Raw genomic sequence first — 72,089 nt, 5'->3', positions numbered from 1 at the left:
CACTCAGTGTGTGTCACTGCCTCATACATTGTCCTTTTTTGCCAATTCATAATTTTTCCTGATATCTCCTATTAGTGTGGTGGTTCCATCCGTATTCAGCTAAATTGGTTCCAAACACACTATATAGGAGTAGATAGAGAAATTTTTTTGGTCTTGCAGCGCTAGTGCACAGTGCTCTGCATCTGTACTGTTCACCGCTGTCTGCAAGGTCTGGTGTGTGAGTGCAGCTCACCCTGTAGTGTGTGCTTCAACCACGTCTGGTTGTAGTGCACTCAGTGTGTGTCACTGCCTCATACATTGTCCTTTTTTGCCAATTCATAATTTTTCCGCATTTCTCCTATTAGTGTGGTAGTTCCATCCGTATTCAGCTAAATTGGTTCCAAACACACTTTATAGGAGTAGTTAGAGGAGCCTCTCTGCAGCATTGGGCCCTGCAGCCCCAGCCAGATTAGTATTAGCCTATTTTTTGCAGCCTCATCTATTGCATTGTAGGTTACCTTCCTACATTGTAATAGCTACAAAAAGTTTGTGATACTATCGTTATTACATCTTTAGGCACATACAGTGTCTTTTTGTGACAAAAAAAACCTAAATAAAGTTCACCAAACACTCCACTTTACAGTTGTGTAGGCCACATTAGCTCATATTAAAGTCTAGTCCACACTTTATAAAATTAGTGTTTCTTATACCTGTTAGCAGCTGTTCAGGAATAAGCACACTAAGCCCTTAGTACTTTTCTGCCTATCTTTATCAGTCTACGAAGATGAAGAAGGCAGGGAGTAAGGCATGTGGTCGTGGGCGTGGGCGTGGAGTTTCTGCAGGGAGAGGACGTGAGGATTCTGTGCCTGCAGGGAGAGGACGTGGGGATTCTGTGCCTGCTGCGGGCACCAGTGACTCAGCATCCCCCAGTTTTACCAGGGAACAGTCCTTTATGCGCAGCTTTGTGGGAGCTAGCCGTACCCCACTGCTGCGCGAGGACCAAATTGAAGCCGTTGTCGGATGGATGGCAGCTAACGCATCGACTTCAATTAGTTCCAGATCCTCTCAGGTCCTGAGCACTGAAGAGCACCCATCTGTCTCTTCACCACCTGCCAAATTGCCCAGGCAGTCAGAGAGCCCTGGACAGGAGCCATCTCTACTTCTGTTCTCTGAATCTCTTGGCTTGGAAAGAGGGGGCCAGCCAAGCAGAATTCGAGAATTTGAAGAAGAGGTAGTATGCAGTGATGCGCAACCGTTTTGTCTCTCTGAATCTGAAGAGGCGGGTGGGCCAGTGCCTATGGTCAGCAGCACACCTCAGTACGCATCTGATGATGAGACTCAGGTGCCACTTTCTGGTGTGTACTGTGCTGTCGAGACTACTCAGGAGAAGCAGTTGTTTGAAGAGGGTGGTGTAGATGATGAGGTCCTTGACCCATCATGGCGTGAGGGACAGGAAGGTGGTGGGAGCAGCTCTGAGGAAGAGATTCCCCGAACAGCCCAAAAAGGAGGGAGAGGGAGGGGGCAGACTTGGTTGCCTGTAGCCTCCACTTCGGCACCCATTAGGAGCATGGCTCTTCCAAAATCCAAAGCGGGCGCTCCCAAGACTTGCAGTGCCTGGTCCTTTTTTGACACAGTTGCAGATGACATTTGCTTTGTCAAATGCAAGCTGTGTAATCTGAAGGTGAAAAGAGGGAAAAGTGTCAGCAACCTCAATACCACAAATATGTGGAAACATGTGCGGACCAAGCACATGGTGGAGTTACAAAAACACACTGAAGACCTAGGCCAACCTACAGCGCCACCTACCACCTCTTCAACTCGTGTTGTAGCCTCTTCCTCCAGCTCACACACAGCTGGTTCGGCTTCCTCACAGGATCGCCATGGAAGAATCTCTGGCACTGTTGTACAGAGACACAGTGTAATTCCACCCACAGCACCACTTTCCCAGTCATCCTCACACTCCCAGGCCAGTATGCAGCCATCGTTAGCACAGGCATGGGAGAAAAGGCGCCCATACTCGGCAAACCACCCCCGAGCACAGGCTCTGAATGCTGGCATTGCTAAACTACTGGCCCTTGAAATGCTATCATTCAGGCTGGTGGAGACTGACACATTCTGTAACTTTATGGCATTGGCAGTCCCACAATACAACGTGCCCAGCCGATTTTATTTCAGCAGGCAAGCCGTCCCTGCCTTGCAACATCATGTGGAGGGAAAAATTAAACATGCGCTACAAAACGCCGTCAGTAGCAAGGTCCACCTGACCACCGATGCGTGGACCAGTAAGCATGGACAGGGACGATACCTTTCCCTCACTGCCCATTGGGTAAATGTTGTGGAGCCAGGTACAGATCTTGAGTGTGGCGCTGTACGTGTTCTGCCAACTCCAAGGATTGCAGGAATCCAGTCTGTACACATTGACTCCTCCTCATACTCCAGTTCCTCTGAATCAGCGCTGCAGGAGCCGTCACGGTCTACCTCCACATCGACCCGTGAACGGTTATCTGTTATGGTGACCAATATGAGCACAGCCGTGGCCAAACGTCAACAGGCCGTATTAAAATTAATTTCTTTGGGGAATCGAAGCCACACAGCGCAGGAGCTCTGGAATGCCATCAAGCAGCAGAGCGACGTGTGGTTTGTGCCAGCGAATCTCCAGCCAGGCATGGTAGTGTGTGACAATGGCCGAAATCTGGTGGCAGCTCTGGGCCTAGGCAACCTCACTCACATCCCATGTCTGGCACATATGCTCAACTTGGTCGTGCAGAGTTTTTTGAGGGACTATCCGGATCTTGATGCACTGCTTCACAAGGTCAGCATAGAGTGCGCTCACTTGCGGCGTTCCAGCAATGCAAGATCACGCATTGCAGCTCTGCAGCGCCGATTACGTCTTCCGGAACATCGCATCATATGTGACCTACCCACCAGGTGGAATTCAACGTTACATATGTTGGAGAGGTTGTGTGAGCAGCAGGCAGCAGTAATGGAGTACCAGCTGCAGCAGGCGCAAACAAGTCGCAGTGCGCGCCGTTCACACTTCACCACCACTGAGTGGGCCTCTATGAAGGACATTTGCCACGTTTTGCATGCCTTCGATTATACCACGCGGATGGTGAGTGCAGATGATGCACTAGTCAGCATGACTATCCCCCATATCTGCCTGCTTGAAAAAACACTGCAAGCACTAAGGGACGAGGTTTTGGAAGAGGTGGAGGATGAGGAGTCACAAATGCCATCTGCTTCTCTACAGTTTGCGCAACGTGGTTCCTCACAAAGGCCTAGGCAGGGGACACTTTGTGAGGAGGATGAGGAGGAGTCAATGGATGAGGAAGACATCTGTCCAGAGGAGGGAGGTACACAATGCTCTAGTAGTCAGTATCTAGAGCGAGGGTGGGGTGATGCAGAGCAGGCAGAGATCACGCCTCAAGCAGGGGACAGCGTTTCTTGGCCAGTTGGCAGTCTGCAGCACTGTCACGCTGTCTCTGTATACTGGAGGTAGGGGGCCTAAGCTGACCCTAAGCTGGGGCCCTGACTAATCCCTCAACCTGGAGGTACTGTTAAAGGTACAGAGGTCCAGGCCGCCAACGTAACCCCTACCTCCTGAGGATCCCTGCACCTAAGTAATCTTGTCCTGAGAAGGACCCCGATCACAACAAAAGGGGACAAGTAATAATATGCCCACACACAGTACTTAGACGAACAAGACAGTACAAGGGAAAAACCAAAACCACCTTGCATACAAAAACTACACAACTACAACAGAGGGAACACCAACTAGAAAGGAGATAAATGATAAAGCGAGGAAGGGAAAAAACACTCCAAATACACTTATCTCTTGTAACGGGTCCGGGAGGCGGAACCTCTGAGCTACTATACAAGGGGGCGGCCCTTGTAAGGGAGCGGGTGGCAGTCTCTGGATGAACGGACAGGGAGATACGGCTAGTGATCAGGGCAGTCTCTGGGTAATGGGTAGGTACGACCTGTGATGGCAGAGCCTCCGGGTAGGCTAGGAGGCAGATGGTAGATGTGTGCTCCCAGGTGAGCAAGCGAGAGTCTCAGGAATAACAGGTGGTCACGGCACGTGACGGCGGAGCCTCCGGGCTGGCAAGCAGGCAGGTAATGGAGAAGCGCTCCCAGGTGAGCGGGCAAGAGTCTGAAGTAGCTGATGGTCACAGCACGTGACAACGGAGCCTCCGGGCTGGCAAGCAGGCAGGTAACGGAGAAGCGCTCCCAGGTGAGCGGGCAAGCTGGTCCATAGACAGACTGACCGGAGTTGTAAGGCAGACCGTCGGACCTCAGGCAAGCAGGCAGGTAGCTGATGTGCGCTCCCAGGTGAGCGGGCAGGCTGGTCCTTTAGACAGACTGACAGGAGTAGTAAGGCAGACCGTCGGACCTCAGACTGGCAGACAGGTAACAAGTATTCAGGCAGGAATCAGGCAGGTAACTGGCAGGTAACTGGCAGGTAACTGGCAACGGGACCTGAGGGCTGAAGCACAGGTGAGACACAGGTGCAAACAACATTGCTCGGGCACCTCCATTTTGGAGGAGGTGCCTTATATATGATGAAGTCCTCCGGCCATTGGCCGGGGACTCCTTAGGACGGCGCGCGCGGCCCCTTTAAGAGGAGGGGAGCGCGCGCGCGCCCTAAGCACAGGGGCCGGGAAGGAGCGCGCACTGAGAGCAGAGCGGGAGGAGGACGCCGGGAAGGAGCGCACGCTGACAGCAGAGCGGGGGGAGGACACCGGGCACGGAGCAGAGCGGTGAGGGGAGCAGCGTCCCTGCCTAGCAGAGGGCAGGGACGCCGGCACTACAGTACCCCCCCCTTTAGGCCCCCCCTTTTTTAGGCCAGACAGAAATTTAGCTAGGATGAGAGGGGCATGGATGTTCTCCCGGGGCTCCCACGTTCTCTCCTCAGGACCAAACCCCTTCCAATCTACCAGAAAAAAGGTCTTTCCTCTTACCCTTTTGGTGGCAAGAATGTTCTCTACCTCAAACTCGTCCTCAGCAGAAACCGGAGCAGGAGGCGTACCTGTAGACTTGAAAAAAGAATTAAGTACCACGGGTTTGAGGAGAGATACATGGAAGGAGTTAGGGATCCGTAAGTTGGCCGGGAGTTTCAATTTATAGGCCACCGGATTGATCTGACTGATGACCTCCAGTGGACCGATGAACCGAGGCCCTAACTTATAGGAAGGGATCTTGAGCCGGACATATTTGGACGAGAGCCAGACTTTATCCCCAGGACGGAATTGAGGAGGATCCAGACGTTTTTTGTCAGCATGTCTTTTCATACGCTCGGATGACAGAAGGAGTGCGGACCGGGTACTCTCCCATATGGAGGAAAATTTGTTAACAAGAGATTCCGCAGCCGGATTGTCCACCGAGGTGGAGACGGGAAACGGGATCCGAGGGTGCTGACCGTAGACTACAAAAAACGGGGATTTGGAGGAAGATTCGCTCTCGTGATTGTTGTACGAGAATTCGGCCCACGGCAGGAGATCCACCCAGTCAGAATGGTGGGCATTAACGAAGTGCCGGAGGTAACTGGTCAGGTTCTGATTGATCCGCTCCACTTGACCATTAGACTGTGGGTGGTAAGCGGAGGAGAAGTCCAGGGTGACGTCCAGCAATTTACAAGTGGCTCTCCAGAAACGAGAAGTGAACTGTACCCCTCGATCCGACACGATGTGACGGGGCAGGCCATGAAGACGGAAGATGTGGCGGATAAAGTCTTTAGCCAGCTCGGGTGCAGACGGAAGGCCTGGCAGGGAAATGAAGTGAGCCATTTTGGAAAAGCGGTCAGCGACCACCCAAATGACCGTACAACCGGCTGAGACGGGTAGATCAGTAATGAAGTCCATCGCTATATGCTGCCAGGGGGCAGCAGGTACTGGCAGAGGAAGAAGGCGGCCGGCCGGCAGGTGTCTCGGAACTTTGTTGCGGGCGCAGGACACACAGGCAGAAACAAAGTCTATTACATCCTTGTGCAGGTTAGGCCACCAGTAGTGCCGGGTAATAAGCTGGAGGGTCTTTTTCTGACCGGCGTGGCCAGCTAGTTTAGACGAATGACCCCAGTGTAGGATCTTCTCCCGATCAGGTACTGATACGAATGTCTTACCGGGAGGGAGACGATTTAGACTCACGGGAGCCACCTGCATTACTCTGGCGGGATCGATGATGTGTTTCGGATCTTCCTCGAGATCAGACACCAGAAAGGATCGAGACAAGGCGTCCGCCTTGACGTTTTTGTCAGCCGGGCGAAAATGAAGGATAAAATCAAAACGAGCAAAAAACAAGGACCACCGGGCTTGGCGCGGGTTAAGTCTCTGGGCATGCTGGAGGTAAGCCAAGTTCTTGTGGTCAGTGTAAATTATTACCGGGTGAAGAGCCCCCTCAAGCAGGTAACGCCACTCCTCCAATGCCAGTTTGATGGCCAATAACTCTCGATCTCCTATGGAATAATTGCGCTCCGAGGAGGAGAAGAGTTTGGAGAAGAAGCCGCAAGTTACCATTCTCCCGGAAGAAGATTTTTGAGTAAGTACCGCTCCGGCTCCAGAGGAGGAGGCGTCCACTTCCAGGAAAAACTGCTTGTTGCCGTCCGGGCGATGCAGCACCGGGGCGGAAGAGAAGGCCTGTTTTAAGGAAAGAAAGGCTTCCTCTGCTTCGGGCGGCCACTCTTTGGGATTAGTACCCTTACGGGTGAGCGCGGAAATTGGGGCAGTCCGAGAAGAGAAGTGTGGTATGAAGAGGCGGTAGTAGTTGGCGAAGCCCAGGAACCGCTGAATGGCCTTCAACCCCTCCGGTCGGGGCCATTTCTCGATGGCAGACAGTTTCTCTGGATCCATTCGTAGGCCGGTCTGAGAAATAATGTAGCCCAAAAACGGAAGCGAGGTCTGCTCAAAGAGGCACTTCTCGTATTTAGCGAAGAGGTGATTCTGCCTGAGCCTGAGCAGGACTTGACGAACGTCCCTCCGGTGAGTCTGGAGATCCGGAGAGAAGACCAAGATGTCGTCCAGGTACACCACTACGCAGGAGTAGAGAAGGTCCCGGAAGATGTCATTGACCAACTCTTGAAAGACGGCAGGAGCGTTACAGAGACCAAAGGGCATTACCAGGTATTCATAGTGGCCGTCCCGGGTGTTGAAGGCCGTCTTCCATTCATCCCCCTGACGGATACAAACCAGGTTGTATGCCCCACGAAGGTCCAGTTTGGTGAAGATCCTAGCCCCCCTCAGACGATCAAATAATTCTGGAATGAGCGGAAGGGGGTACTTATTCTTCACCGTGATCTGGTTTAGGCCTCTATAGTCTATACAGGGACGGAGAGAGCCGTCCTTCTTTTTGACGAAAAAGAAGCCTGCTCCCGCCGGGGAGGTAGATTTCCGGATGAATCCCCTGGCCAGATTCTCCTCAATATATTCGGACATCGACCGGGTCTCAGCAGCGGATAATGGATAAATACGCCCACGGGGAGGAGTAGTACCGGGTAACAGGTCGATGGGGCAGTCGTATGGTCTATGAGGAGGTAATGTCTCTGCCTCCTTTTTATTAAAGACATCAGCATAAGACCAATAAGGAATCGGAAGTCCAGGTAGATTAGCTGGGGTAGGAGAGGGACGGACGGGATGGACGGGAACCAGGCAGGTTTTATGACAGTCTTGTCCCCAGCGAAGGACCTCTCCGGTTTGCCAGTCAAGCACGGGTGCATGTCTCTGGAGCCAAGGCAAACCTAGCAAGAGGGCGTGAGAGAGTCCAGGCAGAACATGGAAGGAGATACTTTCAGAATGCAGCATTCCCACCTGCAGAGTAATGGATTCGGTGATGAGTTGGATGGGGCGAGGTAAGAGCCCCCCATCCACGGCAGCAACAGACAAGGGTACAGCCAGAGGTTTGGTGGGGATGCGGTATTTTTCTACCAGGGACTGTGAAATAAGATTCCCGGCTGCTCCAGAGTCAAGTTGGGCTAGTTCGAAATAACGGTTCTCCCCGTAGACGATAGAAACTGACAACAGCAGGGATGGAGAGGATTTATTCTTGTCTAGGTGGACCTCTCTGAGCGAACCTAGACACAGGCGTTTCCCGACCTCTCCGGGCAGGCACGGATCCGGTGCTCCTTACTGCCACAGTAGAAGCAGCTCCCCTCGGCACGGCGTGAGTCCTGACGGGTTTTGACCATCTTGGTCTGGTCGACCTGCATAGGCTCAGGAGAGTGTACCTGGGGAGAGACGGAGGAAATGACGGGTTTCTGAAAAGTAGGAGCTAAACGTGGAATCCTCCTCTCACGGGTGACCTCTTTGGCACGCTCCTGGAACCGTAGGTCAATCCGGGTGGCAAGAGTTATTAGATCATCGAGAGTGGTAGGAATGTCCCGACCAGCAAGTTCATCTTTAATACGGCCAGACAGACCCTCCCAGAAGACGGATACCAGAGCGTCGTTATCCCAGGCCAGCTCCGAGGCAAGGGTACGGAACCGTATGGCATATTGGCCCACGGTGAGACCTTCCTGACGGAGGCGTAGCAGCGAGGATGCGGATGAGGTCTTCCGTCCGGGTTCGTCGAAGACTTTCCGGAAAGCCGAGAGAAAAGCAGGCAAGTTGGACACCAGGGGGTCTCCTCTCTCCCATAGAGGATTTAGCCAGGCCAGGGCCTCCCCGGTGAGATGGGACATGATAAAGGCAATTTTGGCCCGGTCGGAGTTAAACTGATGAGACAAAAGTTCAAAGTGCAGGGTGCACTGATTTATGAAGCCCCGAGCCTGGGCGGAGTCGCCTCCGAAGCGAGGAGGTGCAGACAGCCGGGATCCGGGGTAGGATACCATGGTATTAGTGGGTAGCGGAGCTGCCGGGTTGCGAGTCATGGTACTGGCAGTGGTTGCAGGTGGAGCAGACAGAGTGTCCAGGCGAGAATTAACATTCCGTAGGTGACCCAGGATGGACTCCTGTTGGGACCTCTGACGGGACAGTTCATGACACAGGTCCGAGAGCGAGGGAGCTTGGGTGCCACCGGGTTCCATGGCCCGAGCAAACTGTAACGGGTCCGGGAGGCGGAACCTCTGAGCTACTATACAAGGGGGCGGCCCTTGTAAGGGAGCGGGTGGCAGTCTCTGGATGAACGGACAGGGAGATACGGCTAGTGATCAGGGCAGTCTCTGGGTAATGGGTAGGTACGACCTGTGATGGCAGAGCCTCCGGGTAGGCTAGGAGGCAGATGGTAGATGTGTGCTCCCAGGTGAGCAAGCGAGAGTCTCAGGAATAACAGGTGGTCACGGCACGTGACGGCGGAGCCTCCGGGCTGGCAAGCAGGCAGGTAATGGAGAAGCGCTCCCAGGTGAGCGGGCAAGAGTCTGAAGTAGCTGATGGTCACAGCACGTGACAACGGAGCCTCCGGGCTGGCAAGCAGGCAGGTAACGGAGAAGCGCTCCCAGGTGAGCGGGCAAGCTGGTCCATAGACAGACTGACCGGAGTTGTAAGGCAGACCGTCGGACCTCAGGCAAGCAGGCAGGTAGCTGATGTGCGCTCCCAGGTGAGCGGGCAGGCTGGTCCTTTAGACAGACTGACAGGAGTAGTAAGGCAGACCGTCGGACCTCAGACTGGCAGACAGGTAACAAGTATTCAGGCAGGAATCAGGCAGGTAACTGGCAGGTAACTGGCAGGTAACTGGCAACGGGACCTGAGGGCTGAAGCACAGGTGAGACACAGGTGCAAACAACATTGCTCGGGCACCTCCATTTTGGAGGAGGTGCCTTATATATGATGAAGTCCTCCGGCCATTGGCCGGGGACTCCTTAGGACGGCGCGCACGGCCCCTTTAAGAGGAGGGGAGCGCGCGCGCGCGCGCGCCCTAAGCACAGGGGCCGGGAAGGAGCGCGCACTGAGAGCAGAGCGGGAGGAGGACGCCGGGAAGGAGCGCACGCTGACAGCAGAGCGGGGGGAGGACACCGGGCACGGAGCAGAGCGGTGAGGGGAGCAGCGTCCCTGCCTAGCAGAGGGCAGGGACGCCGGCACTACATCTCTGAAACTCCAAAAACCACGATCCGCTCTGTTAGTCTGCATGAAATGCTTTCACCGACACTTCCCTAACAGACCAGCAGGCATTTGAAGGAGTCTCACTACAGCAGCATTGATTGCAGCTGGGCGAGGCTGGACCTCGTCTAGCACAGAGAGAGAGAGAATTAACTCCCTCACTGCCGAAAAACACAAAGCACCAAAAAGTCAGCTGCGAGAAGTCAGGCTGTGTAATCGTGACGATCTTCGTGACGACACACCCGTGACAGTACCCCCCCTTCTACGAGGGGCCTCCGGACCCTCAGGGCCAGGTTTATCCGGGTGAGTCGTGTGGAAGGCCCGAACTAATCGGTCTGCGTTAATATCCGACGCAGGAACCCACATCCTCTCCTCAGGACCATACCCTTTCCAATGAACCAGGTACTGAAGGGACCGGCGATTAAAGCGTGAATCGATGACCCTCGATACCTGGAACTCCAAGTTACCCTTGACCACCACTGGAGGGGGAGGTAAAGGTGACGGTACCACCGGCGCCACATACCTCTTAAGCAACGATCTGTGGAACACGTTGTGAATTTTAAACGTAGGGGGGAGGTCAAGACGGAATGCCACCGGATTAATAATAGAACTGATTCTGTACAGCCCGATGAACCTGGGACCCAGTTTCCAGGAGGGAACCTTAAGTTTTATATTCCTGGTAGACAACCATACCCGATCGTTCACACTTAGGTCCGGACCAGACACTCTCCTCCTATCAGCCATACGTTTGTATCGGTTCCCCATAGTATTCAGATTCTTCAGCACCCCTCTCCATACTGAAGCGAGTGATGAGGAAAATCGTTCCTCCTCAGGAACCCCCGAAGAGCCCCCCCTACTGAAAGAACAAAACTGGGGGTGAAAACCATATGCCCCAAAAAACGGGGACTTACCAGTGGACTCGCTCCGCCTATTATTAAGAGCAAACTCTGCCAGAGGTAAGAAAGAAGCCCAGTCCTCCTGGTTCTCTGACACAAAACACCGGAGATATGTCTCCAAGCTCTGGTTCATACGTTCCGTCTGACCATTGGTCTGAGGATGAAAAGCCGATGAGAACGACAAATGCATCCCCCGCCGTGCACAAAACGCCTTCCAGAACTTGGACACAAACTGAGACCCCCGATCAGACACCACATCAGAGGGTACCCCGTGAAGCCTCACAATCTCCCCAATGAACACCTGCGCAAGAGTTTTAGCATTAGGGAGAGCCGGAAGAGCGATAAAATGTGCCATCTTGCTGAACCTGTCCACTACAACGAGTATGACCGTTTTACCCGAAGATGGAGGGAGGTCCGTAATAAAGTCCATAGACAGATGAGTCCAAGGACGCTCCGGGATCTTCAAAGGTAAGAGGGCCCCAGACGGACGGGTATGTGAGGTCTTAGAGCGCGCACAAACCCCACAGGACGCGACAAAAGTTACCACCTCCTTATGTAAGTTAGGCCACCAAAACCGACGCGAGAGGAGATCCACAGTTGCTCTACTCCCCGAGTGTCCTGCAAAAACTGAGTTATGGTGTGCCTCGATCACCTTTTGTCGCAACTGATCTGGAACAAACAGTCTCCCCGGAGGTCCAACAGGGGCGTCCCCCTGAGCCTCCAATACCTCCTCCTCCAGCTCAGAGCATACTGCCGAAACCACCACCCCCTCCTGAAGGATAGGAACCGGGTCGTCCGTATTCCCGGCCCCAGGGAAACTACGAGATAAGGCATCCGCCTTTACATTTTTTGACCCAGGACGATATGTAACGACAAAATTAAACCTGGTAAAAAACAATGACCACCTAGCTTGTCTGGGATTCAGACGTTTCGCGGACTCCAGATATAGCAGGTTCTTGTGATCGGTGATGACGGTGACCGGATGGACTGCCCCCTCCAAAAAATGGCGCCACTCCTCAAAAGCTAACTTAATGGCCAAGAGTTCCCTATTGCCGACATCGTAATTCCTCTCAGCGGACGACAATTTTTTAGAGAAAAAGGCGCACGGATGCCACTTACCAGGGGACGAACCTTGTGACAATACTGCTCCCACCCCTACCTCGGAAGCGTCTACCTCTACAATGAATGGCTGTGACGCATCAGGTTGAATGAGTATGGGTGCCGATGCAAAACATTTTTTCAAGGAGGAGAATGCTTGACAAGCCTTGTCAGACCACCTAGAAAAATCCGTCCCCTTTTTAGTCATGTCTGTGAGAGGCTTAACCATGGACGAGAAATTACGAATGAACTTCCGGTAATAATTAGCAAACCCCAGGAAACGTTGTAGTGCCTTAAGATTCTCTGGCCGATCCCACTCAAGAACTGCCCGCACTTTCCCAGGGTCCATACGAAAACCGGACGCTGAAACCAGGAAGCCTAAAAACTGGAGTTCCTGTACGGCGAACACACACTTTTCCCATTTGGCATATAGTTTATTATCCCGCAAGATCTGTAACACCTGCCTAACGTGCTCCTGATGAGACACCAGATCCGGTGAGTAAATTAAGATATCATCCAGATATATGACAACAAACTGTCCCACCAGGCGGCGAAAAATGTCATTAACAAAGTGTTGGAACACCGCCGGGGCATTAGTCAGACCGAATGGCATGACAAGGTTCTCATAATGCCCCTCCGGAGTGTTAAACGCCGTCTTCCACTCATCCCCCTCCTTCATCCTAATCAGATTGTACGCCCCCCTGAGATCCAACTTAGAGAACCATTTGGCGCCCACGATCTGATTAAAGAGATCGGGAATAAGTGGGAGCGGATACGTATCTCGGACCGTAATCCGATTAAGTTCACGGAAATCCAGGCAAGGGCGTAGGCCTCCATCTTTCTTCTTAACAAAGAAGAACCCCGCAGCCACCGGTGAAGATGAAGGTCTAATATGCCCCTTAGCCAGACTTTCTGAAATATAATCCTTCATGGCCTGCCTCTCAGGACCAGAAAGGTTATACAACCTAGCTTTAGGTAACTTGGCCTCAGGGAGCAGTTTTACAGAACAGTCATACTCGCGATGAGGAGGTAGTTCCTGACACCCTTTCTCAGAGAATACATCCTCAAAGTCCGCCAGAAATGGAGGTAAGACCCAAGGAGTAACCGCACCGATGACCGTGTTCATGCAGTTTTTATTACAGAATTTACTCCATTGGCTTATCTCTCTGGTTTGCCAATTAATAACCGGGTTATGCTTAGTTAACCAAGGAAGGCCCAACACTATAGGAGTGGGAAGACCCTCCAACACGTAGCAAGACAACAGTTCTTTATGTATCGCCCCCACTTGAAGTTTTACGTCATGCACAGCTTGCAAAAAACTTCCCTGACCGAGAGGCTTGGCATCGATCGAGAATATGGGGATGGGTTTAGCCAACTCACTCAATCGCATACCTTGAACCCGGGCAAACCGAGCATCAACCAGATTAGCCCCGGCCCCACTATCCAGAAGAACAGATATCCTCTCAGTTCTCGTACCCACCACCACCTCCGCCGGTACGAGAAACTGAGACGAACCTAGGGACGAAATACCTACTCCCAGATTGCCGTCCACCACACAACCTGGGATCAACAGTTTTCCGACGACTCTTCACTCTGCAAGGAACGGGATGGACACCCCCCAATAAAATGTCCCTTTCTCCCGCAGAAGAAACACCTTCCTGTCTTATGGCGCACCACCGGTCCCCTCCCCCGAAATGATGTCCCTCCTAATTGCATAGGCTCCTCTGGACTGACCAGGGGAACCACCATATGAGGGGACCTTGTAGGAGGTGGAGTCATCACAGGGGGTAGAGTTATCCCGCACCTCTCCCGAAGCCGTCTGTCAACGCGAATAGCAAGGGCCATAACGGCTTCCAGTGACGCGGGAGAGTCATACTGTGCCAACACATCCTGTAATTTGTCAGATTAACCTTGACAAAACTGGCTCCTAAGAGCCGGGTCATTCCACTGGGTGTCCGTGGCCCACCTACGGAACTCCGAACAGAATTCCTCCGCCGGACGATCTCCCTGCTGGATCCTACGTAACTTAGACTCAGCAAGGGAGATCCGATCTGGGTCATCATATACGAGTCCCAGAGCAGCGAAAAACCTATCCACTGACTGGAGAGCCGGGGAGCCCGGGGGAAGAGAGAACGCCCAAGATTGTGGGTCCCCTTGTAGGAGCGAGATGACAATTCCCACCCTTTGTTCTTCACTCCCCGATGACCGAGGCCGCAGCCGAAAGTACAACTTGCATTCCTCCCGGAAAACATAAAACTTGTCCCGCCCCCCAGTGAACCTGTCAGGGAGAGCTACTTTAGGTTCTGGTCCGGCTTGCTCCTGAGGATACAAAACCTTGGACCTAACGTCCGCCAGCTCCATGGACAAACTCTGCAACTGCCGAGCTAGACCGGCTACTGTATCCATGGTAGCTGGAGAAAAACTAAGGGGTCGGTGAAAATGTCACGCTGTCTCTGTATACTGGAGGTAGGGGGCCTAAGCTGACCCTAAGCTGGGGCCCTGACTAATCCCTCAACCTGGAGGTACTGTTAAAGGTACAGAGGTCCAGGCCGCCAACGTAACCCCTACCTCCTGAGGATCCCTGCACCTAAGTAATCTAGTCCTGAGAAGGACCCCGATCACAACAAAAGGGGACAAGTAATAATATGCCCACACACAGTACTTAGACGAACGAGACAGTACAAGGGAAAAACCCAAACCACCTTGCATACAAAAACTACACAACTACAACAGAGGGAACACCAACGGGAAAGGAGATAAATGATAAAGCGAGGAAGGGAAAAAACACTCCAAATACACTTATCTCTGAAACTCCAAAAACCACGATCCGCTCAGTTAGTCTGCATGAAATGCTTTCATCGACACTTCCCTAACAGACCAGCAGGCATTTGAAGGAGTCTCACTACAGCAGCATTGATTACAGCTGGGCGAGGCTGGACCTCGTCTAGCACAGAGAGAGAGAATTAACTCCCTCACTGCCGAAAAACACAAAGCACCAAAAAGTCAGCTGCGAGAAGTCAGGCTGTGTAATCGTGACGATCTTCGTGGCGACACACCCGTGACAAGCACATGGTTGATTTCATGCTGCAGTGCCTGAGAAACGACCGCCGCATCGCCCACATTCTCAACACGGCTGATTATTGGGTGTCCACCCTCCTAGATCCTCGCTACCGGGACAACTTACAAAGCCTCATAACACCGTTGAACCGGGAGCGTAAAATGCGGGAGTACCAAGACGCACTGGTGCATTCCATCATGTTCTCCATTCCAACCGAGAGCAGTGCTGCTAGTGCTTTACAAAGCAGCTCAGTGCGTCGAGGCAGTGGAGGAAGCTCTGCACAAAGAGGGAGCAGAAGCAGCGCCTCAGCACAAGGCAAGACCAGTAAGGCCGAAATGTGGCAAAGTTTTGTGTCCCCGCCGCCACAAATGTCTACACCATCACAGACGGCTCCAGTCAGCAGGAGGCAACGTTTCCGTCAGATGGTGACAGACTACATGTCTTGCCCTCTTTGTGTACTCCCAGACGGCTCTTCTCCCTTCAAGTTTTGGGTCTGTAAGCTGGATACATGGCCAGAGCTTAGTCAGTATGCATTGGTGGTACTAGCTTGCCCTGCTGCTAGTGTATTATCGGAACGCGTCTTTAGTGCCGCAGGTGGTGTACTAACAGACCGTCGCATGCGACTATCCTCCGATAACGTTGACCGGCTTACTTTTCTCAAAATGAACAAGGCCTGGATCTCTCATGAATTTGCCAGTCCTCTTCCAGAATAAATAATTGGTTGGCAACAGTATCCAGGTCTCCTGTTCTGTTCATGTTTCTACCACCTGAACTGTAATCCCTGAGCTCCAACACCGCCAGTTGGCGCTTGGAAGTGCCATCTGCACAGTCAACACTTGCTGCCGTGTTATTGGGGTTCAGTAACGTCAGCTGTTCCCCTGCTGTGCGGACGGCAATTTCTCCTGCTCTGTCCACATCCACTGTACTACTGATTTAAAACCTCCTCCAAATACACCTCTGGCTCCTCTGTTTTCAGTATTATCCCTGAGCTCCAACACCGCCAGTTGGCGCTCGGAAGTGCCGTCTGAACAGTCAACACTTGCTGCCATGTTATAGGGGTTCAGTAATGTCAGCTGTTCCCCTGCTGTGCGGACGGCAATTTCTCCTGCTCTGTCCACATTCTCACTACTACAGATTTTAAAGTTGCTCCAATTACACCTCTGGCTCCTCTGTTTTCAGTATTATCCCTGAGCTCCAACACCGCCAGTTGGCGCTTGGAAGTGCCGTCTGCACAGTCAACACTTGCTGCGATGTTATAGGGGTTCAGTAACGTCAGCTGTTCCCCTGCTGTGCGGACGGCAATTTCTCCTGCTCTGTCCACATTCTCACTACTACAGATTTTAAAGTTGCTCCAATTACACCTCTGGCTCCTCTGTTTTCAGTATTATCCCTGAGCTCCAACACCGCCAGTTGGCGCTCGGAAGTGCCGTCTGCACAGTCAACACTTGCTGCCGTGTTATTGGGGTTCAGTAACGTCAGCTGTTCCCCTGCTGTGCGGACGGCAATTTCTCCTGCTCTGTCCACATTCTCACTACTACAGATTTTAAAGTTGCTCCAATTACACCTCTGGCTCCTCTGTTTTCAGTATTATCCCTGAGCTCCAACACCGCCAGTTGGCGCTCGGAAGTGCTGTCTGCACAGTCAAAACTTGCTGCCGTGTCATTGGGGTTCAGTAACGTCAGCTGTTCCCCTGCTGTGCGGACGGCAATTTCTCCTGCTCTGTCCACATTCTCACTACTACAGATTTTAAAGTTGCTCCAATTACACCTCTGGCTCCTCTGTTTTCAGTATTATCCCTGAGCTCCAACACCGCCAGTTGGCGCTCGGAAGTGCCGTCTGCACAGTCAACACTTGCTGCCGTGTTATTGAGGTTCAGTAACGTCAGCTGTTCCCCTGCTGTGCGGACGGCAATTTCTCCTGCTCTGTCCACATTCTCACTACTACAGATTTTAAAGTTGCTCCAATTACACCTCTGGCTCCTCTGTTTTTAGTATTTACCCTGGGCTCCAATACCGCTAGTTGCTGCTCAGAAGTGCCGTCTGCACAGTCAACGCTTGCTCCAGTGTTATTGGGGTTCAGTAACGTCAGCTGTTCCCCTGCTGTGTGTCCGGCAAATTCTCCTGCTTTGTCCACATCCACTGTACTACTGATTTAAAACTTGCTCCAATTACACCTCTGGCTCCACTCTGTTTTTAGTATTTACCCTGGGTTCCAGCACCGCCAGCTGGTTCTCGGCAGTGCCTTTGGATTAGGTGCCTCCTTCTCGGTATCCAAGTTCCACCAACGTCTGCTGGTCCTTGGTAGTGCTTTCTGGCACAGGTACCTCCTGCTTAGTAACCGAGTTCCAGTACCGTCAGCTGGTCTTCGGCAGTTCCATTGGCTCTTGTACCTTCTGCTACCCATCCGGGTTCCAGTACCGTCAGCTGGTCCTCGGTAGTTCCATTTGCTCTTGTACCTTCTACTACCCATCCGGGTTCCAGTACCGTCAGCTGGTTCTCGGCAGTGCCTTTGGATTAGGTGCCTCCTTCTCGGTATCCAAGTTCCACCAACGTCTGCTGGTCCTTGGTAGTGCTTTCTGGCACAGGTACCTCCTGCTTAGTAACTGAGTTCCAGTACCGTCAGCTGGTCTTCGGCAGTTCCATTGGCTCTTGTACCTTCTGCTACCCATCCGGGTTCCAGTACCGTCAGCTGGTCCTCGGTAGTTCCATTTGCTCTTGTACCTTCTATTACCCATCCGGGTTCCAGTACCGTCAGCTGGTTCTCGGCAGTGCCTTTGGATTAGGTGCCTCCTTCTCGGTATCCAAGTTCCACCAACGTCTGCTGGTCCTTGGTAGTGCTTTCTGGCACAGGTACCTCCTGCTTAGTAACCGAGTTCCAGTACCGTCAGCTGGTCTTCGGCAGTTCCATTGGCTCTTGTACCTTCTGCTACCCATCCGGGTTCCAGTACCGTCAGCTGGTCCTCGGTAGTTCCATTTGCTCTTGTACCTTCTACTACCCATCCGGGTTCCAGTACCGTCAGCTGGTTCTCGGCAGTGACTTTGGCATGGGTACTCCCTCCTGCCCAGCCTGGTTCCAGCACGCCAGCTGTTTCCGGGTAGTGTCAACGTCACTTTGCCTCCAATGCGTTGTCCTGTCGTATTGCGGTCGGGTTAGCCGACTCTATGGTGCCTGCAGTTTAGGTGACTCCTATGTGGGCTGCGGGATCTGGCAATGAAGGCTGGTTCCATAGTGCCAATAGGACAAGCACCCCCTGTAGGACTGTGGGTTTTGGTAACTGCGGCCGGCTCGCGGCCTTGAACTTTTTTTTACATGGGTACCTTCTGCTACCCATCCGGGTTCCAGTACCGTCAGCTGGTTCTCGGCAGTGCCTTTGGATTAGGTGCCTCCTTCTCGGTATCCAAGTTCCATCAACGTCTGCTGGTCCTTGGTAGTGCTTTCTGGCACAGGTACCTCCTGCTTAGTAACCGAGTTCCAGTACCGTCAGCTGGTCTTCGGCAGTTCCATTGGCTCTTGTACCTTCTGCTACCCATCCGGGTTCCAGTACCGTCAGCTGGTTATCGGCAGTGACTTTGGCATGGGTACTCCCTCCTGCCCAGCCTGGTTCCAGCACGCCAGCTGTTTCCGGGTAGTGTCAACGTCACTTTGCCTCCAATGCGTTGTCCTGTCGTGTTGCGGTCGGGTTAGCCGACTCTATGGTGCCTGCAGTTTAGGTGACTCCTATGTGGGCTGCGGGATCTGGCAATGAAGGCTGGTTCCATAGTGCCAATAGGACAAGCACCCCCTGTAGGACTGTGGGTTGTGGTAACTGCGGCCGGTTCGCGGCCTTGAATTTTTTTTTACATGGGTACCTTCTGCTACCCATCCGGGTTCCAGTACCGTCAGCTGGTTCTCGGCAGTGCCTTTGGATTAGGTGCCTCCTTCTCGGTATCCAAGTTCCACCAATGTCTGCTGGTCCTTGGTAGTGCTTTCTGGCACAGGTACCTCCTGCTTAGTAACCGAGTTCCAGTACCGTCAGCTGGTCTTCGGCAGTTCCATTGGCTCTTGTACCTTCTGCTACCCATCCGGGTTCCAGTACCGTCAGCTGGTCCTCGGTAGTTCCATTTGCTCTTGTACCTTCTACTACCCATCCGGGTTCCAGTACCGTCAACTGGTTCTCGACAGTGCCTTTGGATTAGGTGCCTCCTTCTCGGTATCCAAGTTCCACCAACGTCTGCTGGTCCTTGGTAGTGCTTTCTGGCACAGGTACCTCCTGCTTAGTAACCGAGTTCCAGTACCGTCAGCTGGTCTTCGGCAGTTCCATTGGCTCTTGTACCTTCTGCTACCCATCCGGGTTCCAGTACCGTCAGCTGGTCCTCGGTAGTTCCTCAGCTTTCTTGTACCTTCTGCTACATTTCCAAGTTCAAGCTTTTTGAAATGGTTCTTGGTAATCACTCTAGATCTCCCTGACGAGGACCCTGAAGACGAGGACCCTGAAGACCAACCCTAAGAAGACGAGGACCCCGAAGACGACGACCCTGAAGACGAGGACCCTGAAGACCACCCCGAAGAAGACGAGGACCCTGAAGACCACCCCGAAGAAGACGAGGACCCCGAAGATGAGGACCCAGAAGACCAACCCGAAGAAGACGAGGACCCCGAAGACGAGGACCCCCGAAGACGACGACCCTGAAGACCACCCCGAAGAAGACCAAGAAGATGACCCTGAAGAAGTTGACCAAGAGGACAAAGAAGAGAAGACAAGCACCAAGATATAGAAGAACAAGAGACAGAAAACCAAGAAGCAGAAATACAAGAAGCTGCAGAACAAAAAGCGGAAGAACATTAAGCATAAGACTAAAAATCAGAGCAAAAGATAATATCTAAATTATAAGCAGAAGATGACTAAGCAGTGTATGGGGGTGAGTCCGTTCCTCCTCGTGGTGCCCCTGGAAAAGACCTGCTGCTGCAGGCCAAACTGAACGCGGACAAATCCTGTTGTAAATCTTTTGTGACGGGCAGAACGAAAGGTGTAATGTCCAACCTTTTATAGATAACAACTAGAGGAATGCCTGCCACAAATAAGAATATGATGAAGAAGAAGAAGATGAAGAAGATGAAGAAGTAGAATATGATGAATGTAAAAAAAAAGAATAATACGAAGAAGGTGAAGAAGATGAAGAAGGTGAAGAAGAAGTGGATGAAAAAGATGCTGAGGATGATGAAGGAGAAAGTGTGGGAGAAGTAAAAAAGAAGGTGAAGAGCATGGAAGTAGTGAAACATAAATATCTGACAAAATATAAAAATACTTAACATAGTCAATATTTCCGTAACTCAGAACGTCTTAAAAAAAAAAATTAATTCCTGCTGTTCCATTTGATTGGGCTAAACCTCTATGCCTTTATTGTCTCCGCCACCTCCCCCAATACATTCTACATTATTCTTAGTTGTTTTCCTTCATGTAGAATTAACCTACAAGGAAAGAAAGGGTTTATTTTCATTCCGATATTTCTGTCCCATTGACTTGCATTGGTTTCCGGTATCGGAATCGGCGATATCCGATACTTTTTCGGTATCGGTCCGATCCAATCCGATCTGATATTTCCCGATATCGGAAGGTATCGCTCAACACTAGCCAAGAATAAAGCTGCTCAAAGAAAAAGGAAGGATATAAATAACCTACGCGTTACGCCAAGTGATTATGGCTTCATCAGGGGTATGAACATCAACTCAGACATGAACTTGCTTTCTTGTAATTTCCTTCTGTGTTCTTTTCCCAATAGGCTTAAGCAGGTGGCGCCCAAACTACAAGTGAAGAACATAGGAAAAGTTAGAACCAGATATACATTCATATATACACTGGGAAAATCGTGAAGGATCAGTCAACGATTCAATTAGTTAAAACACTTCTACCCAATAAGGGTATGTGCCCACGATGCAGAAATGAAGCAGAAAATTTCTGCAGCGTTTCTGCATCTCCCTTGCCAGAAAAAATGCATGCAGATTGTGCATTTGACTCGCCCCCTGGGCCGAGGGACACCCGGAACCGGGCTTCTGGGGGTTGTAGTCTCCGTGGCGGTGACCCGGGCCCGTGGCTCAGTGTGGTCAGGCCAATGGCGGTCTTTTGTGGGGGCTTTTATGGGATAATGTCCGACTACGCCACCCGTGGATTGCGGTCAGTGCGAACCGCCGCTGCAAGGCAGACCGCTGGGGCTGATGGTGTATGCAGCTGAGGTAGTGTGACTCCCGACGGGAAGAGTGAAGCCCCAGGGCAGTGTAGTAGACGGTGGGGGTTATGGTGCACGGGCGTCCCAGTACCAGTAGTGCTGCATACGGTGAGAAAGCACAGAGACAAGGCGTTGCAGTTCAAGCTTTTTACTCACAGTTCTCATCCAGTTCACTTGTGCACAGGTAGGACCGCCCGAGCCGTGCTGCTTCCACCAGGCAGGGGGCTCGGTCAACCCCCAGGTAATTCCAGAGTGTGGCACAGGACTCCCTTCTATCCTTTCGTCAGCCGTGCCCCACCAATGACACTACTTTTGTCCAGCTGCCTCTGATCTTCTCCTGGGAGGGCTGGGTACCCACTTCCCTGACCCTATGTGGTGTGCCTTTCTAGTAGGTGTAGTAAGGGGTCGCACCACTAAATGATTGCGACCACCGGTTCTTGGTTAAGGATTAGTCGCCTCCACCAACTTGGGATCCGGTACCCTGTTCTGCCAACCCGTCACCTGTAATCTCCTGGGTCCTTAGGGTTCCTTCTGCCTTCGTGTCTCTGGGCCTCTCTTGGTGTTCTGTTCCTTCTTACTTTCCTTTCTGTTCCTTTCTGTTTCTGTCCTTTCTTCTGGCTCTGGCCTTCACTCTAGGCCTGCCTCGTGGAGCTGGGCCCAGACTGAGCCACAGCTCCCTGTCAGCCCTCCTGGTTGAACTCCTTTTCTCTTCTCCTCCTGACTGAACTGACTCTACTCGACTAAGATGAAGACACCTTATATACCTACCTCTCTGTGTATGAGCCCAGGTGACTTCCAACCAATGGGCTCCTACCTATGCCCAGAAACCGTCCCCCCCTGCTCCTACATCACTGGGTGTGCTTCCCCCTCCCCACTCCAGCCAGGGACATGATTTGTCGTGCCTGCATTACTGTACTAATGGGAGCACCGTTGAGCTGTCCCTCGGAAATGGGGTGTGTGTGATGCATGCAGCTAACCGAGCCCCGATAGCATCACTTGGAAAGTGCTTGACAACTAGGTCACACTATATAAATCCATGCAAACAGCATGGATTTATATAGTGTGACTGTAAAAAATAAAGCTATACTTACCGATCCCCTGCCGCATGTGCTGCCGCGTGTGTTGTCGCGGTCCTTCCGGGTTGCCGGCATATCGCGAGACAGTCTGCGGTCACATGATCGCGACGTCATCTCAGGTCCTGGAAGATAAGCGCTGCCGGCCGGCCCGCGAGAAGGTAAATATAAACTTTATTTATTATTTTATTCTTTTTTTCACAGGTACAATGGTACCCAGGTCTGGATGAGAGTCTTCTCTCCTCCAGAACTGGGTACCATCCGCACATAGAAACGCATATAATCCACATGTACAAACGTATAGACACGGATTATATGCGTCTCAATGCAAGTCAATGGCGGCAATTCCGCTGCGCTTCCGCAAAATTAATGAACATGCTGCGGATTTTTGAGCGCCGCAGAAACGCTGCGGAATAATCCGCAGCATGTGCATTGACATTGCGGAATGCCATTGAGGACCATGTGGTGCAGATTACCAAGCGTTTTTAATGAGTTTCCACTGCGGAAATTCCGCAGTGGAAACGCATGAAAAACGCATCGTGGGCACGCAGCCGAAAGGTCTAGATTTTAGAGTATGTGGGTTGCCTTAAAAGGGTTATATAGCATCTATAAGAACTATGTTTTTTTTACTATGTAGTATCAACAGTGTAAAAAATTGGTTTCGATGACGAATGCTTCAGCAAAGGCACATGCTTGACAGCTGCTCCATTCATTCCCTAGGTAGCTGCTCGGCTTTTTCCGGTAGACTCCCAGCGGTCATGCATCTGACCTGCGGCACATATTTTGTAACAGGGATAAAAGTTCTCCATTGGGGATAAAAATTCCCCGTTCTGCCAATTGGTGCATGTTGCATCTTTGTGGACTTAAAGATATATTTTGTGCATTTTGGTTTCATTAAATATATTGCACCATTTGGCTTTTACAGACTATTTGTTTCCCTGCACATTCAACTTTGATGTGGTCAGTGGTCTTAAACCAGCTGAGATGAGGTCAGAAAAAGACATAAAAAAAGGTACTCTCCTTCTCTTGTTATAACAGTTCTCTCCTATTGAACTGTTATAATAAGCTCACTGATGGATTCTTAGACAGTGCAAGATAGAGACTACAAAAGGCAAACGGTGCAAAATTTTTAATCAAATCCAATTCCAAAAAATTATTTTTAGCTAAAAATGCATGCATTTAAGTATTTAAAAAAATTGTCTTTATTGATGGACAACCCCTATAGAGCAATTAGGGTCTATATCTGTAGCTAGTGCCGAAAACATTAGGAACCATATTTCAAATAAATGGGGTTGTCCGTGCTTTTATACTTTCTTATCACTGGTCAGTAATAGACCATGTTATACAGTCAAGGACCATGTTATACAGTTGACTTAGTCTTATGGCCACGTCACACGATAGATAATTGCTGCCAAGTATATAATGTTAAAAGGGGTTATCTAGGACTATTACATTTTTTTAACTATTGACCTAAGAACTAACAGGTAGGTAGTTGCTAACTACCAGTCTGTTGTGCCCTGCACCGATCTCTGCTGACACAGAGCGGTCACAGCAATTCAGCGGCTTCTGCTAATATCATGTCTACAGAGCAGCGGCTTCTCTTCTGCTCTGGTCTCTTGATGGATCGTGACTGCTGACGTCATGCTGATTGGCAGCCGACTCACAAGTTGCCTAACGTCGGTAGCCACGCCCCATCAACAGAGCAGCCTGGAAGAAGAAGAGCTGCTCTGTTGACTTGGAGCAGCTGAATCGCCGGCGACAGTGGTCGGTGACCTCTCCGAGCCGGCACCGGATACAACAGGCAGATAGTTGCCACTGTTAGTAACAACCTGCCTGTTAGTTTTTAGGCTTATAGTAAAAAGATAAAATAGTCCTGGATAAACCGTTTAAAGATCCAGCAACAAACCTTCCATTCACGATCTTTCATAAGCCTGATTTTTGGTTGGTCAGTCATGTAAGATTTACAAACAGTACCATTGGGGCTTCAGGACTGGAGAACGGAGACTCCTCATGAGATCTATTTTCTTTATTGACAGCGTCATCACCATTTCTGTGCGCAAACTTCTGCTTCAAGGCTTTGGCTATAATGGCTGCAGGGTCTGTGGGATCATTAAGTGAACATCTCTTCTTGTCTTTCCTGGTTTAGGGTTTCCCACCAGGGGATCTAAAGCGAAAAATCGGTGAAAATAAACATCACTGCCATTCTGTAATTGACAGGCTATAACTTAGCTCTTCATACAAACTACTTTTCATTCATTGCTGCTATGTCTAATAAGATTTTTTTTACAGACTTTTTCTAAAAAAATGAATCAATCACCTGCTATCCATTTTCTGAAAAGACTTGTCTAAGATCCTATTAGTGGGGCTAATACAGCATATTTATAATTAGGGACAGACTACTCTGAAATGTTAAACCTAATATAATTATTGAAATCATGTTTGCATAAGTTAATTTTAACTTTGCAAGTTATCACCTATCTGTGAAGCCCAGCTGTGCTTGGTATCACAGACCCAGGAGGGTGTATTGAAGGATTCCTCCACAAGAGGCCCCCATAACCATTCACACATCTCCACCTTCCACCTCAGACCACCAGAGGGAGCTCCTTAGGGAGATATATAAGGGAAGGTGGAGCCAGGCAGCAGTTAGTCTAGACTGGAGACGACAGAAAGCAAACCTGTTGTGAGAGTTCCTGCAGTGCAAAAGCCTGAGAGAGGTCAGTCTGCAGTGGAGCACATTCTAGACTCACGTGTAGCTCAGTGAGGTGAGCTTTAGGTGTGCCGGCGCCATAAGATCGGTGAAACGCGGCACGCTGCCGTTAGTGTGAGTAGCCTATTGAGGGTCCGAGTAGGCCGAAGGCGAAGAGTAGAGAGTTAGTTCATAGGGGGCAGAGGAGCTTAACTAGCTCACCCCGAAGAAGAAGTAGTTACCGGACACCGGGTCCGAAGCTTGCCAGGATCTCCACGACCCAGTAAGATAAACTGGAATCCCTGGAGAACTACAGGTCCCAGGATCGCTAAAGTGCTGATACGTACCAGAGCCAGGAGACACATAGGCCCCGTAGGTTGGGAGCGTGCACTCCAAGAGAAGGCCCTACCACAAGGTCAGCCAGCGCAGGACAGAGACAAAGTTAGGCCTAGCTCCAGGCAGGTCAGAAACTTACTACGCAGAAGCCAGAACCAGGAGGCCCAAAACCTGCTCATTGGGGAGGATCCGGACATACACCCTTCACCCTACAGTGCTCCGGGCAGTGCCTGAAATTCCACCAGTAAAAGGTACTGAAGTGACTATTGTGTCCGTCCCTGTTCTTGATCTGGCCCGGCGGAGTCTCTTTGTCCTGCATCCCCGTTCCTATACTGCCCTGAGGCCCAGCTCTACCTGTGGGGAGCTATACCATCAAGCTGCCTTATCACCAGCCTCAGTGGACTGCGCAGCGCTGGTGATCCTCACCAGAAGCCACAGGTGGCGTCACGAACTCTTTCTTTTACAAGACCAACCCTTTTAAAAGAGAGGCTCAGAGTACGGGCCCGGGAGCCGACCACCGCGACATCCCTAAAGGCCCGGGTACCGAGTCATCCCCATTCCCCTGGGCTAGTCATCTCTTTCCTGGCGTCACAAACAGGATCACGTGCCCACTGCAATGACACCGTGTTTTGCCCGTTGCCACCGGGTACTGTGCGCCTTTATTTTGAACTGTGTACGAAAAGTTGTGGTGAAGATAGCCGCCATTGTTGGGCCGTTGAGCGAGAAGAAGGGCGTAACCGCGGGAAAATAAGGGGCGTACCTGCAAAAGAGCACGAAGTCCCGGACACACCCCACACCTTGATGTCAAATCAGGAAGCGCCAGGTCCTGTACGGAGCGTCGCTGAACGCTCTGACGTAGGATGCAAGCGACGCAAGGTCCTGAAGACAACCGTCACCTGCGGAGCTGCAGCCTACCGGAAGAAAAACCAGAAGGTAGGCCACGGTTAACTAGGGGGGCGCTAAGATGTCCGTCGAACAGCAGAACGCCGACCTATCGGTCAACGTCCCCGATAATGGGCAGGCCGAAGCCGCCGCTCCACCAGCAGCGCCTGTAACACCTGTTATTCCTATGACTTTACCGTACATTCCTGGAGAAAAGTGGCTCCGCCAGTACAACGGCAAACCAGATACCCTGTCTGGATTTAAGCGGAAGATATGTGGTATTTTGGACATGTACTCTATGACCGGCAAACAAAGAGCTGCCGTTGTATTAGGACAGCTGACCGGTGCTGCGGAGCGGGAAGTGGAAACATGGTCGGCCGCAGACCGGGGATAGTGTCCGCAATATTCCAAAAACTACATACTGTCTTTGAGGACCTTACTGAGGCGGACCTCCGGATGAGGTTCTACAGCTGCTCCCAACAACCAGAGGACTATGTTCGTGACTACGCCTGGCATCTTCAAGGGGCCCTGCGGGCTCTGAACCAGGTTAGTCCGACCAGCTTTGAGAATGAGAACAAAATGCTGAAGGAACAGTTTGTCCGGGGACTGAAGTCTCCAGAGGAGAGCAGGACTGTGCGTTGGTGGTCCCTGGATCATCCAGATGCCACCTTTGACAATCTAAAGGACATGGCTATAAAAGGACTACAGCCCCTGGAGACAAATGCCATCCAATGTTACCAGGGTGGGGCAACCCCAGAGCCTGCAACGCCCACCTTTTCTCCAGTGACTGCTGAAGCTAAGGTTCCAACAACGTCCCCTAAAGACCTGGACAGTCTGCGCTCAGAGGTGCGTCAGTTGAGTAAAACCCTGACCACCGTGCTGAGTGCCCTGCAGCTGCGGACGGAGCCTGAGGGAGGAGGGAAGATCCTGCTAGCTGATAGCCCTGAGGATGTCCCCTGGATGCGGAGGAGGAGGAGGCCAACACCACCCTCGCCGAGGACCAGTGACCAACGCCGTCCACCAAGGGAACCGATCTGTTACCGATGCCATAAGACCGGACACATCGCCCTGAATTGTCCCTTAAACGAGAAAACCCTGGGTCCGAAGGCCGCCACCCAGGAGTAGACTCACCAGGTCCATCAGACTGGTACAACAGGTTCGTCGGAGGAAGACCTTTCCTGTCCATTGTATTGGACGGGATCCCGATGCATGCCCTGCTGGACACAGGATCTCAGGTAACCATCATACCTGAAGTCCTCTACAAGAGGTACTGGTCCATGGACGATCTGCGTCCGCCAGCTCCAAATTTGTCTGTATATGCATCAAATGGACTCCCCCTTAACCTACTCGGGGTTAAGAATGTGACTGTAAGGTGGGGAGAGTGGAGCTGAAGGACCAGGGACTTATTGTAGTGGAGACTAACCCTGATGACAGCAACCCATATATGGTACTAGGCACTAATGTTGTTGGTAACTGTTTGGGAGAGGTTGTGTTCTTGCTCCAAGAGATCGCTGACACTGCCAGACCGAGACAGAGGAGGGCGCTGCAGAGAGAGATCCGCGTCTTGATGTATCAACAGCAAGTACAATTAACAGATGGTGAAATCGGTAACGTGAGGGTAACAGACCCTATACCCATTGTTGTTCCCCCAATGAGTGAAATGCTCATCTGGTGTAGAGCTGCCATAGGTCTTAGAGGACAGAGCTACCAGGCGGTAGTAGAACCCCTTTGCTCTGAGCACAGACCCACGCTCTTAACCGCCAGGGGGGTGGTAGATGTACGTAATGGGAGGGTGCCTGTCCGTCTTCTTAACCTAGGGGAAGATGAGGTCAAACTGCCACGTTATGCCACTGTTGCTAAACTACATGCTGTCAACAACAACTGTATCCATGTGGCGGAGTCCTTAACTTCACCAGAAGAAGTGGAAGATAATGACCCTGCAACCCAGGTGGAGGATTGGTGTCAACAGCTCCATGTTGGGACAGACACCACTCCTGCCCATCAAAAACAGGGTGTACACCGGGTGGTTCAAGAATACTCACAGGTGTTCAGTAAACATCCACTTGACTTTGGGAGGGTTAAGGGGGTTCAACATCATATCTCCACAGGCAACCATTCCCCAATTAAAGAACGTTATAGGCCTATACCCCCAGCTCACTACCAGAAGGCAAAATAAATGCTGCATGACATGAGGAAGGCGGGAGTAATTAGGGATAGTTGTAGTCCCTGGGCGGCTCCCCTAGTGCTGGTTAGGAAAAAGGATGGGAGCATGAGAATGTGTGTAGATTACCGTCAAGTAAATCGCATTACACATAAAGATGCATACCCTTTACCACGCATAGAAGAGTCCCTAGCTGCCTTAAAGTCTGCAAATTACTTTTCTACCCTTGACCTCACTAGTGGTTACTGGCAGGTCGCTGTGGCTGAGGAGAATCGGGAGAAGACGGCCTTCACCACCCCGATGGGACTCTGCGAGTTCAACAGCATGCCGTTTTGACTCTAAAATGCCCCCGGAATGTTCCAGAGACTGATGGAGTGCTGCCTGGGACACCGCATCTTCGAGACTGTGTTACTTTACCTGGATGACGTAATTGTGTACTCCAGAACGTACGAGGACCACCTGAAACACCTGGCAGAGGTATTTGAGTCACTGTCCCGGTACGGGATGAAGTTGAAGCCCTCAAAGTGCCACCTGCTCAAGAGAAAGGTACAGTACCTGGGGCACATTGTCAGTCCGGAAGGGGTAGCACCAGACCCGGAGAAAGTTACTGCCATCCAGAAGTGGCCGGAGCCGAAGAACCTCAAGGAGGTGCGTCAGTTCTTGGGACTAGTCGGATACTACCGGAGGTTTGTAAAGGACTACACTAAGAAGGCAGCTCCTCTGCAAGACCTCCTGGTAGGGCAGTCCCCCAAAAGCAAAAACCCTCCATTCCACTGGGGTAAAGAACAGGCTGAATCATTTCAAGAGATGAAGGAGATCCTGACAGGTGATGAGATCCTAGCCTACCCTGACTACAGCCAAACATTCCTGCTGTATACAGATGCCAGCAATGAAGGCCTGGGCACTGTCTTAAGTCAGAAGCAGAATGGCCAGGAGAAAGTCATCGCGTATGCAAGCAGGAAGCTCCGCCCGACCGAGAGGAACCCAGAGAACTATAGCAGCTTCAAGTTGGAGTTCCTGGCCTTGGTCTGGGCCATCACAGAAAAGTTCAAGCACTACCTAGCCTCCAGCAAGTTTACTGCCTACACTGACAATACCCCCTTAACTCATCTTCAAACAGCCAAGCTGGGAGCCATGGAATAGCGATGGATGGCTCGGCTGTCAAACTACCAATTCACCATAAAGTACCGGGCGGGCCGCAAGAACGCCAACGCCGATGCCCTGTCCAGGATGCCTCACCAGTCAGACACAGAAGAAGAAGTGGATGACCTGGAAGAGGTTGAACTACCTGCCTTCCACCGGAATGGGATGGCCCACGAGCTACGAGCCTCCAGGAAGCAACGCGGTAAGACGTTAAACCCCTTGCCTCACCACAGCTGGAAAGAGACCCAGGACAGCGACCCGGTTGTCAGCCGTATCAAGGAGCTGATAACCCAAGAAGGTTCCTCCCTGGAGAAGGATGCGGCTCTCCAAGCAAAGCAGCTGTGGAATGAGAGAAGCCGGCTGTTTATCTACCGTGAGAAGTTGTGCCGGAGGTACGTCAATCCCAAAACCCTCGAGATGGTGTGGCAGATAGTGGTCCCCAAGACGGACATCCAGATGGTGTTGGAGGCCTACCACGATCAGGTGGGGCACTTTGTCTAGAAAAAGCTAGAGACCCTGTTGAAGTGTCGATTCTACTGGGTGGGGATGCGCAGCTTCATTGAGAGGTGGTGCAGAGACTGTGGACCCTGTAGCCTCAGAAGAAAAGACTACAGCAGCCAGAAGGCACCCCTGCAACCCATCAAGACGACTCGCCCTCTGGAGATCGTGGCCCTGGACCATGTCAAGTTGTCACCCAGTCAGTCAGGATACTCCTATGCCCTGACCATGGTGGATCACTACTCCAGGGTCCTGGTGGTCTCCCCTATCAAAGACCTGACAGCAGAGACAGCAGCTAAGACGTTCCAGGCGTACTTCTGCAGGTCCCATGGATAGCCTGGACAGGTACTGACTGACCAAGGCACGGCCTTTGAGGCTGAATTGTTCAAAGAGTTCTGCCATCTGTACGGGTATAAAAAGATCAGGACTACACCGTACCACCCCCAAACTAACGGTCTCTGTGAAAAGATGAATAACATCATCATCGATCTACTGAAGACCATACCACTAGAAGAGAGAAGCCAGTGGCCAGACCTACTACCTGACCTAGTGGATCTGTATAATCACATACCAGTAAGTTCCACCAATTGCACTCCGGCATATCTCATGCGTGCAAGACCAGGGAAGTTGCCCATGGACCTGAAGCTTGGTGTGGTAGAACCTGAAGCTGATGTGACCACTGAGGACTGGGACACGACCAGACAGGAGCAGTACAGGAGAGTCCAAGCCTGTGTCGAAGACAGTCTCACTCGGGTGAGGGATAAACAAGAGGCACAATACAACAGAAGTGCACCAGCAGAACCCTTCACACCAGGAGAAGTGGTATTGAAAAGGAAGCGGAGGAAACACAAGCTTGATGACCAGTGGGAGAGAGAACCCTACACTGTGTTGAATTCAAGGTTTGACAACAGGAAGACGTGTTTGATCAGCAAAGATGGAGGAAGAACAACTGCGACAATATCTAGGGACCACCTGAAGTTGTGTCCACATCTACTAAAGACTCAGGAAGAAGTGTCTTTCACAACCCAGGAAGAACCTAAAGAAACAGTGATACACACTGACCTTGGAGACTTCCCAGCGGATTGGCCTCAAATAGGAGGTGCAGTAATCATTCCAGTACTCCAATTCTATGAACAGCCAGAAAACCCTCCACAGCAAGTTGAACCTGTAAGTGCTGCAGAAGAGCCAGCTCAAGAAGTATCCCCGGATGAAGGATCCCCGGCAGGAGCGGAGCAAGAGGGCCCAGCCAATGGTAGACTTGCCAGTCCAAGAGAGAGGTTAAGGCAATTTTACAACATGGTTACATGTAAAACTGGTAGGGTAACTGAGGATACAGATACTGACACTCCACTAACCACAGCACTATGCAGATCAGTACGCAGCACAAGAGGTAAACCTCCTGCTAGGTACACTGAGTAAAGTAGCAAAATTTCAGAGAATGTAGATAGTTACCCCTGGGGTATTGAGTATTAAATTGTAATGTATTGCATAACTGTTTGTTTTCATGCATGCTTATCAATTTGTGCTTTTTCCTATTAATTCTTTATTTGCATAATGAACTGCATGGCTGAGGACTGTGTGCAGCCCAAAAACTCTTATTGTATATAATTGCGCTCCCTGGAGTGCCCCTTTCAGGTGACCTCAGAAGGAAAACCTATCTGGAGTGGCTCTTTTGGAGGTGCAACTCGGATCTTCATGCCCTGCAGCCACCCCAGGGCCTGCGTAGAGGGTTTAGGACAGGTCCCTCAAAACTACCAAAGTACTCTACCTTGTGAGATGGACATCCTGTATGGGAACCTCACCATAGGAGACTTGGATTCTGAGGACACTCTGTATTTGTATTGTTTCTGCAACGTTTAAGATCCGTGCCTCCCATAAAGGGAAGAGTGTTCTAGTATTGCTTATGTTTCCTATTGTTACTGTTGTTATAAAATGTACTTCAGCCCGGGAGTGCTGAGTTTAACTAGGGGGGGGAATGTGAAGCCCAGCTGTGCTTGGTATCACAGACCCAGGAGGGTGTACTGAAGGATTCCTCCACAAGAGGCCCCCATAACCATTCACACATCTCCAACTTCCACCTCAGACCACCAGAGGGAGCTCCTTAGGGAGATATATAAGGGAAGGTGGAGCCAGGCAGCAGTTAGTCTAGACTGGAGACGACAGAAAGCAAACCTGTTGTGAGAGTTCCTGCAGTGCAAAAGCCTGAAAGAGGTCAGTCTGCAGTGGAGCACGTTCTAGACTCACGTGTAGCTCAGTGAGGTGAGCTGTAGGTGTGTCGGCGCCATAAGATCGGTGAAACACGGCACGCTGCCGTTAGTGTGAGTAGCCTATTGAGGGTCCGAGTAGGCCGAAGGCGAAGAGTAGAGAGTTAGTTCATAGGGGGCAAAGGAGCTTAACTAGCTCACCCCGAAGAAGAAGTAGTTACTGGACCCCGGGTCCGAAGCTTGCCGGGATCTCCACGACCCAGTAAGATAAACTGGAATCCCTGGAGAACTACAGGTCCCAGGATCGCTAAAGTGCTGATACGTACCAGAGCCAGGAGACACATAGGCCCCGTAGGTCGTGAGCGTGCTCTCCAAGAGAAGGCCCTACCACAAGGTCAGCCAGCGCAGGACAGAGGCAAAGTTAGGCCTAGCTCCAGGCAGGTCAGAAACTTACTACGCAGAAGCCAGAACCAGGAGGCCCAAAACCTGCTCATTGGGGAGGATCCGGACATACAACCTTCACCCTACAGTGCTCCTGGGAGTGCCTGAAATTCCACCAGTAAAAGGTACTGAAGTGACTATTGTGTCCATCCCTGTTCTTGATCTGGCCCGGCGGAGTCTCTTTGTCCTGCATCCCCGTTCCTATACTGCCCTGAGGCCCAGCTCTACCTGTGGGGAGCTATACCATCATGCTGCCTTATCACCTGCCTCAGTGGACTGCGCAGCACTGGTGATCCTCACCAGAAGCCACAGGTGGCGTCACAAACTCTTTCTTTTACAACACCAACCCTTTTAAAAGAGAGGCCCAGAGTACGGGCCCGGGAGCCGACCACCGTGACATCCCTAAAGGCCAGGCTAAAGGCCCGGGTACCGAGTCATCCTCATTCCCCTGGGCTAGTCATATCCACAGGATAAGCCTGCTGATCGCAGGAGGTCCGCATGGAAGACCCCCACCATGAATGGGGCTTGGAAGAGGCACATTATATTTGAGCCTTCTCAAGCATTCACGCCACTGCTACATTCATTATATGTGGGACTTCCAGAGAAGGGTACAGCATTGTTAACCCCATTCATGACCTTGCAATTTTCTGTTTTTGCCCTTTCATTTTTTTCTACTCTTATTCCCAGAGCCAAGTTTTTTTATTTTTTGTCAATATACAGTACAGACCAAAAGATTGACACACCTTCTCATTTAAAGATTTTTCTGTTTTTTCATGACTATGAAAATTGCACATTCACACTGAAGGCATCAAAACTATGAATTAACACATGTGAAATTATATACCTAACAAAAAAGTGTGAACCAACTGAAAATATGTCTTATATTCTAGGTTCTTCAAAGTAGCCACCTTTTGCTTTGATGACTGCTCTGCAAACTCTTGGCATTCTCTTGATGAGCTTCAAGAGGTAGTCACCGTCAATGGTTTTCACTTCACAGGTGTGCCCTGTCAGGTTTAATCAGTGGGATTTCTTGCCTTATAAATGGGGTTGGGACCATCAGTTGTGTTGTGAAGAAGTCTGGTGGATACATAGCTGATAGTCCTACTGAATAGACTGTTAGAATTTTTATTATGGCAAGAAAAAAGCAGCTAAGTAAAGAAAAACGAGTGGCCATCATTACTTTAAGAAATGAAGGTCAGTCAGTCCGAAAAATTGGGCAAACTTTGAAAGTGTCCCCAAGTGCAGTTGCAAAAACCATCAATCGCTACAAAGAAACTGGCTCGCATGAGGACTTCCCCAGGAAAGGAAGACCAAGAGTCACCTATGCTTCTGAGGATAAGTTTATCCGAGTCACCAGCCTCAGAAATCACAGGTTAACAGCAGCTCAGATTAGAGACCCGGTCAATGCCACACAGAGTTCTAGCAGCAGACACTTCTCTTCAACAACTGTTAAGAGGAGACTTTGGGCAGCAGGCCTTCATGGTAAAATAGCTGCTAGGAAATCACTGCTAAGGACAGGCAACAAGCAGAAGAGACTTGTTTGGGCTAAAGAACACAAGGAATGGACATTAGACCAGTGGAAATCTGAGCTTTGGTCTGATGAGTCCAAATTTGAGATCTTTGGTTCCAACCACCGTGTTTTTGTGCGACGCAGAAAAGGTGAAAGAATGGACTCTACATGCCTGGTTCCCACCGTGAAGCATGGATGAGGAGGTGTGATGGTGTGGGGGTGCTTTGCTGGTGACACTGTTGGGGATTTATTCAAAATTGAAGGCATACTGAACAAGCATGGCTATCACAGCATCTTACAGCGGCATGCTATTCCATCTGGTTTGTGTTTAGTTGGACCATCATTTATTTTTCAACATGACGATGAACCCAAACACACCTCCAGGCTGTGTAAGGGCTATTTGACCAAGAAGGAGAGTGATGGGGTGCTACACCAGATGACCTGGCCTCCACAGTCACCAGACTTGAACCCAATCAAGATGGTTTGGGGTGAGCTGGACCGCAGAGTGAAGGCAAAAGGGCCAACAAGTGCTAATCATCTCTGGGAATTCCTTCAAGATTGTTGGAAGACCATTTCCGGTGACTACCTCTTGAAGCTCATCAAGAGAATGCCAAGAGTGTGCAAAGCAGTTATCAAAGCAAAAGGTGGCTACTTTGAAAAACCTAGAATATAAGACATATTTTCAGTTGTTTCACACTTTTTTGTTAAGTATATAATTCCACATGTGTTAATTCATAGTTTTGATGTCTTCAGTGTGAATGTACAATTTTCATAGTCATGAAAATACAGAAAAATCTTTAAATGAGAAGGTGTGTCCAAACTTTTGGTCTGTACGGTACCTTTTTTTTTTGCGGGACAAGTTGTTCTTTTGATTGACACCATTTATTTTACCATATCGTGTACTGGAAAACGGGAAAAAAATTCCAAGTGCGGTGAAATTGCAAAAAAGTGCATTTCCACAATTGTAATTTTTTTATTTTATTTACTATGTTCACTAAATGCTAAAGCTGACCAGCCATTATGATTCCCAGGTCAGTACGAGTTCATAGATACCAAACATGTATTGGTTCTTTTATATGTGAGTGGTGAAAAAAAAAATCAGAAGTTTGTAAAAAAAAAAATTAAAAAAAATCGCTTATGTCGCCATTTTCCGAGACCCGTAGCATCTCCATTTTTCGGGATCTAGGGCCAGGTTAGGGCTTATTTTTTGCGCCCTCAGCGGACGTTTTTATTTATATAATTTTGAGGTAGATACAATGTTTTGATCGCCTGTTATGTTTGCGGAGGCAAAAAAAGAAAAACATAATTCTGGAGTTTAGATTTTTTTTGTCGTTACGCCGTTTACCGATCTGATTAATTTACTTTATATTTTGATAGATCGGAGATTTCTGAATACAGCGATACCAAATATGCATATATTTTTTTAATGGTTTTATTTTCAATAGGGCAAAAGGGCATGATTTAAACCTTTATGTTTTTTAAAACTTTTTTTACTTTTTACTGGCAGCAATAGTCCTCTTAGGAGACTTGAAGCTGCAATCATCTGATTACCTGTGCTACACATAGCAGGGCTTCAGCACTGCTATGTATAGCAGAAATCACAATCTCCTATGAATGCCGGCCACAGGGGATCTACAATGACAGCCAGGGGTCTTCTGCAGACCCCCGGCTGTCATGACAACACATTGGCACCCCGCAATCACATGACAGGGACGCCTATGGGTGTGTCTTGTGACGAGCTTCTGGCAGGTGTGTATTAAATGCCACTGCTAGTGATTGACAGCGGTATTTAACTGGTTAACAGCTGCGGGTGGATCTCGGATCCGCCTGCGGCTGTTAAAGGCACATGACAGCTCATGAGATCAGCAGTCATGTGCAGGGAAAGATGCAGGCTCAGTGACAGATTTTTTTTTTTTTTACAGTTTTCTCCTTCATTCTATTTCACGCATGTCTGTAATAAAAAATATATATTTAAAGAAAATCTATAAAATGACCTTTCGACCGCCCGAAGCTTGATGGAATTCATGCCTTTTAACACATCCATCATACTGGGGAGCTGATCCACACTGCCTTTCTCTGAAGCCTCACTTTCCGTCGGGCTGCATTTGTGAGAAGCTTTACGTTCTCTTATAATATCAAGTGCAGATTTTAGTTGGGAAGATGGGACTGGGGGTGGTGGAGGAGGAGGAGGAGGAGGAGGAGGAGGGGGCAGCGGAGCTACTGGGGTTGTAAATTGCAAAAACTGTGCGGAAAGTGGTGGAGAAGCTGAAGATGGGGGTGAGAGGGCATTACCTGGGCAGCTAAATGAGCACATTGATTCTGTATCTGAGAAACAAAAACGAGATCAAATCATACCAAATACATAGCAAAAGCTTGACCTATTTAACCCATTAAGTGATTTATAAGGATTACAAAAACAATGGCTTACGAGACTGTGCGGCTTGTGACGGTTGTAGGGCAACAATGGCAGCAATCTGTACTCTCTGCTGCAGCAGCTCATCTTCCAAAGCTGAAAGGCATGATCGTCTGCAGGAAGGAGACTCTTTTCACACACTCTCTTGGCCAACATCATAGTCAGAAATCCTGAGTCTGAATTATTCGGGTCCATTGACTTGTTGGATGGAAGATCGTGTCTGATGTTACTAAAGGGAATCTGTCACCAGGTTTATGCTACCTCATCTGAGAGCAGCATGATGTGGGGGCCGAGACCCCGAATCCAGTGATGTTACTGGGCTCCTTGCTGTAGTTTTGATAAATCATTGTGACGCGCCCCCTGGGCCATGTTGTGCTGCGTTGCGCATGCGGGGGATACCCGGAGCCGGATCTGACAGGGGTAGTAGTCCTCGTGGCGGTGACCCGGTCCGTGCCCAGAGTGGTCAAACTAAGAGGCAGTGCGCGGCATTAAGATGTTATAGAGTTCGACTACGCCACCCGTTGATTGCAGCTATGAAGCCGCCGCTGCAGGGCAGACCGCTGAGGCCGGTGGTGTGGTTGTGCAGCGTGGATGGTATAACCCCCAACGGGAGAGGTATAGCCTCAGGGCAGCTGGTGAAGCAGGGAATGATGATAGTGGTAGTGGTGTGACAAGGAAGCTCAGAGACGTGCATTGCAGTTTTCACAGCTTTACTCACAGTTGGTATTCAGATCACTTCGGCCAAGAGTGACCACCCGAGCCGTGCTGCGTCCACCAGGTGCGGGACTCGGCCAACTCCCAGGCAGTTCCAGAGCGTGGTCCTGAGCTCCCCTCTCTTCCTTCCTACTGGCCGTCCCCACCAGGGATCCACCTTTGTCCAGCTCCCTCGGGCCTTCTGGTGGTGAAACCTTTCCCGGCTTCCCTGACCCTATACGTGGTATGCCTTCCTGGTGGATATGGCGAGGGGTCGCGCCAAAACTTGTCCACGACCTCTGGTTCCTGGCTGAGGATAATTGGCCTCCACCAGTTTGGGATCCGGTACCCTGTTCTGCCAACCCTTCACCCGTTAACTCGTGGGATCTCAGGGTTCCCTCTTCTCTTGCATCTCTGGGCCTCTCCTGGTGTTTCTGTTCCTCCTTCTTCTCCTTTCTCTCTCTCTCTGCTTCAGGCCTCCTCTCCAGGCCTGGCTCTGGAGCTGGGCCCAGACTGAGCCACAGCTCCCTGTCAGCCCTCTCTGGCTGAGCTCCTCTCTGCACAGAGCAGACCAAAAAGACCTTGTCCTAAGATGGTGCCCACCTTATATACTCCCTCTGACACCTGAGCCCAGGTGACAAGCACCCAATGGGCTCCTACCTATGCCCAGAGTCCCTCCCCTATCTGCTCCTACACCACTAGGATGTTCCTCCCCCCTCCCCACTCCAGCCGGGGACAGAAGCTGTCGTACCTGCACATCTATCTGGTGGGAGTACCGTTGGTCTGTCCCCCGGAAATGGGGTGAGTGTGGTGCATGCAGCTAACTGAGCCCAGTTCCACACTCCATCCTTACCCGGGAGTGGAATACCACACCTCTGGATCGAGGTGCAATACCCCTGTAGCAGCCGAGTCCTCGGGGTGCTACAATTGTGTTATCTGCTGCAGCTCTGCTAGTCCTCTCAATGATCAGCTCCTGCTATGCAGTCCTTAATATTCATGAGCTCAGGCTAACCATGTCCCTCTCCACTGTCAGCGTTGTCTATGCACAGTGTAGACAGAAAGCTGTAAATCAGTGGTGCAGGCAGGGCTGTGGAGTCGGTAAGCCAAACCTCCGACTCCTCAATTTCCATGACACCGACTCCAACTCTGACTCCAACACCCTCATACATGGCTCATGTTTAAGAGATAAATTTACTGTAGCACAGATTCATCTCAGCTAAAAGTCTAGACCCTTAGATCAAGAATAGGACAGACATTTATAGGACATTTCATAACTTTCCCAAATCCTTATGAAATAATATTCTCCACAAACTGCATTGAACTACTACACCCAATTTGTTATATATTTTAGGAGTCGGAGTCGGTCCATTTTATCACGACTCCGACTCCACAGCTCTGGGTGCAGGTGGGGTTAGACTGAGCTCATACAATATGGGAGAAGACAATCAGAGCTCACCAGAAGTAAGAAGTATCTTGGTATATTTATTTGTCTTATTAGTCACACCAAACGAAGCAGCACAATAACAGGAAATGGTCGGCACCTGCATGCACCCACGCTCTCCTGTAACAGGTCAGCTGCTATTTTTTAGCCAACAAAAATACCAAGACCCTTATGGTGAGTGTCATCTTTCTTCTCCCATATTGTATTACTGGGCCATTTACTATTGTCACTGAGCATCATCTATGTAATTACCTGACAGAGGCCATAATGATAATTGATCAGTGTCATATATACTCAAGCCGTTACAGTAGTAGCCTAACCAGTGTCTACACATACTTACATATATATATTGTAAGGCAGTGCTAGTCATCACGCTGGGGGACCCTCGCTTCACCGGGTCAATTAAAGCACACATGCAACGTTTTCCAGTAACATGAAATCCAGCAGTTTATTACACTTCATAACTGCTTATCACACAGTCCATCTCAGTGGCTCACTGGCATGTTTACACACATAACATCCAAGAGCCTTTCAAGTGGCAGACAGGCCCACTTGGCTCCAGTTACAGCCTTCAGCCAAGTAACCATATCAATGTCCATATAACGCACCACTTTTACCTTTTGCCGGGTCTAGCGGTTTCCATCAGATTTGTTCTGCCACAGCTGTGGCTTTACGGCTTCCCAGATGGGGGTCTCCAGCCCTCTTACCTTCCAAGGCTACTGGCATCTCTTTGCACACACAAGGAAACCAGCCTCTGCCTTTCAGGACTCTTGTCTTCCAAGCCTCTTGCCCTCCAAGGCTACTGGCATCTCTTATACACAAGGATCCTGCCTTTGCCTTTCAGGCTTCACCCGGCTTCACTAGGCCTCACACTCTAATGGTGTCCCACACACGGGGAACAGGCCTCATGCCTTTCACACCCTGTTTCAAAAGCACCAAGATTTATATATCCTCCAGTGCACACAGGTCCTGTGCTGATGTCACAATCATGTGATCAGTCCTTCTGTGTGCACAGGACCTGTGATGATGTCACAGTCATGTGATCAGTCACCTGAGGGAGAGGTACATGGTCAGCCAGAACACACCCTGGACCATTACAGTAATGCCGCAAGCCGCTGCATTACATATCCCCCCTCTGTTCAAACTTGTGGGGTTGAACACATAATATACACAATCACATTATAACCCACAGTTCACACAGAGACCAAGTACTTGACAATTGCGCTGCTCAGCCCCTGGAACACTAATCATCAACATTAGCCCATTCCTTAGGGACCTACCTTCTGTCATTGTCACTGCCTTCGTCAAGTCAAATTTCTGGGTCGTAACCTTGTCAGACCTCCCCCGCTCCCAATGGTCAGTCGTAACCTTGTCAGACCTTCCCCACTCCCAGCGGTCGGTCGTAACCTTGTCAGACCTCCCCCGCTCCCAGCGGTCAATACAGCAGTGTGACTCACATACCCTGGTATCTAAGGTCCGGTTCGACTCCCTACTGTCCCGTACTCTATTGGGTCGTTTGTATGGGCCACTCAGACCTGAGTTACTGGAAGTCTCACTACCTCTAAACCCACGCCCACTATCCTCGGGACATATTGGAAAGTCTCTAACTTCTACTGTAGCCGTTCTATTATTTGAAGGGTCCTTTCTCTGTCTGGTCTCACAATTTCTAGACGGCTGCCATCTTCTGCTGCTCAGGCGATTCTGTCTTTCCACTCGCAGTCTAGCGAGATTCAACTGTTCTACCTCTCGCAGGTAGGTCACTCGGTACTCCAACAGTATGCGAATATATGCAAGACTTTCTTCTGTTCCTACAGCGGAGAATGACACCATGCCGTCTTCATCTGGTACCGAGTCCTGTCGATCACGTGGACTGCTTACTTTCATCACACCGGACTTCTTTACCATCATCTGCATGGCTCGGCCATTTCCCACAATGAGCTTTCTTACCAGAGCATGAGGCACCCGGATGACCTCTTCATGCAGACTTTGAGCTTTACTCATAAGCTCCAGTTGTCTAATGGCTTGTTTCGTATTCAACCGGACAAACCGCTTTGTGCGAATACATCGCCAGTGCATGTTACTTAGGATAGCCACCCTCTTCATTGTGACTTCGGTTGTGGACAGGACCAACAGCTGTTTAGCTTCTGAGGTCGAGTATACCTTACAGGCTCCCATGGCCTTCTTAAACTCTTCATGCACGGACTCACTGGTGCATTCTTCTCTCAAATCCTCGGGTACATCTATGAGGCACTTGTACCGAGACATTTCTGTTTCACCAGTGGTTTTCAGTCGATCAACCGGCTCAGGTTTCAGGGGGAACTGACTTTCAGCTTCTTCACCCTGTATTCTTCCCCTGAGCTGACTCACAGCTACAAATTCAAGAATTTTCATCTTGACCTCTTCTTCCTCTAGCTCAGCCACTCGCCTCTCTGCAACCAATCTCTGAAGCTCTTCCGGCTTCAACTGCTCCTTTATCAGCAGAATTTTCTCAGAGCTCTCTGTCTCCAATGCGCCCACTCGGCTCTCGACAGCCAGTCTCTCAAGCTTCTCTTGCTTCCAATGGGCTTGTAGCAACTCCTTGAGTTCCTTGATCTTGGCTCTCACATCCACCGAATCACCCAAGCTCGCATTATCTGAAGAGGCATTTGCTTCATACCTCCCTTCTTCGATGGACTCCTCCATCTTTTTCCGCTCAGCTTCCATCTTGCTGATTCTTTCCTTAAGGCACGTCTCTGCCCTCTGGAGATTATCAGAGAACGTCTGCAGCTCCTTCACCTGAGCTACCAGACCTAGGGTCTTTCTGCGGAGATCATCATTTTCATCACGGGTGTCCTGTAGAGTGGTCTCAACCACTTGGCGCATGTGCTCTGCATCAGCCTTATCCTCCTCTAGTTTTTTCTTAACCTTGAGGAGATCCTCATAGTCTCTCTTAATTTGTTGCAGTTCCTTACTGAGTTCATTACACTCCTTCTTGGATTCACACAGCTTCTGGTTGAACTGTTCGCACAGTCGTTCTAGGTTTTGATCACGTCCAGAAACTTCATCCTGCAGCGCCTCTTTTAGGGCAGACAGCTCCCTATCCCTCTGGTGTAGACCCTAATCCAGCTTTTGCTTCACTTGCCTCAGCTCTAACCATACCAGGGAGAAGCGATCTTTCACCTCTCACAACTCATCTTCACACTCCGCTTTGTCAAGCTCCAATTGAGAAACCTCCTCTTTATTTCTCTGAAACCTTTCTTTCCATTTGTTGATTTCCTCGCGGCTTTCTTCCAGTTCTCGCTGCAAGTTCCTTACAACCTTGTTTATTTTCTGCTGTTCAGACTCCAGGCTCAGCTGGTCTGAGGACACGTTCTCCAGGTTTTCCCTTCGTTGCAGCATGTCACGCTGACACTGCTGCCTGATAGGCTCCAGCTCTTGGTCATGACTGGCCGCCTCCTCTTTCAGGGCTGTCGGATCCTGATCCTTCTGTCTCAGTACTGTATCGGAGGTTGCTACTGGCAACGTCATCTCCTCTTCTTCTAAAAGAGGATCCAAACTCGGAATAAAGGCACACAGCCTTGCATTTTCTTTATTTGCCCTTTCAGCAAAATCTACAGGAGCAACTTTTTTGTGGCCTTTGTGCCATCGACGACGAGAGTGGGACTCTCTCCCCTCATCTAGCCCCTCCTGACTGAACTCTCTTTCTACTTTCATAGTGTCACCGTCAGTTGTGGGGTCTGTGTCACTCCCCATGGAGTTGTGGGCCAACAAGTCACCTCCCACCTTGACGTCAACCCCTTCTACTGAAGCTACCCCGTTATCAATGGTCAAATTGTCATTTTTAGGCGGTACCAACCCACAACCAGTAACAAATTTTAGTTTTCTATACTCCATGCTCTTTTGAAAATCCGCCCCTTTTTGAAACCCCCCCCCCCCTTTTGGACACCCACACCTGTAGGGGGATTTTTACAAAAAAAATCAGCAATAGTCTTAGGACCCAATTCACAACATCTCTTACCACCTCCCCGGGCACTCTGGGACAATAATGGCGCCCCAGAAGAACTCACATAATGGTCCGTTGTCGCCTTTCTGTAAAGGGCCAACAGCTCCTGCCCTTCCTGCACCATGACCTGCTGTCGTTTCTCAAATGCCTGCGGCTGCGATTTTAACAGGCACTTTAATTGCTCAATAGCTTCAGTCTCATTTGCTGCTCCCTTCACAGCCATCTTTATCTGTTCCTGCATTGCTTCAGGACACTCCATTTCGCTCCAAACCATTTGCAGCCGGTCATCTAACCCCTTCTCCATTCCGTCTAGAGGTACTGAACCATTCATGGTCATCACGGTACACTGTTCACACTAGACACTTCACACTGCTCTCCCCGGAAAATTTTCATGGTCCTGCTGAGCCACAGCAAACCAGGTTTGAGTGCGAGGACAATTTTTGTAACCCTGCCGAGTTACAGCCAGATGCTTTAATCTTCGTGACCCCGCCCAGCCACAGCAAACCAGGTTTGAGTGCGAGGACAATTTTTGTAACCCCGCTGAATTACAACAAGATGCTTTAATCTTCGTGACCCAGCCGAGCCACAACAAGATGCTTGTATCCACACGCGTCGTCCTGTGCCGTTACCCCTAGCAACCGGGCTGCAGTTGCCCCTAGCAACCGGGCTGCAGTTGCCGCATTCTCCAACCACATGTAAGGCAGCGCTAGTCATCACGCTGGGGGACACTCGCTTCAGCGGGTCAATTAAAGCACATATGCAACGTTTTCCAGTAACATGAAATCCAGCAGTTTATTACACTTCATAACTGCTTATCACACAGTCCATCTCAGTGGCTCACCGGCATGTTTACACACATAACAACCAAGAGCCTTTCAAGTGGCAGCCAGGTCCACTTGGCTCCAGTTACAGCCTTCAGCAAAGTAACTATATTAATGTCCATATAACGCACCGCTTTTACCTTTTCCCGGGTCTAGCAGATTCCATCAGATTTGTTCTGCCACAGCTGTGGCTTTAAGGCTTCCCAAGCCCTGATCTCAATACTATGGAAAATTTATGGGCAAAGCTGAAAAGGCAGGTGCAGGCAAAGCGACCTACAAACCTTGATCAGTTACACCAGTTTTGTCAGGAGCAGTGATGAGTGAGCATGCTCGCTACTGCTCGGTGCTCGCCCGAGCATCTCGGCAGTTTTGTCTGCTGTTGCTGTTAGATATTTCTAGAAATAGGCCCAGGTCTCAGGGGCCAGGAATAATTTTTTGGGGCATCTTAATCCTCATTATTTGCTTAAAAAGCAATCCAGAGAACACCGTTGTTCTGCGCCATTTGCGTGTTGGCACTGCAGAATACAGCCAGTTCCTTTCCATATTACAGCACTAAAAATCCAGCTATTTAAAACTGTGGTTTGTCCGTCACACGGATCACATATAATTGTGCTGACAATACTGCCATTTCTGGCCTCCATTAAAATTTTGTTTCAGTGTGTCAGGGAAGAAATTGACAACAGTTTGCTGTTCAAAATAGTTAACTACATGCCAGGTATTTAAAACTGTGTTTTCTCCGTCACACGGATCACATATACGTTTTCAGACAATACTGCCATTTCTGGCCTCCATTAAAAATTTGTTTCAGTCTGTCAGTGAAGCAATTTACAACAGTTTGCTGTTAAAAATAGTTACCTACAGGCCAGGTATTTAAAACTGTGGTTTCTCCGTCACACGGATTACATAAAACTTCGCTCCAAATTCAGCCATTTGTAGTGAGTGTGGAAGTGTGGCGCCCCTGAGGGTTCAGTCGCCACAGCGGTACTGCACTTCACCCAGAGGTATGGCATCTCCTTCTCTCAGGTAAGGATGGAATGCTGCCCGGGACCCTAACACCTGCACCCAACACTACACTACTCCAGACCATCTGGAAGGGCAATATGCACTGCTTTCTGCTGCCCCTGGCTGGAGTGGGGGGGGACCAAACTGATGGGGAACCATGTAGTGGGTGTGGGTGGAGGACGCAGATCAGGGGAGCACTTGAAGAAGAGGCATATATATATAGGGAAGCCATATTTTTAGAGAGTTGAACGAAGAGAGAGGGAGTGTGAGGACGTCGGGAGCGGAGGCTTTTCAGGAGCTCCACTCGGGAGGCAGGTCTGGCCTGTCATGGCCAAGACTGAGAGAGGAGTGGGAGCAAGAGAGAAAGGCTCCAGGAGCAAAAGGGGTCCCACTGGGTACGGTGAGTGCCGGACCGTCACCCGTATGCCCGAATCTGCCAGGCGGTAGAGGGATCAGGCCACAAGAAGGAAACCGGTCCCTGGGCTAGCCAAGTTACTTTAAGTCTCAGCTAGAAAACCGGAGGCTTCTGCACTTTCTAGGTGCAGTTGCCACATCCGCACCTAAGCCACCGAAAAGGGCATCAAGTAAGGTCCGGGAAGTTCAAGTTGCCAGAGGGATCCCAAGGTACCTGATCGGTACTTTGTGTGGCGGGGAACAGGGCAGGAGGGAGAGACCCAGCACGGGAAGTCGGCTAAGAAAGGAACATACAGAAAGGGGTCCCATTAAGTGCCCTTGAGATACTTGAGGGAGTGCTGGACCCCTGCCTGGTGAACGCAGCGCGACGTGGGAGGCTGTCACCTGTACAGGCAACCTGAGGAACTTGATAACTGTGAGTAAACTCGGACGACTGCACCCCACTGTCTCAATCAGTTATTGCTGCTATGTTATCGCTCCTGCACTACAACGCCCAGCATTACCATCTGCACCTACACTGCCGTGGAGCTGAGCTCTGCCTGTGGAGAGCCGCACCAACCCAGCTGCCCTAACATCTGCTCCAGAGGTCTGCAGCAGCGCTGGTACTCATTACCAGGAACCACAAGTGACGTCACGAGACCAAACTATTATTCATCCCTTCAAGCAACAACCCCCTTTTTAAAGAGTGACTCCAGTGTACGGGCCTGTGTGTCGACTGCCGTGACATCCCAAGAAGGTAAAGGCCCGGGTACCGAGTCCCCCATATCCCCCTGGGTGAGTCAGAAGATATTGTCCTACATTTAAAATGGACAAGGCACTTGGCAAGGGACAGGGAACTGGACATGATGGTGATGATGCATGCAGACGCTGAAGCCGAGGCCGTGGGCAAGCTGAAATTGTGCCACAACAAACACCCACATCTTCTCGCCTGACCTTCTCGTCCCAATTCTTAGGGGACCGCAGCACACCACTATTGAACCAAGAGCAGTGTCAAAAGGTTGTTTGTTGGATAGCGGATAATGCTTCCAGTCACTTTGCCACCACCACCACCACCCTGTCTTCCACACGGCCAACTCTCAGTAGCCGTGAGTCTGGACTGCATATTCCTCACCCTAATCCTCCTTCCTCCCACCATGCCGAGTGCCCAAAGACAACTGATCCCACACTTGGAGACTCCGAAGAGCTGTTCACTTTTCCATTTAAAGATTCGGGCCTCTCGCCCGGTCCACTTGAAGCAGGGCAAGAGGAGATCGGATGTAGCGATGCCCAAATGTTTGAGCAGCCATGGGGATGGTGGGAAAGTGTCACAAGAGGTGGATGATGATGAGACACAACTGACAGAAAGTTAAGAAGAAGACCAGGGTGCAGAAGTGGAACACGAGGTGGTGGATGATATAGTAACTGACCCTAGCTGGTAGGAGGACATGCAGAGTGAGGACAGCAGCACACAGGGGGAGGGAGGCAGAGCACCCCAACAGGCAGGAAGAAGCAGTGTGGTGGCCACAGACAGAAGGCAGGCAACCGTGCCCCGTAACACCAACACGAAGGAAGTTGCCAGTACAACTGTTAGGTCTTCCTGAGTCTGGTTGTTTTTTAAACACTCTGCCGATAACCCCAAAAAGGCCATTTGCACCACCTGCCAGGCCAGCATCAGCAGGGGTAGCAAAACTAGTAAGCCTATCTGCCTAACATATAATACATGGTCAGAAAATCCCTATAGTAGAAGTAAAACCAAAAAGATCTATTTTGGAGAGAGAAATTCGAATGTGAAAGAGAAAAGATTTTTTTCCCCCCTATACAGGTAATGATTTTAGTCTACTTATAAGTACTCTCCAAACAGACACACATGAGGGATTTAAATGATAAATATATACTGTACTTTATTGAAAAAATATTAATATCATAAAAATTACAATAGTGAAGGACAAAATGAGGGCAACAAGGGAAGGGGGGAGAAGACAGCTAGAGAGTAGTGGAGTAGGGTGGATAATGTAGCAAAGAGACTAACACCCCAAAATGTAAATATGCTGCCAATGGATGAAAATCCTAACACTGACCATATCTGGTGATAATGGTTACAAATCCCATGAGGGAAGCTGAGAAAATATCTAGCATAAGACTGATAGCCCTGTATATAAAATACATACAGGTAGATACCAGAGCGGTTACATGCAATCAAATGAGCAATAAATCATAATAGTTACGCTATGAAATGTACGTGTCAGTAAATCATGAATACAGGCATTAAGCTTCCATTACCTTGAGTCATGTCAATGGGATCCAAGGCAGCGTGGGAGAGAATGCTGGGGGTGTAAAGCAGCCTCGACGCGCGTTTTTCCCGGAAGTGGCTTCGTCAGGAGGCGTGGTTATCATGAGGAGAGGGGACACCTTATGTACCAGAATGTACCAATCGGAATTCGGTACGTTGTAATGTCCCGCCCCTGGCGATGACGCGGACGCCCGCGCGTCACACGCGGCCAGGAAGGGGCTGGAGTACCTCCCACATTACACAGCAACGCAGCCCGTCGGAGACGCCGCCGGGACGGAGGCATATGCACACAGAGACAGGTGTGTTAAGGTTCAGAGGGCGCATCAGAAAGCCTGAATGAGCAGGCAACAGGCTGTGGGAGGCTCAGCACCACGCAAACACACAGAGTGGCCACCTCACTGCGTCGCAAAGTGCTGGGCGTCCATCAGCGCTAAAGCAACAGTCATGAGCAGCCCTGAATGGTAGGGGGGGGCATATTAATATCTCTGTATAGGGGGGAAAAAAATCTTTTCTCCTTAACATTCAAATTTCTCTCTCCAAAATAGATCTTTTTGGTTTTGTAGCATAACTAGAAGCCTGACCATCACCAGCATGTTCAGGCACATGGCAGCAAAGCACCCCACTAAGTGAGCCGAACACCAGGGTCTAGAAACAGTGTCTGCGGGTGACACCACTGCTTCTTCCGCTGTTGTGCATGCACCCCAATCCCCTCTCCATGGCGCATGCCAAGATGCCTCCTGCCCTGCACCTGTCGTTGCACACTCTCAAGTAGCAGCATCAGGAAGCACGTCCACGTCCTTGTTCAAGCACAGCATTCAGTAGTCCATACCCCAGTGCTTGGAACGTAAGCGCAAATATGCAGCCAATGCCCCACAGGCCACACTAGTAAATTCCAACATTTCACGACTGCTTGCGCTTGAAATGTTGCCTTTTAGGCTCGTGGAGATGGAAGCATTCCGCAACCTGATGGCGGCAGCCATTCCTCGGTACTCGGTGCCCAATCGCCACTATTTCTCCCGGTGTGCTGTCCCCGCATTACACAAGCACGTGTCCCAAAACATTAGCCGTGCCTTCAACAACGCAGTTACTGGGAAAGTCCACCTAACCACAGACACGTGGACAAGTGCTTGTGGGCAGGGACGGTATATCTCGCTGATGGCACACTGGGTAAACATAGTGGAAGCCGGGACGCAGTCGGATCTTGGAATTTAACACGTCCTCCCGATGTCAAGGATCGCGGGCCCTAGATCAATCAGGGTTGCCCCAACAGTCTACAGCTCCTGCACCTCCTCCTCTTCAGCCTCCATCTCTGAAATGACTACATCAGTCACAAGCTGGAAGCACTGCAGCACTGCCTCGGCCAAGTGGCAACAGGCTGTGCCAAAGCTAATATGCGTAGGTGACAAACCCCACAATGCTGAAGAGTTGTGGACAGCTCTGAAAGAGCAGGCAGATCTGTGGCTCACACCACTGAACCTACAGCCAAGCATGGTCTTGTGACAATGGCCGGAACCTGATGGCGCTCTGAGGCGAGGCGAGCTCACACACGTACCATGCCTGGCCCATGTGCTTAATCTCGTGGTTCAGCGATTTCTCAAATCCTACCCGGAGCTGCCGGATCTGCTTGTCGAAATACGCCACCTGTGTGCCCATTTTAGAAAGTCAGCTACAGCTTCCGCTGCACTTGACGTGCTTCAGCAGCGTTTGCAGCTTCCGGCTCACAGACTGCTGTGTGATGTCCCCACGCATTGGAACTCAACACTGCAGATGTTGGGAAGGATTTGTGAGCAGAAGAGGGCAGATATTGAGTACCAGCATCAACAAGGCCATCGGTATTCAGTTCAGACTCCACACATAAGACCTCAGGAGTGGACATGGATGTCAGACATATGTACCATCCTCCAAAACTTTGAGGACTTCACCAAGATGGTGAGCGGCGATGACGCCATAATTAGTGTAACATACCTGGTGGTGGGCTTGCATGCTGCACCATCTCTCACTGTGCAAGATCGCAAACTCAATCTTCAGTCCAGTCTGCTAGCCTGGCTTCTATTCATGCTGTCTGTTTGTCTCTGTTCTGACTGCTTAGGGCGGCGGCCCGGTTACTTCCTGTTTCTTGTAGCTGCTGTGGGCACACCTCTAATGCGTCCTCAGCCTATTGCTGTCTGTCACTGGATATTTAAACCAGCTTCACCTAGAAGCTGGTGCCTGAGCAACTCTATCATTCAGTGTGCTCCTTGACTCTGAATGTGCCAGGTCCTGTTCTGTTTCTCTTGCCTGTCTGTCCGCCTTCCTGGAGACTGTATTTCCAGGCCTGTCTGAACACGCTCCTAGCCTGTTCGTCCCGCCTTCTAGGGGCCGCATACCTAGATCTGTTATCTGTGTTTTCTTGCCTGTCTGTCCGCCTTCCTGGAGGCTGTATTTCCAGGCCAATCTGAACTCGCTCCTATCCTGTTCGTTCCGCCTTTTCTGGGGGCCGCATACCCAGACTCGCTCCTGTATCTCGCTGCAGTGTCAGTTCCTGTCTGAACACTCAGTTCCTGTCTAAACACTCTCCTAGCCTGTTACCTGTCTTTATGTCCATACCTTCCCTTTTTCTGCAGAGTCTGAACCTGCACCTAACTCTTACTCATTGTCGCTGTACTTCCGTTTGTGAGTTTAGAGTACACTCGCTACTTCATTGCAAGTATCTTGTGTGTATCTGGTTCTGCCTTTCTCTTCCAGTCTGTTCCGTGTGAACAGTGCCCTGTCTGCTCTGCTCTGCCTTTGCTCACCGCTCCAGCGGTTTATCTCTGCTGTGCCTTGTTCACCGCTCCAGTGGTTCCTGCCCGCTCTGCCTTGCTCACCGCTCTGGCGGTTTCTGCCCACTCTGCCTTGCTCACCGCTCCGGCGGTTCCTGCCTGCTCTGCCTTGCTCACCGCTCCGGCGGTTCCTGCCTGCTCCGTCTTGTTTACCGCTCCGGCGGTTCCTGCCTGCTCTGCCTTGCTCACTGCTCCAGCGGTTCCTGCCTGCTCTGCCTTGCTCACCGCTCCGGCGGTTCCTGCCTGCTCTGCCTTGCTCACCGCTCTGGCGGTTTCTGCCCGCTCTGTCTTGCTCCCCGCTCCAGCGGTTTCTGCCTGCTCTGTCTTGCTCACCGCTCCGGCGGTTTCTGCCCACTCTGCCTTGCTCACCGCTCCGGCGGTTCCTGCCTGCTCTGCCTTGCTCACCGCTCCGGCGGTTCCTGCCTGCTCCGTCTTGTTTACCGCTCCGGCGGTTCCTGCCTGCTCTGCCTTGCTCACTGCTCCAGCGGTTCCTGCCTGCTCTGCCTTGCTCACCGCTCCGGCGGTTCCTGCCTGCTCTGCCTTGCTCACCGCTCTGGCGGTTTCTGCCCGCTCTGTCTTGCTCCCCGCTCCAGCGGTTTCTGCCCGCTCTGTCTTGCTCACCGCTCCGGTGGTTTCTCCCTGCTCTGTCTTGCTCACCACTCTGGCAGTTTCTCCTTGCTCTGTCTTGCTCACCGCTCCGGCGGTTCCTGCCTGCTCTGCCTTGCTCACCGCTCAGGCGGCTCCTGTCTGCTCCGCCTTGCTCACTGCTTCGGCGGTACCTCTCTGCTCCGCCTTGCCCACCTCTCCGGCGGTTCCTCTCTGCTCTGCTTGTCTACCGCATCTTCAGTTCTGTTCCTGAATCCCAGTCTGTACTGGACCCTATCCAGCCTGTGCTCCAACCTGCTAGTACCTCCCCGTCTGTACGCCAGCCGTACTTGTCAGTACCCTCCTGTCTGCATACCAGCCGTGCCTGCCAGTATCCTCCTGTCTGCACTCCAGCAGTGCCTGCCAATACCCACCTGTCTGTATGCCAGCCTAACCTGCCTGTTCCTGTATTCCCCGGTGTGGGCGTAAACAGCCGTGTCAGGGGTCTGACCTGGAGTCACGCCTGGTCCCTCTTCTCGGTTCCTCTCTGGCGCATGGCATCGTAGCCGTCGTGCGACCTTGGTCGGATCGGGTTGATACTTAGTTACGCCCCTCCAGGCACTCTCCGGTTCATGGCACAGTGGAATCATTAAATCACGCACACGCCAGTCAGCCCGGGCGTGTGCATAACAATTAGCATCACCATCCCGCTTCTCTGTCTTCTGAAACGCTCTTTTCTCACAATCAAAGAGGATGCATTGCAGGTGGAGCACGATGAGATGAAGCAAGGAACCATACAGGGTGATTACACACAGCCAAGCCTCAACTCATCCCAATGTGGATTGGGTGACAATGAGGAAGAGGAGGAGGAAGAACAGGAGCTAGTTTCATGAGCTATAGACGGTACTACCTGCATAACTGTCATCCCATCTGTTCAGTGTGGATGGCCAGAGGACAGAGAGGAGGAGGAAGAGGAGAGCATGGTCAGTCATCCTCTTGCCTGTTAGCAGTCGGGCACGTATGGCTAAGTTTATGTTACGCTGCCTTTCCCATGACCCTCGCGTTTTCAAAATTTTGGGCGACAGTCATTACTTGTTGGTGACACTTCTAGACCCACGCTACAAGGAGAACTTTATATCTCTTATTTCTGAGGCTGACTGGTCTACAAAAATGGGGCAGTACCAGAAGGCCCTTGCTGCGGAACTATTAAAAAAATTCCCATCTGAAAACGCTGGTGGCAGAGGTCACAGTTCGTTGGACAACCAAGGAGTACAGGCAAGAGAAACACAACTTCAATCCAGCAGAGGCAGGGGAACACTGTCAAAGTTCTGGGAGAATTTTCTCAGCCCCTCCCATCGCACAGGCCCTGAGGCGCGGGGTACTCTCACAAGGAGTGCAAAGTTTGGGAAGATGCTGAGGGAGTACCTTGCCGACCGTACCAACTTCCTCCGTGATTCCTCTGTGCCTTATAATTATTGGGTATCCAAGCTGGATACGTGGAATGAACTGGCTCTCTATGCCTTGGAGGTCCTGGCCTGCCCTGCTGCCAGCGTTTTATCAGAGCGGGTTTTTAGTGCCGCTGGTGGAATTATAACTGATAAGTGCATCCGCCTGTCAACTGAAAATGCTGACAGGCTGACTCTTATAAAAATGAACAAGGGTTGGATTGGGCAAGACTTCTCAATGATAGCAGCGTAACATAAACTCAAATCCAGTGTCTTTTTTTGGGAGGTGTATTCCCATGCACCTCTTCACACCCACACATGGGTATACGCTTCCTGATTTTGTCTATTTGCTCTTTCCTCCTCCTTCTCCTCATCCTCATCCTCCACCACCATATCACCAGGTAATTTTTTTAAAGGGTGTTTATGATGCATGTAGTTTTTATACAGTATGTTCATGTATACCCCCTAGGGGTAAATGTTTGTCAGCCCATACACTTAGGGCATGGGCATTACAAGTATAGGAGGCCCGCTCCTTTCTAATGAGGACATTTTTTATGAGGCCCTCCTCCATGTGTCTTCCAAGGGGTATTGGAGTGCCTCCTAGTTTTTAGCAGCCCTTGCATTCACTGCATAGGCAAACACAATGGGAGGCCCACTTTCTAATAATGGGAACATTTTTTTTCAAGAGGCCCACCTCTACGTCTCTTCCAAGGGGCATTGGGGTGCCTCCAAATTTTTGGTAACCCTTGCATTCACTACATAGGCAAACATAATGGGAGACCTACTTCCTAATAATGGGAACATTGTTTTCAGGAGGCCCTCTGACCTCCACGTCTCTTCCAAGGGGCATTGGAGTGCCTCCAAATTTTTGGCAACCCTTGCTTTCACTGCATAGGCAAACACAATGGGAGACCTACTTCCTAATAATGGGAACATTGTTTTCAGGAGGCCCTCCTCTAAGTCTCTTCAAGGGGGTATTGGGGTGCGTCCAAATTTTGGGCAGCCCTGCCACTCACTGCATACGCAATAACAGTATAAGAGACCCACTCTTTAGTAATGGGAACAATAAAACATAGCCGGCTGATGGCTCTCTAAGAATAATGAGGGCCGACTGCTGGCCCTTTAAGAATAGTAAAGGCCGCCTGATGGCCCTATAAAATAGGCTTTGTGACTTTCAGAGTCCCTCCTTCATAAATGAAACACGATGTGTCTGATCATGTCTCACACACCACATGGCCAGATAAGGTTGTAAAATGTTAAAATGACATTTCCTGGTGAATGCATTTGCCACGGTTGAAAGCAATGCAAAAGTGCAAAAACGCATCAAAAACGCTAAGTCTGAACATAGCCCAAGGTGTGGAGGAGTATTTTTGTTTTTGGCTATTCATTTTTCTTTATATACAGTACAAGTCATTACAATGGAAAGCATGTTCCTTAACATATTTCCCAGGAAAATCCATTTTGGTTTTGTTTTTGTATGTTTTATTGTGAGTCTGTAAAAGTGGTGTAATACCTCTGATAACGTTGGTGACAGCAGTGACCTGGGAGTCAGAAATGCTTCCAGGGGTCTTCCGCATGCTGTTCCCATGTCATTTGAGCACTGTTCCCATCGATTTGGGCAATTTTTAGGCCCTCTGCAGACTGCCGGGGGGAGGCGCCTGAAAAATGCTCGAGTTTCCCATAGACTTACATTGGGCTCGTTGCTGTGGTCGAGCACCCGAGTATTCCAATGTGCTCGACCCGAGCAACGAGCACCCGAGCATTTTAGTGCTCGCCCATCACTAGTCAGGAGGAATGGGCCCAAATTCCGACCAACTGTTGTGAGGAGCTTGTGGAAAGATATCCCAAATGTTTGACCCAAGTCATTCAGTTTAAGGGTAATGGTACCAAATTTTAATGAAATGTATGTAAACTTTTGATTTTGCAGCAAGTAGTAAAAATGCCTTAAAACATTCTCTCTCTCTCATTATTCTGTCATTTGGCAAATATTAAAAATTATGGTAATCCTAATGGACCTAAAATGGGAAAGGTTTATTCTGATTTCATGTCAGATATTGAGAAAAACATGCATATGTGTCTTTTTATATAGTGTATGTGTAAGGGGGAAGACTGGGGTGTAAGTACTTTCAGAGCAAGGGATCCGGAACTGCCGGGGCCGTACCTCGTGTTGCAGGGGGAAGACAGACTGCAAGCAGAGGAGTCATGTGACAGGGAAGCTGGGGGTGTGTCGAGAAAGAGAGCTGGGAGGTCTGGTGACAGAGGGACTCCTGGTGTGACGAGAGAGAGGGAGAGACGAGGACGTTTGCGTGGGAAAGCAGAGCTGAGTCCTGCGGAGCAGAGCAGTGTGAGAGGGTCCAGGCTCCTGGCTACAGGACTTGGAGCAAGGGATCCGAGTGCAGTGGACCGGAGGAGTCAATCTAACTGTAGGGAGAAGAGACGCAGGGTCCGTGGAGCTGAGCACGTGAGGTGCCGTGTTATGGACTATGGGCTCAGCGGGTAAAACCGGAGACCGCCCGCTGCCGCTAGAAGACGGAGCATTGTTTGGGCGGGGACGCCTGAAGACAGCGTCACCAGCACCAGCTGGCAACTGCCTTGTAGAGGATACAAGTCAGCTAAATGAAAAAACTGTCGTTTGTTACTGGTTTGACTCTGCTACATCTAGTTAAACTGTAAACTGTCAGTTACAGACTAATATCTGCTATTTCCCCATATTTTCCCCTGTTACTCCTTTTTATTCTTGATGCTTATGAGTGGCTTGCACCGTGCAGTGAACCCTCTGTATTTACTTTCACGCAGTCTTCTCTTTATGGTAGATTTGGATATTGATACGCCTACCTCCTGGAGAGTGTTGTTCACTTGGTTGGCTATTGTGAAGGGGTTTCTCTTCACCATGGAGATTATTCTGCGATCATCCACCACTGTTGTCTTCCGTGGGCGCCCAGGTCTTTTTGCATTGATGAGTTCACCAGCGCTTTCTTTCTTTCTCAGGATGTACCAAACTGTAGATTTTGCCACTCCTAATATTGTAGCAATTTCTCGGATGGGTTTTTTCTGTTTTTGCAGCTTAAGGATGGCTTGTTTCATCTGCATGGAGAGCTCCTTTGACCACATGTTTACGTCACAGCAAAACCTTCCAAATGCAAGCACCACACCTCAAATCAACTCCAGGCCTTTTATCTGCTTAATTGAGAATGACATAACAAAGGGATTGCCCACACCTGTCCATGAAATAGCCTTGGAGTCAATTGTCCAATTACTTTTGGTCCCTTTAAAAACAGGGTGGCACATGTTAAGGAGCTGAAACGCCTAAACTTTTCATCCAATTTTAATGTGGATACCCTCAGATGAAAGCTGAAAGTCTGAACTTCAACTGTATCTGAATTGCTTTGATTAAAATTCATTGTGGTAATGTCTAGAACCAAAATTAGAAAAATGTTGTCTCTGTCCAAATATATATGGACCTAACTGTATATTCAGGTATTTAAGTGCTTTATACAGCTTCAATTTTCCAAAGACTTCAAGCGGTTAACAGAAGTGGGCTCACCATTCTTCAGGCATTTTCAGTTATTGAATGAAGTTAAAAAGAAATAGCCAGAAAATCTCAGTAAAAAAAAATGTTAGTGGCCAAAAACATCTAATAAGCAATCAGGAAGTGACCAAAAGACTCTAAATACAGTTCAGGGAAAAAAAGTCAGCGTGCCCTTGAGCATCTTCCTTCTGACAAACTTGATAATGTCGCCCGCCTCGAAAAGACATCATATGCACATATCCTAATGGTGGTTTTGATCCTCTATTTTGTATGTTACTAGATATACAGTGGGGGAAATGAGTATTTGATACACTGTCAATTTTGCAAGTTTTCCCACCTACAAAAAATGGAGAGGCCTGTAATTTTTATCGCAGGTACACTTCACCTGTGAGACAAAGAATCTAAAAAAAATCCAGAAAATCACATTGTATGATTTTTACATAAATAAATTGGATTTTATTGCATGAAATAAGTATTTGATTACCTACCAACCAACAAGAATTCTGGCTCTCACAGACCGGTTAGTTTTTATTTAAGAAGCCCTCCTACTTTGCACTCATTACCTGTATTAATTGCATGTGTTTGAACTCATTACCTGTATAAAAGACACCTATCCACACACTCAATCAATTACACTCCAATCTCTCCACCATGGCAAAGACCAAAGAGCTGTCTAAGGACACCAGGGACAAAATTGTAGACCTACAAAAGGCTGGGATGGGCTACAGGACAATAAGCAAGCAGCTTGTTGAGAAGGCAACAATTGTTGGCTCAATTATTAGAAAATGTCAGAAACATAAGATGGCTGTCAATCTTCCTCAGTCTGGGGCTCCATGCAAGATCTCACCTCATGGGTAAGGATGATACTGAAAAAGGTTAGGAATCAGCCCAGAACTACACGGGAGGACCTGGTCAATGAACTGAAGAGAGCTTGGAACAAAGTCTCCAACATTACCGTTAGTAACACACTACGCCATCATAGATTAAAATCCTGCAGGGCATGAAAGGTCCCCCTGCTCACACAGGCACATGTCCAAGCCCGTTTGAAGTTCGCTAATGACCTTGTGGATGATCCAGAGGAGGCATTGGAGAAGGTCATGTGGTCAGATGAGACCAAAATAGAACTTTTTAGTATCAACTCCATTCGCCGTGTTTGGGGAAGAAGAAGGATGAGTAGAATCCCAGGAACACCGGCCCAACCGTGAAGCATGGTGGGGGAAACATCCTACTTTGAGGGTGCTTTTCTGCAAAGAGGACAGGATAACTGCACTGTATTGAAGGGAGGATGGATGGGGTCATTATTGCGAGATTTTGGCCAACAACGTCCTTCCCTCAGTAAGAGCATTGAAGATGTAATTGCTGTGTCGGGGTAAAAGAGAATATATATTTTTGTAACTTTTATACTTTTGTAACTTTTATACGCTTTTTTGCTAATGTACTAACCACCATTTTGTGTCTTATAACAATAAGCTTTCCTTGCTACGTATTACTTAAATCGAAACTTAAACTAAGACAGTTCCAGTGTTGCCAAGACTTATTTCAGAGAAACGAAACAAGATTATAAGCTGACGGCTGCAATATCTGCCCAGAGACTGAGATAAGGAGATGTGGACCAATCAGGAGTGGCCAGACACTGGACTTTCATGGCTTACCCCGCCCCGGACAACCCCTTTTCCCTCCCCATTATGTAGTGTATTTAGGTTTGTGTATGTAGGAATAAACACAGAACATTGCTGAGAGCGTTGTCTGTAGTAGTCTTTTGAGCGTGCTCTGAGTTTGAACCAGCTTGTTGTCTGACTCATTCTTTGAATGGTTGACCCATGCTCATAGCCTTAATTTGGAGTGACTGGAGGACGAGTGGAATGTCATCACGACCCCCACAAATGGCGCTCAACGCCGCCCTCCCGGACCCATATTGCTGACTTCCCTGGTGGTGACCGCGGTGGATGAATTTGAGGCCTGATCAACCTCCATCGAACACGGTAAGTTGAGATATATATAATATATGTGTTTCACTTGCCTGTGTGTCAGCCGCAGCGGTTTCTGTGGGGCTGTCAGGTTGGATCTGGGTGGGTGACCGGTCGAGTGGTGAGACCTCAGGCGTCCCGCACCACGTCCTGAACCAGCAAGTGTTAAAACGAGTGACGTCGCATGCCTGCGCGTGCTCGTGTGAACACCACCTCCTCCTCCCCCGGTCACTGTACTTTTCTTAGATAGCTGCCTCCCGTGACTGATAATCGAGGTTTCAAAGCATTCCTGAATTGTAGTGTAAGGGAGAAAGAATCTGTGACGAATTGAGGTGTACTCTTCGTCTTATACAGAGAAACCTCATAAGGAGGTGTTCTGCTGTCAGAATCTGTGACGAATTGAGGTGTACTCTTCGTCTTATACAGAGAAACCTCATAAGGAGGTGTTCTGCTGTCAGGGTCCATGACGGATTGAGGTGTACTCTTCGTCTTATACAGAGAAACCTCATAAGGAGGTGTTCTGCTGTCAGGATCTGTGACGAATTGAGGTGTACTCTTCGTCTTATACAGAGAAACCTCATAAGGAGGTGTTCTGCTGTCAGGATCTGTGACGAATTGAGGTGTACTCTTCGTCTTATACAGAGAAACCTCATAAGGAGGGGTTCTGCTGTCAGGATCTGTGACGAATTGAGGTGTACTCTTCGTCTTATACAGAGAAACCTCATAAGGAGGGGTTCTGCTGTCTGTCAGGGTGCCGTGGTGAGTCGTACTGTAAAGTCGCCATTCAAGGTTAGGAAAAAGGGATAGATGAGGGGTCTCTCTGTCTTATCAGTGTATTGAGGAGTACTCTACACTGACGGGTGGCGACCTGTCGGCTGCACCAGTGATCTGAGTCGCGACAGATCATTGCATTCTATAAGAAAATGTTGCGTATATTCAAATTTGAAAGATCTCGTAAGTTGCGGAATGCTGCTGTGGGAGTTAAGCCAATTAGTGGAGTTACGGGAAGGCAAGAAGGCAAGAAGAATGTTAGGAATTTGTATAACATGATAAGCTTATCCAGTACAGGCAGGCTTTAGTTTTCAGTGTAGAAAGAATGTGTTACACAGAAATTGGGAAAGCTGGGTGAGGACTTCTGCACCAGGCTCAGACACATCTTAGAGTAGATGGTGCAGGGGGGAACAGAGAATGCCGAGCCTTTGTTCGGATACATGAAAGCTGCAGAATGTGATTTGTTATGTGACCCTAAATTGGCCGTAACCCCGTTGATGCCTGTCACTACACCTTTCCCTGCCCCCAAGAACAATCCCACCCCCACTCCCCCCTCCTTCCTCCAACGGCCATCTTACTACACCTTTCCCTGCCCCCAAGAACAATCCCACTTCCACTCTAACTCCTCCCTCCCACGGCCATCTTGCTACACCTCTTACTTGTTGTGGGAGGCCCGGAAAGCCCCAATCCGGCCTATATCCACTACTAGATCCGTCCGGTGCATATTACCAGCCACCAGCACAGGTGGAAAAGCCCGCAGTCCCAGAGCACCCATCTGAAGTTAATGTGACACCCTCTGCTCCAGTCCACGATGCTGAGACGCTTCCCCTGTTTCCTATGGGAGTCACCCACAACCCTGGGGATATCCTCCTCAACTCCCCAGAATTTCAGGCCAGACTGCTCTCCCTCCGCCAACATACTGTTACTCAAGACGATACGGAGCCAAATGAGGCATGGGCTCAAGATACTCCAGCCCCCCCTCCTTTACCCCATACGTCTCCTATGGCATCCTCCACCCCACATTCATTGCCCATACTCCGACCCTTGCTCCAAGCAACTGCTGAAAGAGCACCACCCCCCCAGCCCCTCAGAAGTCTGGGACCCCTGCCGCTCCCGGAACCTAGTAGACCCATCAGGACGCCCCGTCACTCTGTCAATAGGCTATGTCGACATCCTTACACATCGGGTGGGGGCCATAATCAACCCTGCAAACACCCGTATGAGCCATGTTGGAGGATTGGCTCGTAAAATTGCCCTTGCTGCTGGTTCTACTCTGGCTGCAGAATGCCAGGCTCACTTAGCCGAAAACGGAGAGCTTTCAAAAGGCCATGGATTCCACAAAAGCAGGATCTCTTAGTACGTATGAATCCGGCCTAGAATACATGAAACAGTTAAAAGCCTGGGCTCAGGATCGCTTGTCAGATCAAGCTGGGTCTGTACAAGATGTTCAACAAGACCCTGATGAATCTGTGGAAAGATATGCTGCAAGACTCAGCATGCATTTTGAGGATCTCGGATACAGTCCTCACGTCAAGACGCAGGCCGCCCTGTTGGTTCAGGCCCTAGTAGATGGCCTACAAGACGCTCTCAGAGATGAAGTCCTGAGAGTACGGCCCGAGATTCGTTCTTCTTCTTTCAACGACGCGGTGGACATCGTTAAAGCTTTCCAAAAATCAATGCTAAAAATGGAAAAGGATACTAAGCCAAAGAAGAAAACCGCTCCTGCCATGGTATATCAAGCTCAAGAAAGCTACCCACCCCCTGGCAACCAACATGGAATCAAGTGGGTAATGGTTAAAGGCACAGGTGATGATACTCCTCCCACATATAGAAAACAAGACAGAAGAGATGACAAGGGACCATCTAGAAACAGAAGACAATCTCGTGATTCTGGAGGACGAATGTTGTGTTGGGAGTGTGGTAGCCTTGACCACATCCTCAGAGACTGTCCAACCCGCAGACAGTACCATGACCGGTCGTTCCGTGACGGTCCACACAACCAGGGACCTTCCCGTGAACCATCTCATCCACGCCAATGACAGCTCGGTCAACCAGTGTCCACTTTCCCGGCTACGCATCTCACGGCCGCCTGTGGGACTGTCACTTTACAGGTGGACCATCAACCACTGGAGTTCCTGGTGGACACTGGGGCGGCCACATCTGTCATTTCCTCTGCACAGCTCCCTCCTTCTGTATCCCTATCACCGGATACCCTCACCTGTGTTGGGGTGGAAGGCCAACATATTTCCTCTCCACTCACAGTCCCTGTGTCTGCAGGACCGTTCACCGGAGTACTCACAAGATTCTTGGTCTCTGAAACTTGCCCTGTCAACCTGTTGGGAGCCAATCTCTTAGAGCGGATGAAGGCAACAATTACTTTCGGAAACCATGGTATGGAGCTTCTTTTGCGGGACCCTCATTCCGAACAAGGGACTGAAGACCGCTGTGTTCTTAAAGCCTTCCCTCTCATGATGATGACCATACAACCTCACACTTTTCTTGATACCTCACAGTTCCCTCACTCTCTGTGGTCCAGTGGGCCGGAGGACGTCGGCCTCCTGCAGGTTACCCCGGTCCGAGTACACCTCAAGCCTGGACACAGGTACCCACGGTTGCCACAATACCCCCTCAAGGCTGCACAAGAACAAAGCTTGGGTACCCAAATCGTTTCCCTCCTGGAATCAGGAGTCCTTGTCAGATGTGTATCTCCATGCAATACACCCCTCTTTCCTGTAAAAAAGAAAACCGCTCCGGGAAAGCCTCCAAGATACCGGTTGGTTCAGGATCTCAGAGCCGTCAATGCAGCTACCATTTTAGAAACTCCAGTGGTACCCAACCCAAACACCCTCTTGTCTCAGCTGCCTCCAACGGCCACCTTGTTTACGGAGTTAGATCTGGCCAACGCCTTCTTCAGTATACCCTTACATGAAGATTCGTGGTTTCTTTCTGCCTTCACCTTTCAAGGAGCACAGCTTACATGGACCAGGACTCCGCAGAGCCCAGAACTCTCCTAACCAATTCACTCATTCTATGAAGTCTATTCTGGAGCCATGGGTTCAAGAGAACCCTCAGGTCACCCTTCTACAGTATATGGATGATCTTTTACTCTGTGGCACTGAAGCAAATTTGCCAGAGATGTCAGACTGTCTCAAGGATGAAGGCTCAGTTTGGCTTCATGCTGAAGATCCACGTGTTTCTCTTCAACACAGACTATATTTTGACCGCCTTAAACAGGCTGTTGTCTCTGCCCCGGCCTTGGGCTTACCAGACTATACTCAGCCATTTCACCTTTTTGTCTCGGAATCGGAAGGTCATGCCTCTGGAGTTCTAGCACAACGCTATGATCATAAGTATTGGCCTTTGGGCTACTACTCAGCCCGCCTGGACCCTGTCGCCCGAACTGCCCCCACGTGCCTTAAGGCGGTCCACGCTGCTCACATCCTCCTTGACAAATCAGCTGATATCGTCCTTGGACATGATCTAGTTATACAGGCCGGTCATGATCTCTCAGCTGTTCTGCAACAAACATCTCCGAAACATCTAACCAACCAAAGACACCTGCGGCTGCAGTGTTCCCTATTGTTGCCCTCCAATATAACATTTACCAGATGTCTGACTATCAATCCTGCCACTTTGCTTCCACCTTCTAGGGGGGAAGGTGAAGAGGGTGAAGGTCCATTGGTGGAACCTCATGATTGTATAAAAATTTTGCAGGAAGAGACTTCTGCTCCAGAGAATATGGTGGCACATCCGCTCGCAGACCCTGCCTTGCACCTATGGACTGATGGATCCCGTTTCGCAGACCCTCAAGGGAAGTTCCACACGGGATATGCTGTCACAACAGACCTAACAGTCCTCAAGGCTGAAGCTCTACCACCATACATGTCTGCACAAGAAGCTGAACTTGTGGCTCTCACAGAGGTCTGCCACCTGGCAGCAGGAACAAAGGCGAATATATATATACCGATTCCAGGTATGGACATGGAATTTGCAATGATTCTGGACTCTTGTGGAAGTCTAGAGGATTCATCACAGCTGCAGGTACACCAGTGAAACATGTCTCATGGATTAAGGCCCTAATGAAGGCCCTGGAGCTACCCATTCAGGTTGCTGTTATCAAGGTCAAGGCCCATGGAAGACTAGATTCCAGGGAAGCCAGGGGCAACCACCTAGCTGACCAAGCAGCCAAGACTGCAGCAGTGGAGAATGTGTCATCAAAGTGGCAGGAAAAGGAAGAAGAGATGGGGGAGACCCTGCAAACCGTAGCTGTGGCGCTCACTAGAGCAAGAGCCAAAGAACAGCCGGCGGAAGATCATACAAGTCCAGCGGAGACACGAGTGGAATCCAGGGGGGTCAGGATGCCTGAAGAAAAATTGTGTGAGGAACAAAGGAAGACCCCCACTGAAGAAGTCAAGCAATGGAAAGCGGCAGGAGCTGTGCTGGCAGGTCGCAAAGATTCAAAGGTCAACTCGACTCTTTACCAAGTGGATGGGAAGCCTTGCTTGCCTAGACGCATGTACTCAGCTGTGGCAGCATGGGCTCACGGGCCTACACACAGAGGAAAGAATCAAGCCTTGGCATGTATCAAGAAACTGTACTTTGCACCCGGAATCTCTTCCACTGTGACTGCATACTCAAAATCCTGCTCTGTCTGCGCTACCTGCAACCCAACGTGTACGGCACGGGTCCCTCTCCAACACCTGGCTAAACCAGACTACCCTTGGCAGAGAATACAAGTCGACCATATCCAAATGCCTAAAGCAGGAAAATAGGAGTACGTTTTGGTAGCCGTGGATATGTTCTCAGCCTGGCCCGAGGCCTACCCGGTTGTCAACATGACTGCTAAAGTCACAGCCAAGAAACTGATCACCGAAATTGCCTGCAGATTTGGAGTTCCCCAAGTCATAGAATCGGATCAAGGACCAGCTTTCACAGCAAATATCTACGAAGAACTCTGGAACATGTTGGGAACAGATTTGGGCCTCCACACTCCATACCATCCTGCCAGTTCAGGCAAAGTAGAAAGGATGAATTCCACACTCAAGACCCAGCTCTTGAAAATGACCTAAGATCATCCCCTCCCCTGGCCCGACCTACTCCCCATAGTATTGTATCATATCACACACACTCCTCAGGCCAAACATGGGCTGACTCCCTATAAAATTTTGTTTGGGACCCCACACAAGATATGAGAGATTAGTCCCCAAGAGTTGTCTGAAACACATGATAGAGTGGTAAAATTTGTGATTGCCTTGTCTAGAGAATTGACTAACACCCGCTCTCCAGTATCTGCTTCTCTCCCAGAATCTATAGGTGATGCAGTACATGATTTCATCCCAGGCGATCTAGTGTATGTGAAGAAGTTTGTCCGGAAAGACTGCCTCCAGCCGCGGTTCGAGGGACCGTACACTGTGCTTCTCACCACCCCGACGGCTCTGAAGCTTGAGGGCAAGAGCACCTGGATTCACGCCTCCCACTGCAAGAGAGACAGAACGAGTCTATAAAAGATGACTACCTTCTTCTATATCCTTTCCATATGCTTACTGTCTGTCCCAGGGTGGACAGCTACCACACAGGGGTAGATACCTCCTTTTTCTCAGGTTGGTTGGGAGGGCTCAAGGGATTCCTCCAACAAGTTTGTCTAGTAATGGGAGGTCTACTAGTATTGGGCCTGGTGGTCCTGTGCTGCATAGTCCCCTTATACAGGAAAAATATAACCAATGCTGTCCCAACCTCCGGGACCTTTCTGAATCAAGAGAAGATATGGAGAAATACACTCCTTTGAACAAGCCTGACCAGCCCCCCCATGACAAAGTTCAATTGAGAGATTTAGTTTAGGGACAGTTGGGAGAACTCCATGTGTCATCCAGGATAGGGCTCGATTATCTGGGGGCGTCCCATAAGGGGGCAGCTTCTAAGATGATTGGGTGAAGAAATCCACCTCCCCTCTCCCCACACAGGGACAGTCTCAAAGGCCCCGAAGCAAGGGAAAGCTTAGTGTTTAGGGGGGAATGTCGGGGTAAAAGAGAATATATATTTTTGTAACTTTTATACTTTTGTAACTTTTATACGCTTTTTTGCTAATGTACTAACCACCATTTTGTGTCTTATAACAATAAGCTTTCCTTGCTACGTATTACTTAAATCGAAACTTAAACTAAAACAGTTCCAGTGTTGCCAAGACTTATTTCAGAGAAACGAAACAAGATTATAAGCTGACGGCTGCAATATCTGCCCAGAGACTGAGATAAGGAGATGTGGACCAATCAGGAGTGGCCAGACACTGGACTTTCATGGCTTACCCCGCCCCGGACAACCCCTTTTCCCTCCCCATTATGTAGTGTATTTAGGTTTGTGTATGTAGGAATAAACACAGAACATTGCTGAGAACATTGTCTGTAGTAGTCTTTTGAGCGTGCTCTGAGTTTGAACCAGCTTGTTGTCTGACTCATTCTTTGAATGGTTGACCCATGCTCATAGCCTTAATTTGGAGTGACTGGAGGACGAGTGGAATGTCATCACGACCCCCACAGCTGTACCTGTACCAAATATTAAGTTCTGCTTTTCTATTGTATCAAATACTTATTTCATGCAATAAAAAGCAAATTAATTATGTAAAAATCATACAATGTGATTTTCTGGATTTTTTTTAGATTCAATCTCTCACAGTTGAAGTGTACCTGCGATAAAAATTACAGACCTCTCCATTCTTTTTAGGTAGGAAAACTTGCAAAATCATCAGTGTATCAAATACTTATTTTCCCCACTGTATACAATGTTAATAATTTTCACAGTATAAAACTACATATTTTGTTACAAAAAATTTCCCAGTCCTGAGGAGGCTGTTATTCAATGAGGTAGTGCAGATCTGAGGTTTTTTTTCTGAGCTGTATTCAGAGTGAGCAAAAAATTGCAGCATGATGTGATTTCACTTCAAAATCGGATGGGTGCAAGAAAAAATATTGGATGCCATTCAGACCATTAGAGTGGCATCGGATTTTTACGGATACACTGCAATTCTGTAACATAGCAAGCTGTAAATGGTCCTGTAAAAGATTAAAATCTTCTGAGTAAAAAAATGGATTGTATACGGACTGCACATGGATGACAAGTGAGGAAAAAATTAAACCATTTTTCTGGATGAAAATCGGACTGATTTTTTTATATGCTTGTGTGACCCCAGCCTAACAGGCTGAGTCAGTGAGAAACTGAAAGGTCTCACTGCAGAGATCAAAGTATCAATTATACATGTCCCACAGTGAAAAAAATAAAAAAAGTTAAATAAAGCATGTTAAAAAGTTTTTAAAAAATAACAAAAGAAACGCTGACAAATCACAAAAAGCCAATTCACCACTAAAAATGCAGCCTTTGTAATAAAGCAAAAATAAACAAAAGATGTAAACATAAATCTATAAAACTGTCAAGTTTTTTATTCTGTGTGGCGAACGCCGTAAAAAAAAACAAAAAAACATGCCAAAATTGTTGCTTTTTCATCATACTGACACACAAAAGATTGAATTAAAAGCGATCAAAAACTCATATATAAAAAAAATATGGTATAAATGAAAATGTCAAATAGTCCCTAAAAAAGCAATCCCTAATATGGCTCATTTGGCAAAAAAATAAAAAAATGACAGCTCTCAGAATATGATGATGCAAAAATAAATTATTTTTTGTCAAATTTAGTTTTTAGTGTGTAAAACTAGCGAAGCGAAGCATAAAAAAAATGATATACATCTGGTATCACTGTAATCATACCGACCCGACAAACAAATCTGTCTTATCACTTTTACTGCACAGTGAACCATGCAAAAAAATATCTAAAAACAATAACTGAATTGTTGGTTTTTGTTCATTCTGTGTCTGAAAAGTCTGATTAAAAAGCGATCAAAAATTACTATGTGCCCCAAAATGGTACCAAAAAAATCTGCAATTCGTCATGCAAAAAATAAGTCTTCATAAAACTATTTGCCAAAAAATAAAAAAGTTATAGCTCTCAGAATAAGGAGAAGAAAAAAAACATTTTTTAATAAAAAACATATTTACTGTGTGACAGCAGCAAAACATAAAAAACTATATATATCTGGTATCACTGTAATCGCACCGACCAAAAGAATTAAGCTGCCTTATCACTTATCGCATAGTGAACGGTGCAAAAATAAAAATATGAACTGTTCTTGTACTGCTGTCTATTTGTTCATTCTACCTCCCAAAAATCGAAATAAGACTCAGGTCACATTTATCTTGCGTTCTGCGCTGAGCACTTATGTCGGAGTTTCCATGTAAGTCCCAAAAAAAGGCAATTCAGATAAAACCCCTGAAGGAACTACTCACTTATGAGCAGGGTCGGACTGGAGTTCCTCGGGCCCAGAGGGGAGATTGATTCCACAGGGCCCACCCTACTGCTACTCTACATAGACATTTTACTGCTTCATACTTAGGCCTCATGCACATATACAACACACAATACAGTGTGTAAAACAGCGTGTGTGCCACCTAATGAATTCGGCACATATTTCAGCTTACAAGTGCCACCATCTGCCGCATGATGTTGTAATGAGTGATTCACTACTAAAATTTAAGAAGGGCATGGATGCCTTTCTTGATAAGTATAATATTACAGGTTATATATACTAGATTCCTTGATAGGGCGTTGATCCAGGGAACTAGTCTGATTGTCGTATGGGGTCAGGAAGGAATTTTTTCCCCCAATGTGGAGCTTAGTGTTTGCCACATGGGTTTTTTTTTTTGCCTTCCTCTGGATCAACATGTTAGGCTATGGATTGAACCAGATGGACGTAATCTTCTTTCAACCTTGAAAACGATGTTACTATGTTACTATCTCACAAAAAATGCCCTACAGTCAGGAACCGGCTGAAAATGCCATTTTGTCCGGCAAAAAGCAAGTTACCAAACAGCTTCATCAGGAAAAAGCATAAAAAAGTTATAGCTCTCAGAATAGAGTGATGCAAAAACAATTATTTTTTCTATAAAATAGTGTTTATTGTGGGGGTTCAATGTGCTTACCACACATCTAGATAAATTCCTTGAGGGGCCTAGTTTACAAAATAGAGTCACTGATAGGGGTTTTTTCACTGTTTAGGCACATCAGGGGCTTTCCAAATGCAACATGGCGTCCACTCTCGATTCCAGCCATTTTTGAGTTCAAAAAGTCAAACGGAGCTCTTTACCTTCCGAACCCTGCCATGTGCCCATAGAGTAGTCTTCCCCCACATATGGGGTATCGGCAGGGCCAGCATCAGCACTTGGGCAAGCGGGGGTGCTCACTCACCGTCAGGGACCCTGGTGCACTATGGGGCCAGTGAGTCGGGGGAGCATGGTGCCAGCGCTCGCGAGTGAGCCCCCATGCTTTGTTCAGTGCCCTGGCACTTATACTTACCTCATCTCAATCCTCTGCAGCTCCGGTATCTTCCATGTCTTCTGACACTGTGATGTGTCAGGGGCAGAGGGCGCAATGACGTCAGTACACCGCGACCTCTGCTCTGACAGTGCAGAGAGCCAGAAGACACTGAGGAGTCCTGACCTGCCATGAAAGGTGAGTATTTATTTATTTTTTTAAATCTATGGAGCATTATATGGAGCCCATTGTCTATGGAGCATTATATGAGGCCCATTCTCTATGGAGCATTATATGGACCCATTCTCTATGGAGCATTGTATGGGGCCCATTCTCTATGGAGCATTATATGGGACCCATTCTCTATGGAGCATTATATGAGGCCCATACTGTTTGGAGTTTTATATGCGGCCCATTCTATATGGAACATTATATGAGGCCCATTCTCTATGGAGCATTATATGGGGCCCATTCTCTATGGAGCATTATACGGGGCCCATTCTCTATGGAACATTATATGGGACCCATTCTCTATGGAGCATTATATAGGGCCCATTGGGTTCAGGGGGGGGACTTCTGAGTGGGCCCCTAACCATATAACCCTGATTACAAATATGGTGATGCACCCTAATAGTGGAAGTAGGAGAACTTCAGCAGATGACCACGCTGTTGCTAACAGAAATCTTTATACAATGATTAACACTGATATTACCGCCATACTGTGTTGACCATATAGTAGTAGATACCAGTATTGCAGAGCCTATAAGAGATTACAGTACAGGTATATATATTGGTGGCCAAAAGTATTGGCACCCCTGCAATTCTGTCAGATAATACTCAGTTTCTTGCTGAAAATGACTGCAGTCACAAATTATTTGGTATTATTATCTTCATTTAATTTGTCTTCAATGAAAAAACACAAAAAGAATTGTCCTAAAGCCAAATTGGATATAATTCCACACCAAACCTAAAAAAGGGGGTGGACAAAAGTATTGGCACTGTTTAAAAAATCATGTGATGCTTCTCTAATTCGTGTAATTAACAGCCCCTGTAACTTACCTGTGGCACCTAACAGGAGTTGACAATAACTAAATCATACTTGCAGCCAGTTAACATGGATTAAAGTTGACTCAACCTCTGTCCTGTGTCATTGTGTGTACCACATTGAGCATGGAGAAAAGAAAGAAGACCAAACAACTGTCTGAGGACTTGAGAAACCAAATTGTGAGGAAGCATGAGCAATCTCAAGGCTACAAGTCCATCTCCAAAGACCTGAATGTTCCTGTGTCTTCCGTGCGCAGTGTCATCAAGAAGCTTAAAGCCCATGGCACTGTGGCTTACCTCCCTAGATGTGGACGGAAAAGAAAAATTGACGAGAGATTTCAACGCAAGATTGTGCGGATGGTGGATAAAGAACCTCGACTAACATCTGAACAAGTTCAAGCTGCCCTGCAGTCCGAGGGTACAACAGTGTCAACCCGTACTATCCGTCGGCGTCTGAATGAAAAGGGACTGTATGGTAGAATACCCAAGAAGACCCCACTTCTTACCCCGAGACATAAAAAAGCCAGGCTGGAGTTTGCCAAAACTTACCTGAGAAAGCCTAAAATGTTTTGGAAGAATGTTCTCTGGTCAGATGAGACAAAAGTCGAGCTTTTTGGGAAAAAGCATCAACATAGAGTGTACAGGAAAAAAAAAGAGGCATTCAAAGAAAAGAACACGGTCCCTACAGTCAAACATGGCGGAGGTTCCCTGATGTTTTGAGGTTGCTTTTCTGCGTCTGGCACTGGACTGCTTGACCGTGTGCATGGCATGAAGTCTGAAGACTACCAACAAATTTTGCAGCATAAGTGTGAGAAAGCTGGGTCTCCCTCAGAGGTCATGGGTCTTCCAGCGGAACAATGACCGAAAACACACTTCCAAAAGCACTATAAAATGGTTTGAGAGAAAGCACTGGAGACTTCTAAGGTGGCCAGCAATGAGTCCAGACCTGAATCCCATAGAACACCTGTGGAGAGATCTCAAAATGGCAGTTTGGAGAAGGCATCCTTCAAATATCAGGGACCTGGAGCACTTTGCCAAAGAAGAATGGTCTACAATTCCAGCAGAGCATTGTAAGAAACTCATTCATGGTTACCGGAAGCGGTTGTTCGCAGTTATTTTGGCTAAAGGTTGTGCAACCAAGTATTAGGCTGAGGGTACCAATACTTTTGTCTGGCTCATTTTTGGAGTTTTGTGTGAAATGATCAATGATTTGATTTTTGCTTCATTCTCGTTTGTGTTTTTTTCCTTGCAAGCAAATTAAATGAAGATAATAATACCAAAGAATTTGTGATTGCAATCATTTTCAAGAAGAAACTGAGTATTATCTGACAGAATTGCAGGGGTGCCCATACTTTTAGCCACCACTGTATAGTACCTTATAGGTGACGTCCTTTCTGCTGGAGTCATTCACTTTTCCCGTCTTTTCCTTCTGTCCCTGACCGATACGACAACTTCTCCAGGACTCATCTGCAGAGATCACAACAAAGACACATTTGACTTCTCACATTTCAGGCACCAACCCCATCTATTCCAACCTGCACAAACCCCTCATCCTGCTGATACCCCAATGCTGAGCCGCTGCTGCTGTATGTGTCCCTATTACTGATCCTCTTAGTATCCAAATAATAATGCCCACCACTGTGCCCCCTCATAATAATGCTAATACTGTGCCTCTTACAAAGTAAAATCCCCCCTTTGTGCTCTCTTGATGGTAAAAATACCCCTTTAAAATATTAGTGCCCTGTGCAAGTGCCCTAGAAAACAGTGCCCACATTTTGCCCCTAAAAGTAATAATGCCCCAGGTGCACCGTTGACAGCCACAATACTGTAAGTGCCCCTATAACAATAATGATTCTTAACCCCTTTACGACATAGGGCGTATTAGTACGTATCTGTGCCCTGGGACTTACGGACCAGATACGTATTTATACGCCCTGGCGATTTCGCCCACACACAGGCTGTGCAGGCGCGATCGACGCCGGGTGTCAGCTGATTGTCACAGCTGATACCCAGTGCTATGTGCAGGGAGTGGTCCCGCACCGCTCCTGGCACATTAACCCCCGCAATGCTGCGATCGAAGTCGATCGCAGCATTGCGGTGGCAAGGGGAGGTGATCGGAATACTCACCTCCTCTTCCGGCCTCCAGCGCTGTCTGCCGTGGCTTCCAGGATGTTGCCATGACGACCCAATGTCGTCATGACAACATCGGGGTCACCAGATAGCAGGAAGATTTTTTGGACATGCGCAGTGCATCTTCAAACTATCTTCTCCCTGTCCAGCGCTGACAGCCTGCATGGCACAGGGATGGTGCTCCATTCCTGTGCCATGCAGGTGATCAGAGAAAAAAAAAGTGAAAGTCCCATAGTGGGACAAAGTAAAAAAGTAAAAAAAGTTTCATAAAGTGAAAAAAAAAATAAAAAAAAAAAATTGTAAAAATATTAAAAAAAAATAAAAAAAATAATCCACCAAAAATAAAAATATAATGTACCCATCAATAAATATTATTATAAAAAAAAAAACAATAAACGTACACATATTTGGTATCACCGCGTCCGGAACAACCTGACCTATAAAACTGTCCCACTAGTTAACCCCTTCAGTGAACACGGTAAAAAAATAAAAAATAAAAAACGAAGCAAAAAACAATGCTTTATCACCATACCACCAAACAAAAAATGGAATAACACGCGATCACAAAGACAAATATAAATAAAAATGGTACAGCTGAAAAGGGCATCTCGTCCCGCAAAAAAGAAGCTGCCATACAGGTCCATCAGCTGAAAAATATAAAAGTTATAGCTCTCAGAATAAAGCGATGCTAAAAAATAATTTTTTCGATAAAATTGCTTTTATTATGTAAAAGTGCAAAACATAGAAAAACGATATAAATGTGGTACCGCTGTAAACGTACTAACCTGAAGAATAAACCTGCCTTATCAATTTTACCACACGCGGAACAGAATAAAAAAAAAAAAAAAAAAACAATTCCTGAATTGTTAGTTTTTGTTTATTCTGCCTCCCAAAAATCGGAATAGAAAGCGATAAAAAAATGTCACGTGCCTGAAAATGGCACCAACAACAGCGTCAACTCATCCCACAAAAAACAAGCCGTCAAATGACTCTGTCTGCCAAAATCTGGAAAAATTATAGCTCTCTTTTATGGTGCATTAAAACCGTCTTGTTAAGATACTGTGACCTTCACGTCTCTTCCACAGGGCATTGATATTGTTTTTTTATTCCACTGTAACCTCCACCACTCTTCCAAGGGGCATTAAAACCGTCTTGTTAAGCTACTGTGACCTGAACGTCTCTTCCATGGGGCATTGATATTGTCTTTTTATTCCACTGCTACATCCACAACTCT

At 48.9% G+C, this 72,089-nt stretch overlaps 1 pseudogene; it reads right to left on the bottom strand.

The window, feature by feature from the left end:
• Positions 1-20,759: 20,759 nt before the first annotated feature.
• Positions 20,760-36,950, bottom strand: LOC141197826 (mitochondrial fission regulator 2-like; annotated as a pseudogene).
• Between the last annotated feature and the right edge of the window lie 35,139 nt (positions 36,951-72,089).

This window comes from Phyllobates terribilis, unplaced genomic scaffold (assembly GCF_046119375.1).
Source record: "Phyllobates terribilis strain yellow unplaced genomic scaffold, ASM4611937v1 Scaffold_89__1_contigs__length_6337102, whole genome shotgun sequence".
In the NCBI taxonomy this organism is placed as follows: domain Eukaryota; kingdom Metazoa; phylum Chordata; class Amphibia; order Anura; family Dendrobatidae; genus Phyllobates; species Phyllobates terribilis.
The sequence above is the reverse complement of the archived record's forward strand: the minus strand, read 5'-3'. Positions and strand labels throughout refer to the sequence as shown.